General features: G+C 41.8%; 1 long non-coding RNA gene across 1 annotated transcript; it reads right to left on the bottom strand.

The window, feature by feature from the left end:
• Positions 1-15,100: 15,100 nt before the first annotated feature.
• LOC307214465 lies at positions 15,101-69,515 on the bottom strand. The gene is made up of 2 exons (XR_013838122.1): positions 69,468-69,515; positions 15,101-15,315 (listed from the first exon to the last, which is right to left on the bottom strand). It is a non-coding gene; the product is annotated as an uncharacterized lncRNA (long non-coding RNA).
• Between the last annotated feature and the right edge of the window lie 2,574 nt (positions 69,516-72,089).

Here is a 72,089-nt window from a genome sequence, read left to right as displayed (position 1 = left end):
ATTCTCTGGATTGATGCCCATATGCATAGGGCTTCCCATTTACTTCAAGGGTATAAGTCAGAACTCCTGCATCTAAAACGGATAATTGCATCAAGATGAATAACATATCCCATAGGTGCCGGCTCCTAGGGGCTGGGGGACCCCCTCCCAAATGGTTTTTGAGGGGGCAGAGCCCTGTTCAGATGGTGTTTGGCTCCGCCACGTCTCTTCACGAAATCGTGAGTGTGACATCAGGGTGTTGTGTCAGGCCCCCCTATCATCTTGAGTAGATGGAGCCTTTTGGGCCCCATAAGCACAAAAAGGTCCCATATGGGGTTAAAGAAAAATATTCCATCTAGCCCAGGTATGGCTAAAGTCCGGCCCGGAGGGCTAATCTCATTTAATCTGGCCCCTGGGACAAAATTTCAAAAAAGCTCAATAACTTCAATCCTAAATAAAGCTCAACAACATCAATTCTGAAAAAAGCTCAATAACTTTAGTCGGCCTGAAGGAATGGGTTTCCCAAATCTAAAACCTGACTGTGCAGTCAGTCTGAAATGGGCCCCAAAATCCCAATTTTCCCTTCTCCAAGGGTCCATTAGCTAAAAAGCATTAACTTGAGCACTTGAGCCAATGTATAACAGGAACCCAGCTGTATAAACAAAGCCCTCTCCTTTATCAGTCCGTGACGCTTAATGGATGGCCTTGTCAGTTCCGAAGTGGAGATGGGATGGCAGAGCTGGGGCTTATCTTATCTTGTAGGTTGTAAATATCCTGACACACTGATGCACAGACCTTGCAAGACACCCCCGCGCTTGGGGATGATGCCAGGAGTGCTCTTAGAGTTGGTGACCTTCTTACCCCAAGATAAGGAATACAGGAACAGGAACATCCTTTTATGGTCATGGATGTCAACTTACGTGTATAAGCTGACGTGGCTGGAATACTGGGGATGTCAACTTATGTGTATAAGCTGACGTGGCTGGATTCCTGGGGAGGGGGCAAGGGGACCAGAAAGGGTATATAAGCTGTGTGTAACCATTCCTTAAGTGCTCTTGCTGTGAACTGACCACGCAAGTGCCTTTCTGCTGCTTCGGAGAGCAGAAATAAAGAACTCTTTCTCTGAAGCAACCTCAGTGTCTTTTGACTCCTTCCTCCCTCTCCGGGAGCAACGCTCACCCAACCAATCGGTAAAGTCTAATAAGGCTACAGACCCTCATGTATGTTCACTTCATCAAATCTGGCCCTCTTTGAAAAACGTTTGAACACCCTTGATCTAGCCCCTGATTCATAGATTGAACCAACATGTGTGTCTTTTAGTAGTTGGCCAGAATGTTCAGTTTTAAAAACAGCTACTAGCGGAGTGAATTCAGTCTCACAATTCCCTACTGCTGTTGAACAGTTGATCAGTGCTGTCAAAGGTGCCAGAACCTACTCTCTGTGTAATGGGTGTGCTCACAGAGCTTACTGGTGAAGATGGTTGACTTTGAGGGAAAATAGATAACTGTGAGTGTAGTTCAAGGTAGCACTAAGGCGATCATTCCACCAGTGAAAGCATTTCTGATTGCCCAACAGAACAATCTCCCATCTCCTCTCTTTCCATGCAGTGTTTGGGTGGGGTGAAGGTTTCCCCTGACATTCCAGTTGGGATTTGGGAGAGGCATGGGGGCACGCAGTAGAAGAGGAGGGAAGCCCCATTGCACTTATGTTTGCTTCCAATAGCAGAACGGGTTAGTAGAAACCCATCATAAGAGCAAAAAGTATTCCGTGGCGTTGTAGTATTATAAACAATATCAGAAGTTATGTAGTGCTTGGATTCTGGGCAGGAGGTATGGCTGATTTGTAGAAAAATATAGCAATGCTAAGAATCACCCAGAAATAGCAACTCCCGAATGCATAATTTGCGATTGCAAAATGACTCCTCTGTGCTTAGGCTAAAAAGGTCTCACTTCACATTTATAAGTGTTATTGTTTCATTGTCAAGGCAACAAATTGTTCAGTGGAATACCAGAGCCTTCCACCTTTGGAAAAGTCAGCGTGTAAGCACAACAAAGACACATTCTTGAGAAAATTAGCTACGGTAGTTAAAATATATATACTTTGGCATAAAGATATTCAAAAGCTATTGAATTCACACTCAGAAATGGAAAGATCAAGAAGTCTTCTGTTATGGAAATAAAAAGAACTATAGTCCAGAAACTTAGTTCAGTGTGTGCACACATTCACGGATATCTGCTTTGATACTGAAATTAAGGCTGAGTCAAAAGAGGAAGCTCATTTTACAAACTTTTTTCTTTGGTTGTGGATGAAACACACCTTCTGTTTCCGTAATCTTTCACACTATCTTGTGAAAAGGAGTAAAAATATTCTGCCCTTGAGACTGACCCAGAAACTCCAGCGGGTGCAGAATGCCGCGGCGAGACTCCTTACGGGGTCGTCACTGCGAGATCACATTCACCTGGTGCTATACCAGCTGCACTGGCTCCCGGTGGAGTATAGGGTCAGGTTTAAGGTGCTGGTTTTAACCTTCAAAGCCCTATACGGCCTAGGACCCTCGTACCTACGAGACCGCCTCTCCTGGTATGTCCCACAGAGGAACTTACGGTCTTCAAACAAAAACATCTTGAAGGTCCCAGGCCACAGAGAGGTTAGGCTGGCCTCAACTAGAGCCAGGGCTTTTTTGGCTGTAGCTCCGATCTGGTGGAATGCTCTGTCCCAAGAGACCAGGGCCCTGCGGGACTTGACATCTTTCCGCAGGGCCTGCAAGACAGAGCTGTTCCGTCTGGCCTTTGGCCAGGGCACAGCCTGACTCCCTCCTTTGGCAATCCTCACAGAACTTCTAGCCCAATGGTTGCCATTAATTTGAATGGAATTAATTTTATAATGAAATGATTTTAGAATGTTTTATCGTTTTACTGTTGTTAGCCGCTCTGAGCCTGGCTTTGGCTGGGGAGGGCGGGATATAAATAAAATTTATTATTATTATTATTATTATTATTATTATTATTATTGGGTACATTTCACAGTGGCGCAATCTAGATATCCCCATTGCAGAGGCAGTTGGTCAACATAGCTTCATCCTGATCTGGTCACGTTTAGTGGATTAACTGCAGTAGACATACGTACTGTAGGTGGAAGTGGTTGTCTGAATGCACATCCAACTGCATATTCTATAATAGTATCTCTCTGAATAGGATTAAGTGGAGAGAGAAGCTTTTCTTCCACTCCTGGTACTAGAACTTGGGACCATCCAATAAAATTGAGTGTTGGAAAATTCAGGACACAACAAAGCTGAAGTGCTTCTTCACACGGTACATAAACTGTGTATTTTTTCTCCCACCTACTTTGATGGCTTTAAAAGAATAGACAAATCCCCGAAGATTAAGCCTATCAATGGCTACTACTGAGTGTCGGAGGCAGGATGTCTCTAAGTGCCTGTTTTTGGGAAACACAAGTAGGGAGACCACTGTTGCACTTAGTTCTGGCTTGTAGGATTCCCATGGGCATCTGGTCAGCCATGATGTTTTAATATTGCATTCTCCATTTGCATGGACAGGCGGAGTCCCCCAGACCCTGGGTGCCCCCCCCCATGTGGAATAACGACTCAAGACAACGTGCTATGGGATTAAATTGGCCCCAACTTTATTATATTTCAGATGTGGATAGATCTTCGCTCAGGCATTGGGCGTTATCACTCCCCAGTCCCCAGCCGGGGATCTAGGGAACATCAGGGTTATCCAGTGTGTGGGTGGGGGATGGGCCAGCTCTGGAGAACATATGTTCAAGCAGAGATAGCCGCCCCCATTGCGCCGCCATCGCAGGGGAGAGCAATGACGACCTCTCGGTGTATGGTCAAAGCCTCCCCTCAGAAACCCCTTTAACGGGGAACCCTGGTATCGCCGCTGCAAAGAGGAAGGGGGCATGGGTCACCGCTGCACGCCCCCCATTCCAGAAGATAGACTAAAGGATTCCGCCCAAGGCCTGATACCCTCAAAGTTATGATGTTTTGCTACGGGAAAGGCAAAATCTGCCAATGCAGGGGGATTCCTTTCTGGCTCTTCAACAGTGACCTTGACGTAGCAGCACCCACATACCTGTGAAGAAAAGGTTAAACTGCAAAAATAAGACTTAACTAAGGGTGGGTAGGGTGGGAGAAGCTCTGGAGCCAACTGAGGATTCCCAGGTAAGATTCTCCCTCTATTGTGTGGGCAGGTAGTCCCTCCCCTACCTGGCCTGGTCTCCTTGGCAACACTTCCCCCAGGCGGGATTGGACAACTGACTGAGGAAGGCGGAGACCTCCAGGTATCCCACCTGGGGGAAGGCAAAGCCAAGCCTGTGCTGATGGAGCCGCTCCAGGTTCAGGGGATGCGCACGTCCACACCAAGGGCGCCCCCCGTTTAATGCGGGGAGCGGTCATTATTTATAAATTTTGTAAGCCACTTTTCACCACATGTGTGGTCCCAAAGCTGTCTCCAACACAAAAGAAAACACAGGATTTATTGCAAAGTGACAGCTGAAACACAAATTAGCAGCAGCAATACATAGTACAAGCAACCCTATAATTCTAGATCAGACTCGTCTAAGCCCTCCAAAAACCTGGAAGAACAGATGTGTTTTGTAATTAAGTGACTTGTCAATGATGATGCTCATCAGTGATGTAGCCATCTGTGGCATCTAGGGGAGGGAGTTTCACAGCCCAGGAACAATTACTGAGAAGGGCCGATCTCGCATCCCATACAACGATCATTAGCTGGTGGGTCAATGAGGGACTCTGCCCCTGCTAATCTGGGATCTAGGCTGATTGATATGAGAAAAGGTGCTCTATTAAAGTCTCTCAGGGCTTGATAAGTTGATTTATTGACAAAAGTATCTATATGCCACCCTCTCATAAAATATCAGGGCAGCATAGAGCAACATTATTATTATTATTATTATTATTATTTAAAAATTAGAAGCTGTACATATCAAATTAGCATCTTGAATTGGGTCGAGTAATTGAGAAGCAGTCCCTGCACATCTCACAAAATAGGTGTCACATGGACTGGCATACATGGTAGGAACATAACCATAAGAGAATGCAAATGCTTACTTTGCCCATGGACAGTATTATATTTTATAATGCTTTTTGAAACACTTAATATAATAAAAGTCTTTAAGTGGCTAACAATAAAAATACAGAAACAACTATAAAAATGCAACTAGCATTACCCAAAGAACTGGATAATTGCCTAATTGCCTAAAGAACTAGATGAAACAAGATTAAAAACACAATTGCATATCACAAATAAACCTGTATGGATTTATTTTTTTTAAGTTAACGAAGTCCAGGGAAGCTTTGGAACAACAACAACAGTGTATTTTTGTACCCCACCCATCTGACTGGGTTGCTTCAGCCACTTTTAAAAATATAATTTTTAGAGGCGTTTAAAGGCCTTGGCCATTAATATACGAAAGTAGTGCCAATACCTTAGGGACAGAACACTTTGAAATTTATATGCAATTCAGCTTAGGTTTATCTATTAAAAACCCCCTGTTGTGTATTCATTTGTACCCCACTAAATGGGTCCCCCCTATTTTACTATGTGTTTTGTGTTCTCGTTTTGTATTTTTATGTCGTGAACCTCCCTGTAATCTTTGGGTGAACGGTGGTATACAAATAAATAGTAACAATGACCGCATTTGCATTTCCCTGCACCATTTTAATCCTAGGCTGTACAACACTGAATAAACATAAAAAGTATTGTGGATCTGCACAGTTACCTTAGTAGCTGAGAGGGATGCTTAATAGTATTGGGAGCCTTGCATAATTCCATCAGTAGACCTAAGGGTCAAGAATATACTAAAACAAATAAAGAACCTTGGTACATGCTTTCACATCCAAATAGCAGGATTTTAATAAATCCCTTTGAGACACCTAGTAACACCCACTTTGTGAAGTCTGGCTTCCTCTATTCCCATGCATTCCTCCTTAATTTATCTCTTTCTTTTTATAGCCCTGCATGCTCTTCTCCTTAGATGATTTGTTGTAGCTCCTTCCTTCCTTCCTTCCTTCCTTCCTTCCTTCCTTCCTTCCTTCTTTGCAGGGGGTTGCTCTAGATCAGTGTTTCCCAACCTTGGGCCTCCAGCTGTTTTTGGACTACAACTCCCATCATCCCCAGCTAGCAAGACCAATGGTCAGGGATGATGGGAATTGTAGTTCAAAAACAGCTGGAGGCCCAAGGTTGGGAAACACTGCTCTAGATGATCCTCGAGATTCCTATCAACTCTGTGATTCTTTCTTTCCCCTTTCTTCAATGCCTTGGGATGGGAGAGCCAGAAAAGGTTGCTTTGACTTGGTATCAGCTGTTCCCTGTCGTTAACCTACAAAATCAATAAAAGACTTAATAAAAACATAAGGAAAAGAACTCACGTAGCATGTTTGCAATAGTATCTGTGGCAAAATTTAATCTGGCAGGGCCCCAGATGGTACTTCATTTCTTCTTTTCTATTAAACAAAAAAATTGAAAAAAGTAGCAGGTATCAGAAAATGATAGGATGCTCAGGAACACCAAGGCATCCAATTTAAGACTTATCTCTTTGGAAAATGTATCAATTACAGTGGTGCGTCAGGTTAAGAACTTAATTCGTTCTGGGGGTCTGTTCTTAACCTGAAACTGTTCTTAACCTGAAGCACCACTTTAGCTAATGGGGCCTCCTGCTGCCGCTGCACCGCCGGAGCATGATTTCTGTTCTCATCCTGAAGCAAAGTTCTTAACCCGAAGTGATATTTCAGGGTTAGTGGAGTCTGTAACCTGAAGTGTATGTAACCTGAAGCGTATGTAACCCAAGGTACCACTGTATGTCTCTACTAACATGCTGCTCACATGTAGGGCTGTGCTGTATTGATGGAGAAGTGGTGGCTATGCTTTTAGCTCCACACCTGTTGTTACTGCTCATATTTGCAACAAAGCCTCTCCTCCTTACAGAGGGGAGGAGTTGTGAGCAGGAGCCGTTTCCCACGTTGGCATGGGGTTTTCCAGCCCCCTGCCCAGCTGGCCTGGCTGCCGCGCCACACCCCCAGGGTGGAGGCTTGAGGCGGGGTTTTGCCGCTTAAACGTTGCCGCGGCAGCACTTCCCTTTCATTCCGCTGCTGGTGTGATTTATGAGTTTCCTGGATTTTTCAATGGCCATAGCGCTTTGGGAGCCTTGCCAAACCCTTCTCTTCAGAAGGTTGGACCAAAACAACGTGGCCCCAGGGAATAGAGCAGCCAGCTCATCAAAGTCCCTTTTTATGTTCCAAAGCAAGTCCACGCTCTTTCTGAAAGTCAAATCATCCTCCCCCAGCTGGATGATTAGAATGTCAAGAAAACCAAACGAAGCAGTTTTCGCCTTCAGCAATGGCATCTGGTTCAGCGAGTTGCCTGTGTTTCGTGATGACGGTCTTCACCTTTCGGATCTCAGCAATGATATTTGGCTGGCCGACATCATCAGAAGCCTTAGAGATTGGTTGCAGCTGTGAGGGTATTGGCGGCGAGCCTCTTTTGGATCGGGTGGCAGTTAGGCATTGGAATATGCTTGTGTATTGGAGGACAGGGTGTGGCCATCACCTACACCTCCACTTTATGGGTATTCCGGTAAAGGAATCCGGCAGTTGTGGATCCTGTCCGATGCCCTTGCTGGTGGCTAGGGCCATGGCACGACCCCCGGTGACATCAGGGGGAGCTTTCAGGCTCCTCCCACCCTTGTTAGACTCATCCCTCGCTGAGGGGGTGGAGTCACTCTCTGTTGTTTTATCCAATGCCTAAGCCAATACCTCTCACATGCTGTAATCAATAAAGTTGTGGCCTTTTTTAGCCCATTAACCTAATATACTGTGCCCATGTGTCTTTCTTATCCCCAAGGTCCTTGAATCACAACTTCATGTTATGCACGGTTGTCACCAGTGAAATTCTAACATGTGAACTCTTGGTTACGTTTAGGGTTTCCACGTGGTTCTGTGATTGCATAAAACCCCTACGTATAAGCAGGTGTTTGCATGATGGAATCTCACTGCAGAGAACATACTGTACTCCAGCCTCCTCCATAAGACAGAGGGTAGGTAGACTGCTGAAAAATATATGTAAGTTTTTCTCAATTTAAATTAGGGTCTAAACTGGAGAATGCATGACCGCTGCTTGACTTGATGAGTCATATGTGTTACTCACATTTACAATCCAAACCACAGAATTACTCATTTGGAGACGTCATGTTGAAGTACTGTAGAAGCACTGAAAGAGCAGGCAGTATGGGCAATTTCATATGTTCTTCGCATAGCAGACAGCTATCATTATCAGCTGCATCCTGCTCAACCAATTTGTCATCGACCTGCAGCCCTGTCTGACAAGATACCTTTACATTTTGGTTCCTTGGACAAATGGGTTGAGTAGAAAGTGCCACACACAAACACACACACACACACACAGAGAGAGAGAGAGAGAGAGACAGACAGACAGAGGCATACCTCAAAGATATTTTGTGCAGACCACTGCAATAAAGCAAATATTGCAATAAAGAAAATTGCACAAAGTCTCCCAGTGCAGTGGTACCTCAGGTTAAGTACTTAATTCATTCTGGAGGTCCGTTCTTAACCTGAAACTGTTCTTAACCTGAAGTACCACTTTAGCTAATGGGGCCTCCTGCTGCTGCCGTGCCGCCAGAGCCTGATTTCTGTTCTAATCCTGAAGCAAAGTTCTTAACCTGAAGCATTATTTCTGGGTTAGCGGAGTGTGTAACCTGAAGCGTATGTAACCTGAAGTGTATGTAACCTGAGGTACCACTCTATATGTATAAGTTATGTTCACACTATACTATTAAACCAGCCAGCCCCCCTTGGCAGCAGGGGTGGGAAGGGAAAAAACCAGTCTCCAACCCTATCTAGCTCCACTTGTGTGGCCAGAAGAGGGGCAGCAGGGGCTTCCTTCCCTTGGAAGTGGCTGGGCTTCCTGCTGTTGCACCCGTGTCCTTGTAGTGAGCAATATCTGTGAAGCACAATAAAACAAAGTGAAATAAAATGAGGTATGCCTGTATCAACTTTCCAACGTACAGATGAAAGCCCTATTTTAACCTAGCTTCTGACACATTGGAATCTATGCAATGGCCCAGTCTCCTGGTGTTGTTTGCTCCCTCTGTGCTTGTTAAATTAATTTTGCAATGTAGCTGGGGGAAAGTACAATGCAGTAGTTCATGTTCAAGGTGACAGAGTCAAGGATAATCACACTGTGTTCCGTGTCCAAAATAAAATGGCATAATGCTTTTTGCCAACATTCTCTGTCAAAAAACAGGAGAAACAGCAGTCAATCGACAACTAGACTTGTATGTGTAGCTAGACAGAATCAGGACCTCTATTGATGGTGGTGGTAAAACATGTGTTTTAAAAAGAATACATGAACATTTATGTCAGGGGTAGTCAGTGGGGTGTCCACCAGATAGGGATGGAGGAAAAATTCAATTCTGTCTGCATTTAAAGCTAGATCTATTAAATTTGTGCTTTCCAAAACCATTTGAGAACCAAAACAAAGCTGTTCTTGAACTTCATGCTTATCCAGATTTTGCAACACAGTTCTACAACCAATGTTTATAAAAATGCATATATTGGTTAACTGAAAATAGCTTGCAGATACCTAATGGGCTTAGGATTTTATTTATGTTAAGTGATGAATTAATATGTTTAATTCCATAAGGTGAAGATTTAAGGATGTTAATGTTTAAGTTAAATTTCATAAGAATTGGGATTTGGAAAACCATTAAAAGGACATGCAATGAAATTCAACCAAGGGGAAGCGAGGAAGTCACTTAACAAAGTTAATAAGTGTAATTTTCAGTAAGGCTATGATTTATGTTTGTTTGTTTTGTGTGTTTGTTTGTTTGTTTGTTTATAATATTGTGAAAACTAATAAAATTTGGGGGAAAATGCATATATTGAGAGAAAATTGTCTAAAAATAAATATACTAGTAAAGTAGCAAAACAAAAAAACATTATATTGGGAGAAGTTGTTCACAAGGATGTGTGCATTAGTAGGGTTGCCATATTTCATTTTTTTGGAGGGGTAAATTTGTTGTGCTTTTTAAAGTTTTGCCCAAAGTTGTTAAGCTTATTTTGCTATTTTTAAAGAAAATTGGAAAAATTACACTGCCAGACATAGCTTCCCATGCATCTGGATTTTCAAGGAGATTTTGCCAATTTCCGCCCGGACACTGCTTCTAACTGTTGGGATACTGCCAGGGAGACAAAGTCCATCATGGCCCCCAAGCCGCCTCCGGACGTCCATCGATCTCCCGTAGACAACGCAGTGTCATTCAATTAGCAACACGAGCTCCAGAAATAGCTTGCCACATTCCAGAGCTGATGCACGCTTTATCAACAGAGTTCGCATAGCAAAAGACGCACTCAGGAGAGCATATTTACAACTTTATTCAGCATTGGTCAGAACAAAGAAAACATGACTGCCTGTTTCAGTGTCTCAGGCACAGAGAGAGAAATGAAAGCAAAGACACAACAGAAACATCCTGTGAACAGGAAATATGCAGGCTGTGACACAAACATCCTGTTCCCTTTTAAGGTGGAACAGAAATATCCTAACATCCTCCCCCTTTCCGTGTAACCTGTAGTACCTGTGGTTCAACCCAATTGCAACCTCTGTACATAAACCTTAAGTTGTTCTCTGTTGACAACCTTAGACAACAGATCAGCAGGAATTTCATTTCCTGCCATGTAGGACACCTGACTGAGTCCTTTCTGAATACACTCTCTTGCACGATGTAGCTTAATCTGCAAGTACTTGGTTCTTTGCTTGCAACTCTCTGAGTTCAGCAAAGCCAAACAGGATCTATTGTCTTGATACACTTGTATAGGACATTTCACAGACACTCTGATGTCCTTAAACAGTTGCATCAACCATTCACAATCCATGAGTGAAAATGACAGAGCATTGAGTTCTGCTTCACAGGAACTTAGGCTTACTGTCGTCTGCTTTTTGCACAACCAGTCAAACAGACGGTGGTTGTACATGTAGCATACTCCAGAAGTGCTTGTACCATCCATGGTGTCACTTCCAAAACTAGCATCTGCAAAGATTTCAAGACCTCCAGTCTTCTGACTGGTGAACCTCAGCCTGTAGTGCAAAGTCCCTTTCAAATAGTGGGCTATGCGCTTCAGAGCTTTCCAATCCTGAACGGTAGGATTGTTAGCATGTCTGCTAAGCAGGTTAGTGCTTACAGCTATGTCAGGTCTTGAGCATCTAGCAATGAAATTCAGCTTGCCTAGAATGCATCTGTACAGCGTTGTGTCAGAAAATGCTTCAGCAGTACTATCCACCTGGTAACCTGTCACCATCGGTGTGTCTGCTGGGTTTGCATCAACCAAATTCAACCTGGTTAATACATCAGCAATTTTCTGTGTTTGGTGTACCAGAAAATTACTTGCTTGGTCCCTCTCCACCTGCAGAGAAAGATAGTTGGATACCTCACCAAGATCCTTCATGTCAAAGTGCTCCTTCAGCTGAGCTAGGGTGCTTTGGTAGAAAGCCTGATTCTTCCAAAACATCAGAAGATCATCAACAAAACATAAACAATACAGTTTGTTTTGCCCCTCCTCCTTGACAAACACACATGGATCAGCTTTGCCCTGGTGAAAACCTAGAGAAAGCAATGTCTCAGTGAGTTTTGTGTTCCAACACCTGGCACTCTGCTTGAGACCATATAAGGATTTCCGCAGTTTACAGACCATTCCCTTCTGTATCTGCATTCCATCAGGTGGAAGCATAAACAGCTCCTCCCCCAAAACCCCGTACAAAAAAGCTGTATTAATGTCATGATGGGAAACATGCAGTTTCTCCTCTGCAGCAATCTTGAGCATCAGCCGAATGCTCTCATACTTGACGGTGGGAGAGTAGATCTCGTGGTAATCCTGTCCTGGTACCTGTGAAAAACCTCTGGCAACCAATCTGGCTTTGTGTCTGACAACCTTGCCATTCTGGTCTGTCTTGGCCTTGAAGACCCATTTGCTGCCAACCAGTCTCATTCCTGGGACTACCGGTACCAACTCCCAAGTTTGGTTCCTATTCAAGGAATCAACTTCAGCCTTCATGGCAGTAAGCCAAGGCTCAGCATCTTTAAAGGTTAACTCCTGAACCTCTTTGAAGCTTGAAGGTTCCCACACCTCTGAGCTACTAAGAACAGCAGTTGCCGTCTTAGCAAACTCATCAGCAAATCTCTTTGGAGGTCTGCCTTTGGTCGCCCTTTCAGATCTGCATACTAGACGCAAGTCTTCTGGACTCATCTCCTCCTTCTTAGGAGAAAAGTGACCAATGGTGAACAGTGGTTCTTCCAGTTCATTGTCAGATGCATCAGATGGTCTGACTGAGGCCTTTGCGCTCTTGTAGTCTGCTGTGTCATCACTGTCGCTGACACCAGCAGCAGCGCTGCCCACTGAGCTGGAATCCGAACTCTGATCATCATCATCATCATCCTCAGCTTCCTCTTCTACCTGAACATCATCTGCTTTTTTCACACCACCTTCTTCTTCCTCTAGGTAACTCTGGAAAATTCCCACATTTCCCCCCCACTTAGGATTGTACTCAACACTCTTTGTGAACATTCTCCAACCAAGCACAGAATGCCTTGAACCTAGGAAATACTTGCGATTTCTGCTCGAGCATAAACACATGAATGTACCTGGAAAAAGAATCAATTAGAACCAGGAAGTACCTTTCTCCACCCAAAGAGGGCGCAAGTGGACCAACCAGGTCTGCGTGGACTAGCTGGTAGGGTTTGGAAGCCTGCCTGCTAGACTCCTTGCCTTTTGGAGCAACCTTCACCTTGTTCTCTGCACAAAATACACATTTCATGTGAAACTTACAGGGTTTGATGTTCCAACCCTGAACCAATTCAGGCATCTTGGCCAGCGCCTGCCAAGACATGTGACAAAATCTTCGATGTGCTTCATGAATACATCCTGCATGAAGAACTTTGTTAGTTTGTGCAACACAACAAGAATCAACATTAGACACAGCAACAGCACCATTGTCATCATAAGTTATGCAGAACAAACCATCTACAGACTTTGCATGCGAAATGTCCTCTTTGCCTTTCCTGATGACACAGATGCTCCTCTTGAAGGAAATCTCAAAAACAACGCCCAGTCAGCTGAGCAAATTGTCTGCAGCACCTGGAACATAAAGTACATCTTTGATGGTTGTGTGCAGACTTGCCAGTTTCACAGTCCCAACTCCTGCAATTCACAACGTCTTTCCATCTGCCTGGTGGATCTCTCCGTCTTGAGGTGTGAAGGAGATAAACAGATGCTTATCTTTTGCCAGATGGTGGGTGCATCCAGAATCTAAAATAAATCTGGCCTTGGCCTTTGGAGCAGCTTTTACAGCAAGCAAAACCTTGTTTTTCACCGGCGTGGGCTTTTGATGCTTGCCCCCCTGCTCCTGGCCATCATACTTGCCTTTAGCCTTTGGTGAAGCTGTGCCAGCAAACAAAGCCTTGGTTTTCCCTGGCTTGGGCTTTACACCCCCCTTCTGCTTCGGGCCATCTGCAGGCATCTGTCTCTGTTTACTTCTGGCCTTCCAGCCTCTGCAAAGATGACCTTGGCTCTCATGGGAAAGAGAGCTCTCAGCTGCCGACTCCTTGGCTCCCCCTGGAGGCTGGAATGCTGCCTGGGATGACATCACAGTCAGCTCCCCCTGCAGCTTCCAACTGGTGCCCTCAGCATCCCTGCATTCACTCGCATTCTGGGAAACAGCCAGGACCTCTGATGCAGTCAAACTCTGGGCTGGGATGACTGGCAGATGGGCTATCTTCAAAGCATTCCACATCTGACGTGCAGTCATGTTGCCAGCTAGTGTAGTAATTTCCTCCAGAGAGACGGACAAGACTATTACATCTATGGCCCTTGAATCTTGGGCCCTCCATCTATCTGTCAGAGGAACTGGAGGGGCTTCACACACAGTATGCCACACTCCAAACTGTCGTAGTAGACTTTCACACCATTTTGCCCAGGTCTCATAATTGTGCCGATTTAACTTTGGGCACTCAGTGCCATCATCTAAGGCTTGGAAAAACTCCATTCCAGGGTTTTACTTGAGCCGTGAGCCTTTTTCACTTCAGAGGCTCCTTATCTTGGCTACTCATAAATCTTGAGGCCTGCTTGGCTCGACTCCCAGGCCAATTAGCCGGCCGAAGTTCAAAGAGACTTTGCCTCGGCAACGAAAAGCCTTGACTTTTCCACACATATCTCAGCAATCTGTCGCAATCTTACTCTCCTGTAAGTGCCGTGAATCTGTGCCCGAAACCTGTTGTTGGGATACTGCCAGGGAGACAAAGTACATCATGGCCCCCAAGCTGCCTCCGGACGCCCATCGATCTCCCGTAGACAACGCAGTATCATTCAATTAGCGACACAAGCTCCAGAAATAGCTTGCCACATTCCAGAGCTGATGCACGCTCTATCAACAGAGTTCGCATAGCGAAAGACGCACTCAGGAGAGCATATTTACAACTTTATTCAGCGTTGGTCAGAACAAAGAAAACATGACTGCCTGCTTCAATGTCTCAGGCACAGAGAGAGAAACAAAAGCAAAGACACAACAGAAACATCCTGTGAACAGGAAATACGCAGGCTGTGACACAAACATCCTGCTCCCTTTTATGGTGGAACAGAAATATCCTAACACTAACTACAGTATTCCATGCATGTCCAAAAAATTCCAGGCATATGGCAACCCTAACATTAGACAAAACTGCGTATAAAAATGTATCAGGGTAAATTTGCACTAAGCTGCTGAAGAATTTATGTATGAAGAACTGAACTGTACAGATCCTTCCATCTGTCCCATCATCCCTGACCTTGGGCATGCTGGCTGTGACTGATGAGTCTTTAAAGCCCAACAACACCTGAAGCATATCACATTGGTCACCTGTGGTCTATACAAATAGACCCTGATTGTCTCCATAATCCTTAAACTTCCCAGATTATCATTATTTTATTAAATATTTTAAAAGGTGCTCAGTTTTGGCAAAGGCTTCTGAAAATCATCTACGGTTGTGAAGCATGAATCCAGTCTTAGTGATATGAACCCCTACATTGCAAGAATGATAAATACAGTGGTACCTCGGGTTAAGTACTTAATTTGTTCCGGAGGTCTGTTCTTAACCTGAAACTGTTCTTAACCTGAAGCACCACTTTAGCTAATGGGGCCTCCTGCTGCCGCCGCGCCGCCAGAGCCCAATTTCTGTTCTTATCCTGAAGCAAAGTTCTTAACCTGAAGCACTATTTCTGGGTTAGCGGAGTGTGTAACCTGAAGCGTATGTAACCTGAAGCGTATATAACCCAAAGTACTACTGTATATGCTAACAACAACAACAACAACAACAAATTTGTACCCTGCCCATCTGACTGGGCAGCTTCCAGCATATGTAAAAACATAATAAAACATTAAACATTAAAAACTTCCCTAAACAGGGTTGCCTTCAGATATCTTCTATAGTTGTTTATTTCCTTGACATCTGATGGGAGGGCGTTCCACAGGGCAGGTGCCACTACCGAGAAGGCCCTCTGCCTGGTTCCCTGTAACCTCACTTCTCGCAGTGAGGGAAATGCCAGAAGGCCCACGGAGCTGAACGATGTGGGTGGGGACGCTCCTTCAGGTATACTGGGCCGGGGCAGTTTAGGGCATTAAAGGTCAGCACCAACATTTTGAATTGTGCTCGGAAACATACTGGGAGCCAATGTTGGTCTTTCAGGACCTTTCTCAATATGCCACTGTCAATCCCAGCCCAGTCTTGTTCAATTAGACCTGAAGTAGCTGTCCCAGGTCTCATCCTAGGATATTTCCCAGCTCTGATACCTTAAATTTTTTAATGGATGATACTCAGTATTGAACCTGCAACATTAGGGACAAAAAGCATGTGTCTTACCACTGTGCTATGGAGCCTTAGCTTAATCCCATTGTCAAGCAACCATCCCACAGTAAATACTTATCTGGGAAATGAGAAGGATCTTAAGTAAAAATTCAGTCTCTCTGCCACACCAAACTCAATGAGGGTAATGATGATTTAAGTTTTAAATTATTATTTTCTGCATTGTCATATGATTTTCTTTCTTCTTCTTTAAGTGGAAAATGGCCATGAGTATCCCCATGGGGGTGGCTAAAATTTAAATTAAGGCTAAATAACTCAGTAAGTTAAATTTAATATTCCAACCTGCTCATGACCCAGCAGGATCATAAGGCACAAGTTTCTGTCTTGCTTAGGGAAAATGAAAAAAAAAATGCTGACAAAAATAAGATTTTTTTTTTAAAAAAAAAAAAAAAAAAACATCAGCAGGCTTTACACGCACAAAGAATATAGAGCAAAAAACAACAACTGTGCTACAAAGCTGAAACAGGTTTTCACTTGAGGTGGTTTGGGGGCACATAACTTTTCTGCTTCCCTATTTTGTATTAATTTGGAATTTTCTTTAGAAGGTATGTAGATTGCTCCTGAATTAACGATTGAGATCTAGGTGTGTGTTCCTATCATTTGAACTGGAGCAAAAACCATTTGGGCCTTTCCATTAGGATTCAAAGGGCACACATGCTGTTTTAGTGGTTTTTCTAACCACTAGAAAAAGCAGGGTGGAAGCAGCACATACATTTTAAATAAATGTTGATATAGCTATAGGCAGTGCTTTTCCCCTTTAAAAATGTTTAGGGGTACTCTCATTTTGACTCAAGAAAATCACAGTTTTATAGTTCAAATCAGGGAATATAAATACATTAAATGGACAAAAGTACAAAGATTCACAGAATGTTTAGGGGTATGCGTACCCCAATGCGTACCCCCCAGAAAAAAGCACTGGCTATAGGAGAAACAACCTTCCCCACCCCATTCTCATCCTGGATTTGGGAGGGCAGATCCATACCTCTGTTGCGGCACATGAGCTGCCACTGTGTTCATTCACGTGTAAGTTTCCTGTACATTCAAGATGATGTATACAATATGAACAAATACCAGGACCAAAAAAACCCCCAATAATAGAGGAATAAAAAAGCAAGGGGTGGCAACAGAAATAATGCCATATACATAGGCTGAGCCCAAATGTAATCCTAAACCTACCTATGGATTCAGCATGAATGAGTAAGTGTGCTGATGCACAGTTAGACCATGATGCTTCTCCCATGATACCATTGCTGTCATGTTAAGTACAGTCATACCTTGTAAGTCGAACGGAATCCGTTCCAAAGTCCATTCGACTTCCAAAATGTTTGGAAACCAAATCACGGCTTCTGATTGGCCAATCAGAAGCTGTGGAAGTCTCATCAGATGTTCGGGTTCCAAACGAACGTTAGCAAACTGGAAGAGCCACTTGCGACATTTGGGAGCCAAAATGTCCGAGTTCCAGGGCGTTCCGGATCCAAGGTATGACTGTTTAGTAATTTAATTCACTGAAATTGTAAATACTTGTATGTATAAATATGTGTTTAAGTTTGATTGGTTGGTAACTGGATTCTAGAGAGTTCCCTAGTAGTTCTCATGTGACTAGCTAACGTTGGTCTCATGGGAGGTATCTAGTGTAGGAGAGACTCCATTTTATGTGAAGTGAGATGACTGTGTTTGAGAATCCACTGTGAACACTGTGAAGTCAAATAGAATGTTGGAGTGCTGCTTCTCTGCTTGAAAGAGCAAAGCTGGAAAGAGAGGAAAATAAAGTTGTTTGCAAGTTAGAAGAGACTGTAGGCCCATGCTTGGAGAAGCATGTGACTGTAAATATTATGCTTTAGTTCATCTATAAGCAAGGCTTTTGAATGTTAAAGTCTGGACATTGGTTTAATTTCCAAGGAAGAGTGTCAGTCATATATATGATTTGAGCTTCTTAGCTGCATTTTCGCTACCCTTACTTCAACATGCCTTGCCACCAGGAGCCAAGAAGGATGCAAAATAAACACCAGAAGGGGAAAACATCCTATTCTTCACTGTAACTAGATCCTGTTACCTGAAATATTTCATTCTAATTTGAATTTGTGGACTTCGTTTTCTCTACATGTGGACCTAGTTTTACAGAGCTTAATACCTGCTTGTTTATTTGAACAAGCCTCACAAGCGGGCACATATAATATCGGTCAGCTTTGTGTTAAGTTTCAGCTTTTTTTCTTTAAGCAGTTAATCATCTTGCATTCTGTTCTTCCAGATGGTCAGAAAATGAAGTCCTTTGAATAAAGTCAAGGATCTAAGTCCTCTTGATTAATAAGGAGTGCCTGCTTTTCAGTGCCCTAGATCAGTTGTTCCCAAACTCCCCACGCCACCCCAGGCCACTTAAAAATTGCTGAGGGTCTTGCCAGACCATTTTCTCTGTTTGGTGTACCAACCGTAATGTTATGTCCTTGATGCTATATGAGTTGTTGGGGAGCTTTTGCTTCATTTATTTCTTGTATTACAATTTGAATTCCACAGAACTCAAACTGTAATATAGGAAAATGCAACATAAGAAATAACGGAAGCAATAAAAAATAAGATAAATATATATATATATATGCAATAGATATGCCATCGCCTGTCTTCAACCACAAATTAACAGACACACCATCAATCACATAAATGAAGCTTGTGGACTACTGGGAACCTCTGCCCTAGATGAAAGTGCACACCTGATTGAGATTATCCCTATTCATAAATTTGTCTTCTGCATTAAATAAAAATGTGAGAGCCAGGATGAGAGAGTGCTAGCTCCATCACCTGTCACCATCAAATTCCGGGAGGTGGTGGGCAATTGTTTGCCATGGAAAGTGTGACTCATACTGCCTCTCTTCATAATATGTAATTTTTGAAAATCTGGGCTATATATATATATATCCTACGGAGAACTTATGCATGTAAGGCCTACTCCCTTGTGTAAGTAGTTTATAGAAGCCAACTGAGCTTCCACTGAATTGCACAGGTCTATTAAGCTGGCAAACGGCAGATTGCCTTATAGAAGATTTTACAAAAATCTAAACGGAAAGGATTCTATAGTACATTTTCCTGATCCCGTTGAGCTTAGAAAAAATGACACGAAACTATAAAAAGCTAGCTACAAAGTAAGATATTTAATGGACCATCTTCTGTGGGTTAAGTGGAATATTAGCTGTAACAGGAAACTTTTCCCCATACCAAAATTGGAGAACTAAAAGGTATTCCAATACTTCATCATTTTGCTCTGAAGCTAATGTAGCAAGAACTTTCTATACATAATAGAGTGGTGGTGAGTTCAGAGTGATGCTACTGTGGGAATTTGTTCCATTTTGAAAGGTGTCATTCCCTATATAAGACACAGGGAACCTGAGCTTCCTATCTTCTCAGTGTTTAATATTCTTGCTGACCGGCAGGAATTACAAACACAATGCAGACAGAGTGAACCTGGTAGAAAGATGAGTAAAATATTAGACAATATGTCCATCTTCTGTTATTTATTTCATTTACGCTAGTTATTAAGGTGCTGAGCTAGGAGACTAATAACACCACCCTGGACTCTGTCACCCCCCTGGTTCAGTAATCTTGATCCTTTTCAGACCTGGCACCCACCTCTGGGACACACCTTTTGCCTAAAGATGAATAATGGGATCCACTTCTTAATTTTCTTCCATGGATGTGTAGTCTTGCTTCCGTAACTCACCTGAGATCAGAGGGTAATGCACACCCTCAGTTTAAGACTGTAGTTAAGGAAATAAGCTGTAACCTGAGCAATCATATCTTCATTGAGTCTTGAAATCACTGGATAGAAAATCAGAACTTGATCATTCCCTCATTACCTTTCTGGCCATGCCCCTATCACATCATAGCAATCCCTGTGAGTTCAGTAGGCACCAGTTGACACTGGGACCTGAGTATGACAAAACAAACTTCAATAATACTATTGATTACTGGTGATTATTGACTAAATCCCTGGTCACATTACAGCACACCCATTTCAGTATGCTTTCTTTGTTCGTTTACTTTTCAGCTTGGTTCCTCAAGCATCGCCAATTATTTTTGGGCTGAATAAGCAGGTTCTCACATATTCCTGCTATTTGATTTTTTGGGAGAACAGTCATAGTTGGGTACTGGTTGGATTATTTTTTATTGATATGCTTTTAAAGACACTCTTATTAATGCCACTTTTGGGCCCAGAATGTCAACCTAGTTGGGACTCTTGGTCTAGTGAAGTAGGATTCTTATTGTGTTGTGAGCGGCCTTAAGGTGTCTGTTGGAAAGGTGGGATGATGTAGTTTTTTAGTGTACAGACAGGACTTCAGATTTCAGGGACATTTGCATGGGTAGCACAGTTGGTTAGTGTGTGGTGCTGATAATGCTAAGGTTGTAGGTTCAATCCCCATAAGGGGCAGCTGGATATTATTGCACTGCAAGGGGTTGGACTAGATGATAAATATATGGGCCATTTTTAGAAACCTGAAGCTTTTAGATCTCCAAAGTGGTGATTAGCTTCTTACCACATTGCATGATTAAAGCTTATCATTGGATTCAAGGCATAAATTCTATTGTATCAAAGGAAACTCTCAAACTAGCATCCTTGACATTTAGCATAGCTTGGAGAAAATGCAAGCAAAGTGCTCTCCAAATCATTGAAGAGGTAATCTATTCTTCTCTGCAAATAAACAGCCAATTTAAAAAGAAACCCCAAGGTAATCCACACTTCTGTTGAACACATCAAATAAGTAGGAACTAAGAATGCTCTTGAGTACTTAAAGCCAAACTTTATGACTAGTTCGAGAGTGGCTGAATTATTCGCCAAGATTTAAAATGTCAGTATTGAGTACTGTAATACAAGCTGGATGGAGGATACCAAATCACCAAACTAATGTCTAAATTCTACGAAAACAATATGGTGAAGATTTGGAAATAAATTGGAGATGTGATTATAATGTCCTTCACTTTCAGTCTTCAAGTGCAACTAGTAGTTTTAGTGGTGCAGACATACTTTCTGGAAACACATTGAAAGTGAAAATGTTCTCCCTTCAGGAATCCTGCTTTGTACCATTGTTTGTTTGTTTGTTTGTCATTGGTGGCTGCTGTTGCTGAATCTTGAGTGCATTCCCTCTCCCCCCTTGATAAGAGACTCCACCTCAACAGAATACTTATCTGGATGTTAAAGTTCTGGTTTACCAGATCAGAATTCAAAATTTCAGGATGCAGTGGTAGCTTGGTTCTTGAGCGGATTAGTTGTTGAACAAATTGACTCCCAAACATTGCAAACCCGGAAGTAAGTGTTCCAGTTTGTGAACGTTTTTTGGAAGCCAATCATCCGATGCGGCTTCCGCTCAGTGCAGGAAGCTTCTGTAGCCAATCAGAAGCCGCACCTTGGTTTTCGAACTGTTTCGGGAGTCAAACAGACTCCCGGAATGGATTAAGTTCAAGAACTAAGTTACCACTGTACATGGTTCTTCAAGAGGTGCATTTTTAGATTTTTGTGAGTCATTGATTAATTAATACCTCAGGCACAAGGTAGGGACAATTAGTAAAGGTACACAGAAAAGTATTGGCCCTTACTTTGCATGTTGTTTCCCAATAAGAGAAAGACCAAATAACTGATATTAACAACATCACAATGTATCATTGACAGAATGTGGCTTTCTCATATGGCAGTATTTTCATTTCCCTTATCTTAGCTTTAGGCTGTAATCCTATACACATGTAGAAATAGGTAAAGGTACCCCTGACTGTTAGGTGCAGTTGCGGATGACTCTGGGGTTGCGGCGCTCATCTCGCTTTACTGGCCGAGGGAGCCGGCGTTTGTCCGCAGACAGTTTTTCCGGGTCATGTGGCCAGCATGACTAAGCCACTTCTGGCGAACCAGAGCAGCGCACGGAAACACTGTTTACCTTCCCGTCGGAGTGGTACCTATTTATCTACTTGCACTTTGACGTGCTTTCGAACTGCTAGGTGGCAGGAGCTGGGACCGAACAACGGGAGCTCACCCCATTGCGGGGATTTGAACCACTGACCTTCTGATTGGCAAGCCCTAGGCTCCGTGGTTTAGGCCACAGTGCCACCGGCTGTAGAAATGAGTCTCATTAAACTCAATGTGCCTTGCTTCTCTGTAGACATGTGCAGGATTTCCCTGCTTATTACATCAAAAACAGTGGCTTACTATCTCTCTCTACAGATTTCCTTGAAATCTGGTGAATTCGTAGGAATCTCCTGTGCCAGAAGAAGAAGAATTTTCACAAGTTTAGTTTCTCATTACAGTCTCCCATGCTCTTATTTCTACTGGGATCTAGAGCCAAGATCAGCAGTGCTGTAGAGAGGGGAAGCACGATCACTGCTATGCCATTATGAGGGATGACGAGCTGTCAATTTTTTTATTACCTCACAGTTCTTGGGAGTGCAAGTATTAATTTGTTAATTGCACAGTCATGTTCTGCTTTCCTCTCTGCAGGCCTAAAATGCCTAGCAAATCATAAACATTAGGGCAGTCTTGAATATTCTCTAGCTGAACCCTCATATCAAAAAGACCAGCTTCCATACATAGGACAGAAAAAGAAGGAAAAAACCCTCGCCAGTTTTTTCTGCAGCTTGCATCTTTTTATTGGTGTGCTGGCAACTGCCTCCACTGGTAAATGTTATCCCCCGTCTTTGGAAGAGAGAGCTGACCTCAGGTGCAAGGGAGGGTGATATCCCATCATCAGCAGTGAAGTATGATACAACTGCAAATTCTGTACATGGAATGGGAATGTGAGAGCATCTTGTCCTTCACCTCCAGGAGCAAAATGTCTTGGACCAGCCCTCTGTGCTTGCTACTGCTTCTCATCACTTCTTTACTCCTTTTCATTCTCTTGAAAATCCTCACTCCCATTTGATCACACTGCTTAATTTAACACCCTACATAGGAAAAAAATTGATATCTGCACATTCTGATACAAACTTACCTGATCTTCCTTTCTTAGAGTGAAGTACAGATCTGAACTTACTTATCCTCTTCCCAAATAATCTGATGCAGTTATTGGCTAACTTCCTACCCTCAATATTAATGTTTAAAACATATATTTTGAAGGAACAAGTGCTAAGATGACATGCCACCTTAAAAACCTTACATTTTATTGTGGTGTAGGTGCTTATGGCGTTTCCGGCTCGAATGACAATATGTTGGGACGCAGGTGGCGCTGTGGGTTAAACCAGAGCCTAGGACTTGCCGATCAAAAGGTTGGCGGTTCGAATCCCTGCGGCGGGGTGAGCTCCTGTTGCTCGGTCCCAGCTCCTGCCAACCTAGCAGTTTAAAAGCATGCCAAAGTACAAGTAGATAAATAGGTACCACTCCGGCGGGAAGGTAAACGGTGTTTCCATGTGCTGCTCCGATTCGCCAGAAGAGGCTTAGTCATGCTGGCCACATGACCTGGAAGCTGTACGCCAGTTCCCTCGGCCAATAAAATGAGATGAGTGCCGCAACCCCAGAGTCGGCCATGACTGGACCTAATGGTCAGGGGTCCTTTTACCTTTACTATGTGCTTATGGCATAGAGCCCATGAAATTGGGCCTCAACAACATGTTCTTCCAACTGTTAGTGTGCTGGAAGTGATTTGCATGCTTCTATAGCCTGTAACTAGTTTGTATCCTAGTTGAGGAATTTTGAATCAACTGAAGTTTCCAAACAGTTTCCAAAGGCAGCCCCCACACAGAATAAATTTTTGTAGTCTAGTTCATGAATTATTAGGTAATAAATCATGGCCAGGTCCCAATCATAAACCATTCATTGTACAAGAAGTCCCAACAGGGTCATACTTCCTCTCTCACTCTCCTAGAAAAAGTTGTCCAAAAGTGCAAACAAGGCTGTTTCTGTCCCAGATTCAGGCTGGAAGCCGATTTTAAATGGGTTCAAATTATCACTTTCACCTAGGAATGCCTGAAGATGACCAACTATTACCTCTGTGATCATCTTACCTAATAAAGGGATGCTGACAACTGAATAACAGTCATTTAAATTGTCAGAATCACGTATGGGTTTCTTAAATAGTGGCTTTAGGACTACATCTCTCTGGAGGGCCAAGACAAGCATTGCTTGTCTCCAGGATTGAGTCGCCATCTCCCAGCAAGATATAATTAGCCAAGATGAGCAAAAGGTTGAGTAAGCAACCCATAGACAACTATGACAAGCATCCTAACTGTGCCATTATTTTGCAACAACTGAAAGAATAATAATAATAATAATAATAATAATAATAATAATAATAATTTATACCCCGCCCTCCCTGGCCAAAACCCGGCTCAGAGTGGCTAACATTAGCTATATAACATATTAACATAAAATCAAGCAATCAATTAAAATACATCCTAAAATCAAATCAGGATCAAAGTGAAATCCAATCAGATGGCAACCCGCAGATTAGGGCTGGGGCATTAAATGCTCACCAGGCCTAACTGTTTATGCTGATCATATATGAGCCTGTGAGAAAAAATAGGGGGCCACTTTCATGTAAGTACCTATAAGGAGAGAGGGGAAGTCAGACTGGACACCGACCAAAGGCCTGTCGGAACAGCTCTGTCTAGAAGGCCCTGCGGAAAGATGTCAGATCCTGTAGGTCCTGGTCTCTTGTGACAGAGAATTCCACCAGGCCAGGGCCACGGCCGAAAAGAAGCAAATGCCACTTGGCCATAATCTCAGAACATCCAGCTGTTGTACTGCCATGGCTGCTGAAAGTCTGTCAGAGTGCATGGGCTCACTTACTGCTATCATCCCTGATGAGCAATATTCCATTCCCTACAGAAAAAAGCTGCTTTGTGCTGACGGAGTGATGGTGGAGGATTAACTCCAGTTCTCTGCATTATTACCTCCTGGCTTGTTATGTTCACTGTGAGTCTTCTTCCACTTGCACTCTAGCTATCTTCTCACCTGTTCTGTTGCCCCCCCCCCCAGTTTCCCAGGAAACCAGGGAGTTGATCTGGCTCTGCTTCATCAGATACCACAATACATTCCAGCAGCTCATGATAAAATGAGTTTGTTTGTTTTTCAGGGGCTTTTTGCTGTGTTATGACCCCACAGCCCCCTGCAAGCGGCTTACAGAACCACCCATCTAGAATTTATACATATAGAAAGTAGGTGCATATAGCGTTTGGGCTTCATTCGCCCAAGATGCTCATTGCAAACTGCAACTATAAATCGTGACTGCATTCCTAAATCAGTCAGATGAAATGCTTACAAAAGTAGTATGAATTAAATCTTGGGAATTTGTTATATTAGCATTCTACACATCCACAATCTAGCAGTCCATCTCCTCCATTTTCTACTCAGCCTCCCCCTTTAAATCGTGAAATGTGCTGTGACTGGATATTTCTGACCTGTGGAAAGGCTTGCAAGATCATTATTTGACAGAAGCAACTAATTGTTCCCTTTTATAGCCAGTCAGTGGGTGATTTCTATGCTCAGATGGTTCAGTATGTCACAATGTTTTCTAGCTTTGGGGCTTTTTTTATTGGAAGCAAAAAGTAACAAGGATGTGTTTGTATAAATTGTGTCATCATTTGTTACCGTAATAGTTCCTCTGCTTCCAAGTTCACAGTCCAACGTGTTCCTTTCTCCTATATCATCGTAAAGATGCTGGGGTTTCTCTTTTCTTCCTTACATGCTGCATGGTGTATAAAGACTGACTTTGCTTATGGAATAGCCTTAGGTCTATTTTCCACAACTGAGAATGTAAATGGGGGGGGGGAGAGACAGTGAAAATTCATATTTTGATCACTAATTAACAATTACTAATTACTAATTAACAATCACCTTGCCAACAAAGGTCCGTATAGTTAAAGCTATGGTTTTCTCAGTAGTGATGTATGGAAGTGAGAGCTGGACCATAAAGAAGGCTGATCGCCAAAGAATTGATGCTTTTGAATTATGGTGCTGGAGGAGACTCTTGAGAGTCCCATGGACTGCAAGAAGATCAAACCTCTCCATTCTTAAGGAAATCAGCTCACTGGAAGGACAGATCCTGAAGCTGAGACTCTAGTACTTTGGCCACCTCATGAGAAGAGAAGACTCCTTGGAAAAGACCCTGATGTTGGGAAAGATGGAGGGCACAAGGAGAAGGGGACGACAGAGGACGAGATGGTTGGATAGTGTTCTCGAAGCTACCAGCATAAGTTTGACTAAACTACGGGAGGCAGTGGAAGACAGAAGTGCCTTGCGTGCTCTGGTCCATGGGGTCACGAAGAGTTGGACATGACTAAACGACTAAATAACAACAACAAATTAACAATTAGCATGGGATTAATGCCCTCTTCTTAAACATCAGCAACAATGTTTCCCTTCACGGCCTAGGACCCTCGTACCTACGGGACTGCCTCTCCCGGTATGCCCCACGGAGAGCCTCAAGGTCCATAAATAGCAACACCCTAGTGGTCCCGGGCCCTAAGGAAGTTAGATTGGCTTCAACCAGAGCCAGGGCCTTTTCAACTCTGGCTCTGGCCTGGTGGAACGCTCTGCTTCATGAGACCAGGGCCCTGCAGGATCTGATTTCTTTCCACAGGGCCTGTAAGACAGAGTTGCTCCGCCTGGCCTTTGGCTTGGAGCCAATTTGATTCCCTCCCTCCCTCCCTCCCTCCCTCCCTCCCTCTCTCTCTCTCTCTCTTTTTTCCTTCTTTTCCTTCTCCTCCTGCGATGAGGCTACATTTTAATATATTAATGTTCCATTATTTTAATGTTGTATTTTATTTTTGTTTTTAAGTTGTAATCATTCTTCTTGTTTTTATTATTGTTTGTAAGCCGCTCTGAGCCCGGCCTTGGCTGGGGAGGGCGGGGTATAAATAAAAAAATATTATTATTATTATTATTAATGTTGGAGCTGTTTCTCAGTGAGGAAAGTCTCAGGCATTTTGCCCTTACTGACTTATTCACAAGTGGTGATGTCACTTGGGGATTTGAAACATGGTGTCACCAACATGCTGATGATACCAAGACTTACCTCTCTGATCCATCTGAATCAGGAAAGGATGTGCAGGTGCTTTGTCAGTGTGCCATGATGGCAAGGCTGTCTAGGTGGCAATGTCTTGAATATGATGAGAATTTGTCCCCCATCTTAACAGCCTTTGGCTGTCAACTGTAGATGTATCTGTTGGTCCAAGCTTTGGGGATATAAATGGACTGTGGAACCCAGAGTTTGAGTATAATAGTTTGGAGCATAGTTTGGTTTTCAGATATGTAGCTGTTATATTTACTCTACATTTATCCATTCCCTTTCACTCCCTAAAGGACCATCAAATACCAATATACTTGTACTTCAGAGTATTTCACATTTTCTAGTGCTATTTTTCTAGGAAAAAATAGGTGGCAGAACTCAGCATGAACACCTGCCTTGTTCTCTTGTAATGGCATCCACCTGAGCATTGCGGGAACTGTGTTCTGGCAAGCTTTGGCTAAAAAAAAAAGCACAGATTTATTACAATTATATCCTACCTTCTTGCAAGAAACTCAAGATGGTACATATAGTTCTCCTCCCCATTTTATCCTCAAAACAACCCTGTAAGGGAGTTTAGGCTGACTGACGGTCACTCAGTAAGCTTCATGGCTGAGGGAGAATTTGAACCCTAGTCTCCATAGGCCTAGCCCGACACTCTAACTCAGCCACTGAGGACTCTGCTCTTGAGCTTTATACAGCTGTCTACCTTCATGACTTTTATGTTCCTATCAGGTTCACCACTGGAATTCTTCATCCAGGACTCAACTCTTGACACTGTATTTCTTGTTCCATTATTATTTCTTCCGCATGTGAGGGCTCCAACAGTCTTTTATCTCTTTTGCCAGTTGTGGCCGCTCTATCATTTGAGAAGGTACCACCCTCCAGATCCATTTTCTCCTTTCACATTTCTTTGGGCAATGCTTTAGAAGGGACCACCCTCTTATTTCTGTTCCCCTTGAGCTGCCTGTTCCGTAAGCAGGGTGGAATGAGTCATGGTGGATCCACCGCTTCTCTCCAATCTCCTTTTTCTGATTTCCAGGCAAGATTCCACATCCCTCTCAGCATTTCTGCTTCATCCTTGCACACCGAGGAGGAAGTCTTGCTGTCCTGGTTTGTTTCATCACTGTAGAAAAGCAATACAGTCGCATAATAAATAAAAGAATATAATTTTCCAAGCAATGTCAGATTGCACTATAAGGAAGCAGGTACCAACAACAGCTTCACTTTCTACAGGAGAGCCAACTCTTGGGCTTATGTGTCCTCTATTTGCATGATGTACCCATCAAAACTGAAGGGGAAATATGCAAAATAATTTCAACTTATACCCGTATACAAATTTGCCCAACATACACCAACATATGCTCCACCAGAACATCCATTTGTTTTTAGTTAATGGATAATGGATAATCTACAGCTATAATTGTACGTATATAAGCCCCAAATCATGCTTAATGTCTTGCACAGTGTGTGTGTGTGTGTGTGTGTGTGAGAGAGAGAGAGAGAGAGAGAGAGAGAGAGAGAGAGAAATACAAACATGAGACTTTCTCCTATGCTCCTTGGCAAGTAAAAACTTTCATCTCCCTATTTGAAGCATTATAGGGGGAAATCGGCAATATGAGGACGCATTTCATATCATCTTAGAAGCTTCAACGGCATATCTCAATAAATTGTTGGGCAAACAGCCAGAGAGGGAACTATTTTTTTAGGAGTTTCTTTCATGACAGCTAGTCGTCCTGAGAACAAATTATTTAGAAGTCAACCACAGACTTAAGAAGCAGCTGGTAATTCCATTCCATTAGATATCTAAACATGTGTTGCGTTAGTGAGATATTTTTGATTTACAGATTATACAGCCAGCCTGTAAAAATCCACATCACTTATCAACAAAAGTGCACACATAAATAAATAATAAATAAAAATCAACGCTGTGCGAGCATTGAGGTTGGAATATACTTCCTAATACATATTTTAAGGGCCATATAATGTTCCATATAAGTTCTTGAAGAAAACCTGTTATGTGTACCCTTGCAGCTCAAATTTAATAATATAAAAGGACTCGGTGAAGAAATATATTGCTTACAGCATGACAAAAAAAAAAGAAAGAAAGAAAAGCCAATGGATAGAGCTAAAATAATGAATAAAATAATTTGTTTTAACGCAGCATGCTACATTTTCCAGTCGTAACCAGAGCTACAAGGCTGTACATTTTGCCTTTGTACACATTACAGATTAATATTAAGGGTGAAAAAAGAGAAAGAGATGCTTTTGATCACATTTATAACAAGTGCATGGTCACACAGGACTTCACGGTTGTCACTAAGCTGCAAACCATGGATATGCCAAATTCACAGTGACAGCAGGGAAGGAATGTAGATCATTCTATTCAAAGAGCCACCATATCCCTGCAGTCAAGCAGGTCACGTATTCCATCTGACAAAGGTTAGCACTATTTGTATGAAGAAACCCTTTTATTCCTTGTTCAGCCTTCCAGAATCAAAAGGAAACTAAAGTCTTAACCATCAGAACTGAAGCCCATGATAGTCTGCACAGCTCACCATCTGAAGGTCCTTATAACAGAATCTTGGTTCATCTAGCTACTGTATGTAGCATCTGTTCTGTCTTCAAGTTCTCCATTGATCAATGGGACGATGTCATACTATCCCAAAAGAATCCCCTGGGAATGATGCTATGTAATGATGTACTTTGCTTCCATGGGACTTGCTGTGTGCTGGGAATGAACCAGGTCATTTGAATGAAGTTCACTGAACTATCTCTGAACCACACCTGAAAATAGTTCCCATCATTGACAGGTGAACGAAAAGCAAATTACCATATTTTTCGCTCTATAAGACTACAAGACGCACCTAGTTTTTGGAGGAGAAAAACAAGGAAAAAAATATTCTGAATCTCAGAAGCCAGAACAGCAAGAGGGATCGCTGCGCAGTGAAAGCAGCAATCCCTCTTGCTGTTCTGGCTTCTGGGATAGCTGCGCAGCCTGCATTCACTCCATAAGACACACACACATTTCCCCTTACTTTTTAGGAGGGAAAAAGTGAGTCTTATAGAGCAAAAAATACGGTATACTAAATTTTGAACAGAACTGCAAACAATTTTTGATTAATATTCACGTACATGACCCTCTCTAAAAAGCTTTGTGGATGGCACAAATTAAACAGAGAAAGCCGCTTCTTAATACAGCTGTGGGGAAAGCTTCATATGTTGCCATTCTGTCTGTCAGACATCTTATTCCTTGTGTATTGATTTGCTTTTGGGCACTGCATTTCATCTCTGCAGGATTTTACCATTTTGAACAACCAATATGTGGAGAGGGTGTGTTTCAGTCCCCCACCCCCCACCCCCAATTTGCAGAGTGCAAATAAACATGCTTCGCCCTGTTCTGCAACTGTTCTTCCCTCTTCTGGGTCCAAAAGAACCTGAGCATCAGCGATCACACATTATTCGGACCTGCCTAAAATGGTCGCCACCCGTACTAAAATTCTTCTGCTGAGAAGGAATACTATTAGGGGATAGCCTGAACACCACCTGGAGTGATGGCAAAATGACTAACCTTCTGCCATCTCTTTAAAGGTAAAATCTGCCATCACCCAAAAATTCTAAGGCACGCCTCTCCCAGGGAATTCACCCTAATCTTGGTGAAAACTTTATCTTCCAATTGGCCAGTAATAAAGATTGACGTGTCTGGGCAATTTCAGGTGAAGCATAATTAAAACAGCAACAACATAAAATGGCTGCAATAGGAGATGGGTGAACATGAATCTGTTCACTGGTAACTTTGTGGAGATGGGTGCAGCAGGCTACACATACAGGTGAAACAGGTGAATGTGCTTCGATACAGCACTTTGGGAACATCCAACTTCTTCTGCAATTACCTTTTGAGGCTTTCCGTCCTTATGGAGGGTCTCAATGATGGCTTTCTGCACAACTGTCAGGTCAGCAGCCTTCCCCATGATTGTGCTTCCTACTGAACCCATTGCAGGTGTTATGGATTGAATAGCTACTGCACCTTTTCACAATATTCTAATTTTCTGAGATTGTTAATTGGGGGTTTTCATCAGCTGTACCCCATAATCATCACAATTATAACACATAAAGGCATGACATATCTCACTTTGTATGTCATGAGTCTATCTCATATATTAGTTTCACCTTTTAAGTTGAATTACTGAAATAAATGAACTTTTCCACGATATTCTAATTTTCTGAGTTTCACCTGTATTTGTTTCTGGACATGCAGAACTTTAGCTTCCTCACTTACCACTTCTGGAGAACACCCAAAGCAGCCCCTACGTTATGCAGATTCCAAAATGTGACTTCATCCATTTTGCCCATGTATGGGTATACCCCAGCATTAAATCCTGCTGGCACAGATTGTCTCACTCACGCATGCTAAAATGTTATCCAAGAGTGGTTTTAATAGTGACAAGGCTGTGAGGTCACCCAGAATGATCTTTGAACCATGACTTCACCCTTAATATTTTATTGGCATATTAACCACAGACTCCTTCTCAAATTGCTTACTGCAGACATATTTCAACAGAACCAAGGCAAACTACGATTTTTAGTATTGCATTCATGGTACTGGTTTGTAAAGTCTAAAAGGCATTGTTAATTTTTTATTTCAAATTACAATGCTTTTGAAAGAATGGAAGGAATAAACCCTCTTTCTATATCTACATTTCCTCCCTTTGGGCTCTCGGCCTTGCTAGTCAGAGAACTAAGGGGTTTTAAGGTCCCAGGTGTAGCACATTTGTTTTTACATTTAGCTACACTTTACAGACATTAAGATTTAATTTCTTGCTAGGTCTAACAGATGACACTAAGATAGTTCACCAAACAGCTCTCCTACCCTGATTACTTCTGTTAATAAGGCCTGAAGGTTGATTAAGAAAGTTGACAAGATGAATGTCACAATTCAGCATGGACCCGTCTCTCGTAAAACTTCTATGCCACCCCCCACCCTTTTAACATATTAGCAACAGATGGGACATCAGAAGGTCACTATCTTGAACTTCCATAGTACTCAAATATTTCCAGTGTTATTTCTAAAAGTCTAAATTCACACCACTAAATTCACCATATATTACTTTTTTCTCCTTGTCATATAAGATATTGGCAAAAAGGTGAGGTAGACAGATTTCATGTTTTCCTTTTATTTATAAAACAAGCAGATGCTTTTTTTAAAAAAAAAAAAAAAAAACCTCATGATTTAACAAGGATTCTGGTATAAAATAAAACATATATTCAGCTGGAGAGGGAAGAGGGTAGCCCACCCCAAATCCTTCAAATAGAAACTCATAGCTCTGACAAAGCATGTTTGCTTATCGGAGTAATGCTTCATATTTATGTCATACTTTCTTTGAGCTCTCAAAGCTCTTCATGGGCATTATATAGGCAATAGGGTTCCAATGTCCCTGTAATACAGGCCATTCAAATAACCGTAATAGACTGGAGGTCTGTGGCTGAGGTTGAGATGCTGACTTTCACAAACCAACATGAAAACTGCATAGCTGTGGTAAGATGTGAAGAAAAATGGGGGCATTATAAAAAAAGGAGAGAAGGAATCTTCAATCAGTAGGGATGGATTAATCAGACTATTTTCTGTGTTACTATTATACAATTATGAGTCTGTTCCATCCCATTTCTACTTTATTCAATCTGTGACTTTTTAAAAAACAACAACAACACACAAGTCCATTAAAAGATCTGCATTTAAATGTGCATTTTTACATTTTCTCACAAAACATTGATCATAGGATTCACAGGTGTTTTAAAAATGAATTTTGGTATTTTTTTTGAAGCGAGACCTGTATCTCAGAATTTGAAGAACAGTGAAATTTGACATGAAAATTAAAATCCTATTTGTGAATTATTCTGGAAGGTGAAAATTAGGTTCTCCAGCTCCATCAGTAAATGCCAAGGAACTGTTTATGAAACAAGAACAATGTGTTTATACTTCTTCAGGGAGGGACAGCATCCATTAACAATTCAAATTGAGAAGCAACAATGTAAAAAAAAAAAAAAAAGTTTAGATTTATGTGCAAGGAAGACCTGGTAACCTTGAATGATTTGGATACACTTTTGGAATGGCTGCTATTTCAACCTTTCACCTGTCTCTCACATAGCCTCACGTAGTCAAGTAGGAATATAAAACTAAAAGTTCATCTGCCCCATCATGTTCCTACAGTGGTCCCATTCAGATGCACATAGGAAGATCACAACCAGGGCATGAGCCCAATTAGAACTCTCCTAGTTGGGTTAGCAAGTGATATTCAGAAGCAACTGCATCTAAGCTACATCCAGTTTCCCAGAAGTCAAGGCAAAAGGCAAAATTACAAGTGAAATAAAAATGGCAGCAGCAGCCCACTGCCACATCCTTTATTATTTTTATTTTGCTTGTTAACTGAATATTTATAGAAAACCTTTATCCACAAAATGGACAAAATGTGTGGTCTCGCTTCTGTTATTTTATATTTATATTCCTTAAGTGTGAAATTATGACTGCAACTTTATTTACCATTCTTCCCTCTTATTATCTGAGACCATAAATGTTTGCATTGTGTTTCGGGGGGGGGGGAGGAGGAGGACAAAAACAAAACTTGTGTGTGTATGTTTAAGTACTTTGCCTGTTGCAATGAAAAAGTGCTTCAAGCAAAATTAATGGCTGACTTGGGATCCTAGTGAAATAATTGCTTTTTCTGCCTTGGGAACAATTATAGAGAGCTACTTGAAACTGCCCTTATTATTTTCATTCTAAACCAGTGCAACTCACTAATTGGTCTGGAAGCCATGTGGCCCGCTTCCCTCTTGCCTATTCTTTACTTTTTAAAACACAAATGCAACACTGATGGAGTGAAAGGCGGGATATCAAATCCAAACTCTTATTATACTCTCAGGCCTATTAAGCACTCTATACTTCTACAGTAGGTCTTGGGTTGGCAGTTTCATGTTGAACACAACTGCTCGGAACTGATAGAGCAATGACTAGCTTCCATTCAACATTATGCACATGCATCTACTGTATATACTTAAAAGCCTTCATATTATATATCATTTATAAAGAAAACACATTTGCTGGTCTGAGGCCGAATGCCCAAACTTCATGGTGATAACATGAACACAGTGAAAATGTAGTTCTGAGTAAATATGCAAAATATTGTACTGTAAAATGGGATACTTCCAAAGTGGGACACCAAGTCTTGTAAAAGTCAAGGAAAGATGGGGTGTAGACTGCTATTTTTCTAGAAAATGAGGTGCAGCTCCAGCGAGTTCTGGCTGAAAAATTGCCCTGGGTGTAGGAGGGTTGATGGGTGGCAAAGAGTATGGAAATAAATGTTCTCTCTCTTTCAAGTGTCCTTTTCAAATCAACCTCACAACCAAAACAACAACAACAACAACAACAACAAGTAGCTGGTGGGAATTCACATTTAGGTTTCAGGAATTCTTCTTGAACAAACAGTGTTAGAGGAAAGGGATTTATTGTGAAAACCAATGAAACCCTGGGAGAAGTCTCTTTATGGTCTCTTCAAAGACCAAAGCAGCATCTGTTATATAGAAAAAAAATGTCCCCCATTTAAAGCTAACAACTTTTGAAATAAATAGATCTGATATCCATAGCTGTCAACCTTCCCTTTTTTTGCGGGAAATTCCCTTATTCCAGCACCGTTTCCCACTGCTTCCCCCTGCTATCCCGGATTGTTAGATATCCCGTAGACAGTCCCCGGGATAGGTGAGGCTGCTGATCCCTTATTTTCAAATCTGAAAGTTGACAGCTATGCTATGAGTGGGATCTCAGGTGAGCCCATGTAGATTTCTGGATGAGGCCCAGAGTAGATCCAGTTCTGGAGCCAGACAGAAGGAATCTATGGAATGCATGGGAGCAGAAACCAACAGTTTGTAGTTATTTTCATTATAGAGACCGAAGGGGAGGGGAACTGATTAGACCTGATATAATTTGATATATCTATGGCAAATCACATATGTGGGAAACCTACGGATCTTTAGATGTTGTCAGATTCCAACTCCCATCATCCCTAATTATTGGCCATACTGGATGAGGCTGATGAGAGATGGAGTCTAGCAAAATATGGAAGTACAAAGAACCCCTGAACAGCTTAAAAAAGCACCAAGGGAAAAAAAAATCTCTTACATTTGTGGCAGCTGATCCCCTCCAAAGTCAAGGCTGTTGCATTTTCATGGTCAGCTGACATCTCTTTACCTATTTGTGACCTTTCTTATAGCAGCCAAACCTGCAGAAACCTGAAGCAATTAAGGCATTCCTGCTTAAATGAGGTCCTTGAACTCAGTTGAATAAAATATTTTTCTTCTGACCTGTGGAGAACTTCCTTCAGTTTTCTAACATTTATTATCTGGATCAGTTCTCGGATGTATGACATGTTTTAAATAATTACAAGGAACAGTTTGTAGGGCTACGTGCTAAAGTGATTGTGACTTCGTTACAAATGTACTTTTGTTTGAATTACTCTGGCTTTTACCTTTGCACACAGATATAACCTCAAACAAACCTGCTCATGAGCAAGTATCGTTGGTTTTTAATATAACCCACTCATAAACAATTTTTTTTAAAAAAAAAGATTGGACCACTAGAACAAGCTGAGACTGAAGGAAACTATATAGTTTTCTTATGTAGCCTATGAAATTATTAGTGGGGAGAAATACAATGGAAATGACAAGGCAAGACAACAAAGAGTCTATCAATATGAAATTACATCCATTCAACTGAATAAGGGAGAACAGGGGAGATATCTCAAAGCAAATAGAGTATTTACCAAGAAACAAAATATGGAAGTTACTAGGCAGCTGTAGATGAATAGACCAAGGAAGACCAGAGAGAATCTATCACCTTGTTTACCGTAATTGCTCACAAGACATGGTGCACGCACACCCTTTGAATGGCAATTCCCATCATTGGGGAGACAGTCCCCTCAAATATTTCATTGGGAGTGCCAAAGGGACCTCACTCCCTAGGAGCTTGCTCCTATGCATAAGACACAGTAGAACAGTTTGTAATAATTGTTGTTGCATGTCGAGGTCCCCAAGCCACCCTCAAATAAAACACAATTCACACAGAATTTTGTTGAAGGTTTTCTGGCATAATTTTTTGGCCACAACTTTATTGATTACAGAATGTTGCTTAGGCATTGGTTTGTGACTATCTGTTCCCACCTAGAGGTAGGAACAGAACTGACATCCACAAGCCTGCAAAAGTCAATAAGGGAAAACATTTCGGGGAGAGAATAGAGCTGGGTGCCAGGCCCTCACCTCTCCCCAAATGCTCCCAGGGGCTCTTGTGTGGCCCTAGCCCCTGGACAGGGCTTCAGACAAGAGCATGGCGAGCCCCTGGATTCCTTTAACAGAATACCCTTGCAGCAGCAGCATTGGAGGGGCAGGCACAGCCAACCATACCCCCTCCACCAACCAAATTTAACCAATGCCTAACCACAACCTTACAAGTTGTGATGATTTGCTACGCAGTAGGCAACAAACCAAATGGAAAAATTCCTACCAGGCCCCTGCCCCAAAGCAGACGACCCCATGACAGGCATAGCAAGGTCAATGCGAACAGCCCTAAATATAGGGAGGGTGGGCAGATGATCTGATGTGTGTAGTGAAAAGAGGCAGCTCAATGCTTCACGCAGGGAATAAATAGGCCCTTGGCTGTCAATCATTAATTGCAACATCAAATTCTCCCCAACGTCCAAGAGGTGCCCAATAAGATTTGTGACCATCCAAACTAACCCGACCAGCAACAGGAGGATGTCTTGTATGCCCCCACCGCAACACGTGCTCTCCATGAAGAACAGGCTTTGTGCATAGTGGGAGATCTGTGAAATATTAACAAAGGATGATGTTGCAAAATGGGTTAAGTAAAACCAATTAGAATTCCACTGTTACTCAAACCATAGCCTAGCTATGTCATAGAACTAATGCTAAACTCACAAGCTAATAATGCTAAATGACTCTGTGGGGGCAGAGTGCACCAATTAATGTCCCCATCTTGAACAAGTGCTGGGCTGGTTGGGCCATATTTCATGAACAAATGTGCTACAGCGATAGAAATAAAGCCACTTTTACTACTTTCTAAGGTGCTGTTCTCTCCTGAGAAATCTCTATGTGGGACAAGAAGCTACAGTTAGAACTGGATATGGAACAACTGATTGGTTCAAAATTGAGAAAGGAGTACGACAAGGCTGTATATTGTCTCCCTGCTTATTTAACTCATATGCAGAATTCATCATGTGAAAGGCTGGGCTGGATAAATCCCAAGCCGGAATTAAGATCGCCGGAAGAAATATCAACAACCTCAGATATGTAGATGATACAACCTTGATGGCAGAAAGTGAAGAGGAATTAAAGAACCTTTTACTGAGGGTGAAAGAGGAGAGCGCAAAATATGGTCTGAAGCTCAACATCAAAAAAACGAAGATCATGGCCACTGGGCCCATCACCTCCTGGCAAATAGAAGGTGAAGAAATGGAGGCAGTGAGAGATTTTACTTTCTTGGGCTCCATGATCACTGAAGATGGTGACAGCAGTCACAAAATTAAAAGACGCCTGCTCCTTGGGAGAAAGGCGATGGCAAACCTAGACAGCATCTTAAAAAGCAGAGACATCACCTTGCCAACAAAGGTCCGTATAGTTAAAGCCATGGTTTTCCCAGTAGTGATGTATGGAAGTGAGAGCTGGACCATAAAGAAGGCTGATCGCCGAAGAATTGATGCTTTTGAATTATGGTGCTGGAGGAGACTCTTGAGAGTCCCATGGACTGCAAGAAGATCAAACGCATCCATTCTTAAGGAAATCAGCCCTGAGTGGTCACTGGAAGGACAGATCCTGAAGCTGAGGCTCCAATACTTTGGCCACCTCATGAGAAGAGAAGACTCCCTGGAAAAGACCCTGATGTTGGGAAAGATTGAGGGCACAAGGAGAAGGGGACGACAGAGGACAAGATGGTTGGACAGTGTTCTCGAAGCCACAAACATGAGTCTGACCAAACTGCGGGAGGCAGTGGAAGATAGGAGTGCCTAGCGTGCTCTGGTCCATGGGGTCACAAAGAGTCGGACATGACTAAACAACTAAACAACAACAACAACAATGTGCTGTTCATTTGTTACAGCAGCAGTATGGGAACTGCTTTTCTGCATTCACCCCACAGCTTTGCAGCAATATGGAAAGGATTGGTCCTCATGGGTGAGGCCAACCAATGGATCATTTCCAGTTGACAACATCCTCCCATTTTGTGGTAGGGTAGTCCTGTCCACATAATACTTTGCCTTCAAACATGAAGGTACTACTATGAGTTGAAGGAACTGGGGGTGGGGTGGGGTGTCGGAGCTTTTCCCCAAACATGGTTGGAATGTTATAAGATACAAAAACCCCAACGAACTCCAGGAACTTTGGCGCTTTGTGCATTATTTGTCAAAAATGAACATGTTACTGTTCTAGATTATAGAAATCCACAATAATGAAAGACATCCTGTAAACCCAAAATAATTCTTTTCACTGTGAACACTTACTAGCACAACTTCTTTCTTCCAAATCACATTAGCCCTATTCATACATTACTCATGTGGAGAGCATTCATATGTAGAATGAAGAGTGAGACCACATTGCTGCCTTTACCACCTATGTCACATGACTGGGTAACCACACTTCTGATGTCCATCAATTGAGCTCAGCCTGAAGAGGAACCTCTAAGCACGAGCAGCTGCTCATGAAGTCTTCTTCAGATGTCCAAGCTCAATACAAGGATGGTGTCACTAGCAGTTGGGCATTGCTCCTCTTTCTACACATGAATGACTGTCAAGGGAGTAATGCAAGAAGAGGAGAAATTTCACACAGATTTGTGCCTTTCAGAGCTTCTTTGAGGTTGAGATGAAAATCAAGCCAAATGAGTAGCTCCCAGGACAAAAGCCTGAAATAGAGCAAACTATATATTGGCGCTATGGGTTAAACCACAGAGCCTAGGACTTGCCAATCAGAAAGTCGGCGGTTCGAATCCCTGCAATGGGGTGAGCTCCCATTGCTCAGTAGATAAAAGTGCAAGTAGATAAATAGGTACCACTCCAGCGGGAAGGTAAACGGCGTTTCCGTGTGCTACTCTGGTTCGCCAGAAGCGGCTTAGTCATGCTGGCCACATGACCCAGAAGGTGTACACTGGCTCCCTCGGCCAATAAAGCGAGATGAGCGCTGCAACCCCAGAGTCGGCCACGACTTGACCTAATGATCAGGGGTCCCTTTAACTTTATATATTGAGACAATGGGAATCATTTACAGCTCAGGGAATCTATCGCTTTGAATATGTGAGGGCAACTTCGATTGGGGCAAAAAAACAGGGGAGGTCTACTGCCTTTATGGACTGCTTGTAAGCTTCTATTGCTCCTATGGTCTGATCTAGTATGGCCTTTCTGCTCTTAAGTTCTCTCACCTAAATGAAAACTTAGGCCAAATCGCTGTTAGTCCCACCTCAAGCTCAAGTGACTGGTTTAGAGTGTATCCCAGGGTTTCTCAAACTTGGGTCTCCAGCTGTGTTTGGACTACAGATCCCATCATTTCCGACTACTGGTCCTGCTAGCTAGGGATGATGAGAATTGCAGTCCAAAAACAGCTGGACATCTAAGTTTAGGAAACCCTGGTGGAACCCAACATATGGTTGGGTTGTGGTAAAGGCATCCATAATTTTTTTTAAAGAAATGCTTCTGCAGAAGCTGCAATTTATTTGGGTACAGCAGCTTTCCCAAGCTTGATCAAGGCTACAAGATTTCCAATACAAAAATTACATCTACAAGACTTGTTAAAAAGAAAGAGAGTGAATTTAAAAAGGCAGTAAAAATACTCTGAAAATAGAGGCACTTTTTGAACATTTACACCAATCAAAGCAAAACTAAAAGGACTATTTCAGTTCTTCAACCTGCTTACTGTATTTCTTAGGATATTCTCAAGAATGCTATATGGAACCCTGGATTTTTCCTGTTTTCTCTCTCTCTGTGTGTGCCTTTGGCAACTTCTGGTTACATGAATTAATATCGAACAGTGCAATGCTGAAATCTCCTTATATGTGGCATATGCACCTAGTGTTGAAACAGCACTGAAAGCATAAGTTCTCTAAATAATATCTCTTCAGAGTTATTAGCTTTGACATTGGCTTTTTCAAATATGTTTCCAGCTGCAGAAGCCCATTGTTTAACTTTGCTATGTGACCTGAACTGCTCATAAAAAAAAATCTACTACAGCTCTCAGCATTCCTTTAGGATGGCCTGGGTCATTAGTGCCAAAAGTAATGCACAATGTAGCCATAGAGGAGAGCCTCTGACTCACTCATCAGATCTTCCTTCTAGACACTGCACCAAAGGGAACATGAGATCATTCAGCATGAATCTCCATGATGACTTTGAAAAGCTAAACGGAAAGGTTGTTTGCTGTCTCCAATCTTTGTGTTCATGTGTGATGTAAAACACACACACACAGAGAGAGAGAGAGTGGTGTAGCTCCCCTGGCTCTGCAATTTGCTTGTTATTTGCTGCATTATGCAGAATACAGGTTCAGGTATTACTGCCCAGCAGTGTCTCCTTCCCGCCCCTTTGTCCTTTTCTTTCTGACAGGCTACCATGGGGCAGGGACTATTGGATCTAATTTATGGCTAACAAAATGCCTTCAAGAAGGGGAGATGAACAGCCACAGTTTTCCGCCGGTTCAGTCTTTCACTCAGTAAATGCTGGAAGGGTGGATACTGGCAATAACAATTTTTGTTTAGCAAGACCAAACAAATTTGGAGACTCTTGTGTGGGGATTAGTAAGTCGTGAATGAAACACAGAATTTAAAGCATTTGTCCAAACCATTGTGACTTTAAAGCGGCAGAACCGACTGAATTGTGCCCAGACTTCCTGCTGGAAATACTAATTAAGAGTTGGCCACTGAAATTTCATCCAAACTGAAATAAAAAGTAAATGTTGTTGTTCATCTTCTGGCGAGAAGCTTTTTGAAAGAAGCAAAGCAGTCCCATTAAAACCAGTAAAATCACCCAGGGATGTTCTGCATATTTCTAGTTGTCACTAGATTTTACATAAAGTGGATTTTTAAGCAATATATCTGAGATGTTTCCAGTGAAACTAAAGGAGCTTTGATAAGACAGGTGCCTGTTGCTGATAAAGCAAAAAAGCAAAATAACCTAGCCACTCTAAATGAATTAGTCTTCAGTGCCAGACAAATTGTATCTGAGGATACAAGAAGGAATTTGTAATCCCAGAGCCTACGTCTATAATCTAGAACAGGTGAAGTGTCATGAGACTGGGAACAGACAAATGTTTTTTCCATCTTTTTTTGAGAGAGTGGGCACTAGGCAACCACTAAATCCAGCTTGACATGCTTTGCAATGTTTTAGAATATATTATTAAGAAGTCAGTGTAGGAGCATTTGGGAGTGAGAACTATCCTCACAAAGAACCAGAATGGGTTTCTCAGAAAAAAGTCACACCAAACCAACCTTATCTGCTTTTTAAGTTACTGGCCTGATAGATCAAGGGAATGAGCTTCAAGTAATATATCTTGATTTTAGCAAGCCCTTTGACAATGTCTGCCATGGTGATAAGTTTAGCTGCTGGATGTGCTCATCAATGGCTTCTTCACTGGAGAGCCAGTGTGGGGTAGTGGTTAAGAGCAGTGGACTCATAATCTGGTGAACCGGGTTTGATTCCCCACTCCTCCACATGCAGCTGCTGGGTCACCTTGGGCTAGTCACACTTCTCTGAAGTCTCTCAGCCCCACTCACCTCACAGAGTGTTTGTTGTGGGGGAGGAAGGGAAAGGAGAATGTTAGACGCTTTGAGACTCCTTAGGGTAGTGATAAAGCGGGATATCAAATCCAAACTCCTCCTCCTCCTCTTCTTCTTCACAACCTGGATACAAGTGGCAACTGGATACAAGTGGAGTGTCTCAGAGTTTTGCCCTTGGCCCAGTGTTATTTCTCTCTCTCTCTCTCTCTCTCTCTCTCACACACACACACACACACACACGAGAGAGAGAGAGAGAGAGAATGAGATGAAGGGGTAAAAGTGATACTTGCCAAATTAGCAGGTGACACCAAACTCAGTGAATGGCTGACATCTTAGAAGACATCATCATTCAAGATGATGTTGTTACAAAGGAGAACTGGGCCAAAACTAACAAAATGAATTCCAACAGAGATAAATGCATTTTTGTAGGAAGACTCTGTCTGATGCACAAATACAGACTGGGTGACACCTGACTTGAGAGCATTAATGTAAAAAGGTTCTAGAGGTTTTAGTAGCCCACAAGCTAAGCCTGTAATATGGTGGCTAGAAAGATTAATGCAATTGTAATCTCCATTGACAGAAACATAGCATCCAAATTGCAAAACGTAATGGTAACTCTGTTATGCTTTGGAGTACTGTCTGGTGTCACAGCTTCAGAATGATACTGGGAAACTGGAACATGTCCAGAGGAAAGCAACAAAGATGGGCAGGGGTCAGAAGTCCAAGTCCAAGGAAAGACTGAAGGAGTTGGGTAGCTTTGAGAATTGATGATTAAGAGGATACATAGCAACTACCTTGAAGTATTACACAGAAAATAGACCATATTTATTTTCTGTTGCTCAGAGAATAGTACCCGCCCACTCTTCTGATAAATAATCATTTAGACGAAACATTACAAAGAACTTTCTTATGGTGTTAAGCTGCTCAACAGTGAAACATGCTGCTTTCGAAGGTGATGGACTCTCATCCATCAGATATATTTAAGCAGAGGCAGGATGGCCAGCTATTAGTAGTAATGGATTTCCTGCATCTACTGTACAAGGGGTTGTTCCCTTGCAACTCCACGATATCTTAGATTGGATAATATGCTGACTAGACTACTATCAAGGTTCTCTGGGTAGATTTGTGACTTTGCAGACAATAATTTGATAATAAAGCAGCTGCATGAACATTTGTAAAAGATTGAGTGAAAACGAAAGTGCCCATAATGCATTTCTCATAGAAGAGCTATTTGCATAGACTGGCAATCTTCCAGGAGCGCTCCAATTAAGTCTTTTAAAAGCTACTTTACTTATGTTCTTTAATAGCAATTTTGGTGTCATTGTAAAGTACAAAGGCTGTTCCAAAAAAGCACCATCCTTCTTTTCTTGGTCTTATTACTCTGTTGTAGAAAATGGAATATACAACATTTGTAAACAGTCGTGTTAATGATGATGATGTAAGGTATTTATCTTGTCAGCTTAAAACACACAGACTTATCCCACCCCCCAAAAAAATTCATTTGACACTATTTACAAAAGAGTTATCCAAATGAGAGCTCTTTTATAATATAATTAAGGATGAGATTACAAGACCGGCTTATACTTCACTGCACTAAAATGAGATTTAATACCTGCTTATCCCATTGAAATATGAGCAGTATTTTTGTACTTTGTAAAGCTATATATATATATATATATATTGTAGTGGCATGGCTCTGCAGAAAGAAGTCAAAACTTTTAATGCTCTGCTCCTGCTGTATTCATAGAATCTATTATTTAACTTGCATTAAAGAATCATATTTACATGAGAAGAAAGAATTTTAACAACAACAACAACAACAACAATGCTTTCTTCTTTTCAACTTCTTTTAAGAAAGTTGGCTTCCTATGGCATAGTTCTTTATAGCTCTTCCAAGGACAGCACAAATGAACAGTTTGAATTGTAATATTGTAAGTGATATCGGCGTAATTTGCTTCTAACTAGAATTGCTGGTGGAGTAATCCTTCATGCAGGAAGGCTCTCTGAGTAATCTTGATGTTTATAATGTATAAACTGACCTGCTCTGCACTACCTGGACTGAGTATAGACTGGAACTTAGCTATTTACTGCCTTTAACATTTTCTGAAATGTTCCAATGCAGTTCTTGGCTCAGAAAGTATTGACAGTAAGACAGAAAATCTCAAAATCTATTTACAGTAAGACAGAAGATGCATTTACAAATGTGGGTACTGAGTGAATATATGTTTGGAGTGTGTATTTAAATATTATTTAAATGTGAATATTTGTGTAGGGTTTTTAAAAGGGGAGGGGGAAACCCAGCAGCAGCAACAGCCTGTAAATTAATGATGAAATGAGGCAGAGTGGACTCACACCTGAACAAATATACCAAGTGACATGAACAATAAATAAATTCATTAGTAAATCCTTATCATACAGTGCTCCATGTTAGCACCTCAGAGAGGCACTACGATACCTTTTCCTAAAATGAAATTTTGAGACAAAATTGTTAGTTATTGCTTAGGCCAGGACAGGCAACCTCATCCCAAAGTCATGAACCTGGCCCATGGACATGTTTCCTCTTCTCTGTATTCAATTTCAGCTGAGCAGCCTGAAGAAACAGTAAAAAGAAAGAAAATAAAGTCACACTGTATGCACTACATATAAACTTGTTAAATAAGAATGTAGCAAAACTCTTCTCTTATTAAGTTTTCCAATGTGAGAAAAGGACATTTTTCATGTATTCTACATTCTTGGTGATTCTGAACAATGCACCCCCCTTTTGGCAAACTTTTAGTATTCCTTGGATTAATACTCATTTTTATGGCCTCATTCTCAGGTGACATCAGTGGAATAATCACTGGTAAAGGTAAAAGTGTGCTCTGGTAAAGGTGTGCCTGGTGTGCTCTGGTCCATGGGGTCACGAAGAGTTGGACACAACTAAACGACTAAACAACAACAACAAAGGTAAAGGTAAAGGACCCCTGGATGGTTAAGTCCAGCCAAAGGCAACTATGGGGTTGTGGCACTCATCTTGCTTTCAAGCTGATGGAGATGGCATTTGTCCAAAGAGAGCTTTCTGGGTCATGTGGCCAGCATGACTAAACCACTTCTGGTGCAACAGAACACCATGACGGACACCATGGCAGAAACCAGAGCACACGGAAACACCGTTTATAATCACACAGCTGATAATGATTGACCATTTAGGATGAAGATATCATGCAGTCTAGTGGATGATCTCTGGGGTAGGGTTGTGCATGTGAAACTCCAAAAGTTGGGAGGGAGGGGGTAAAAACTGGCTGGGAAAATATTGGGCTGATAGGATTTGGGGTGGAGAAATAAATATTAAATAATGAGAACAGCAAAATTTCTATACCACAACCATTATTAGTTTTAAGCTGAAGATTGAAATTGGGGGATGCTAGAACAAGCCTCTAGTTCTGGTATGCTATTGTAACATAGAACGGAAAGGAAAATGTTAAAACATGGCCTTTACTTCTAACAGTGGATAGTTAATTTTAAGAATCAAATTGTAAGTTGTGTAATAATTCCTTCAGCATTTCAACAAGGCATCCATATGGGGTTTTGGCAATATGCAAAATTATTTGCATTCAAACTTATTAAAAATAATATGCTTGATCAATTAAAATTATGCTATCAGTAGATGCTAGACACAAAGAGAGAGATTTCCTAAGAATAAGGAAGAAAATCAACCAGGAAGTAGAAAGTTAAAAATATACCAAGCAAACAAAAACCAACCTTTCAGTTTAGAAGCATCTATTCACATGCCATCTCAAATTATCTTCAGGAAACAATAAAATAAACACTTGCCATATGGTACGCTGATTAAACAGGAAGCCATTCAACTTGAATGATAATTAATAGAGCTGCATTGTATGGGCTATTTTTATATAGAACCAAAAATAAAATTACTGCTTTGTTCAATATTTCCCTTCCAAATTGATGCTGTTGTACACCGAATTGTCCTTTCGTTAATCCCCTCTGGGAAAGACAGTCATCCTGAAATCTGCACCTGAAAGTGACTGACTTGGATGCAGCTGACATGTAAGCTGCAATGGAGCACAGAGAAGGTCCTCACGGAGTCGGTGGAAGAAGATTGGAAAAAATTTAAAGATTATTTACAGAAATATTGTAAAATTAATGAGCTTTAGAAAAATGGTGGAATGAAGTTATATGGCTTTGGCAGAAATGTTATAAGGAACTAGGTACAGATAGATTGTTAATGTATTAAAGGGGAAAAAAACAAGGTTAGAATATGTTAAGATTAATTACAGGACAGAAAACAGAGGAAGATGGAAAGGAATTGCTGAAACAGTTAATTGAAGTGGAATACAAAAAGGGAGGTGTGAGGAAGTCAATGAAACAAGTGAATGAAAGCTAAGATTGAAAATATTGGAAGTGTTTTTAATTGTTCTTGTTTTGTTTTGTTAATTCAATGTTCTATGTAGTGTTTTTGTTTTTGTATTGTATTATATTGATTTGTTTAATTCTTTTTCTTTCTTTTTGTAACCTTTAAATTCTTAATAAATATTATTTTAAAAACAACAACAGAGTGGGTCCTCACGAATCTCCTCACTTTCAGCTGAATGTGTGGAATGAGCCTACCAATCATCGAATCATCAAATTGTAGAGTTCAAAGGCACCCGAAGGGTCATCTTGTCCAACCCACTGCAGTTCAGGAATCTCAGGTAAAGCATCCATGATACATGGCCACCCAATCTCTGCTTAAAAACCTCCAAGGAAGGAGAGTCCACAACCTCTCGAGGGAGACCGTTCCACTGTCAAATTGCTCTTACCATCAGAAAGTTTTCCCTGATGTTTAGTCAGAATCTCCTTTCTATGCCAGTCATGGGGTTGTCTGCTTTTGGGGCAGGGGCCTGGTAGGAATTTTGTCCATTTGGCTGATTGGCTGGTGCCATTTGGTTTTTGCCTACTGCATAGCAAATCGTCACAACTTGTAAGCTGCAGTTAAAAAGATAAAGGTAAAGGGACCCCTGACCATTAGGTCCAGTTGTGACCGACTCTGGGGTTGCGGCGTTCATCTCGCTTTATTGGCCAAGGGAGCTGGCGTACGGGAGCGGTACCTATTTATCTACTTGCACTTTGACGTGCTTTCGAACTGCTAGGTTGGCAGGAGCAGGGACCGAACAACGGGAGCTCACCCCGTTGCGGGGATTCAAACCGCTGACCTTCTGATTGGCAAGTCCTAAGCTCTGTGGTTTAACCCACAGCGCCACCCACATCCCAAGTTGCAGTTAGGCATTGGTTAAAAATTGGCTGGTGGAAGGGTAAGGATTGGCTGTGCCTGCCCCTCCAATGCTGCTGCTGCAAGGGAATTCCATTAAAGGAATCCAGGGGCTCACCATGCTTTTGTCCGAATCCCTGGCATGCGGAGCTCCCCTGGCAGGGAGGTGAGGGTCTGGTGCCCAGCTCCATTTTCTCCCCAATATCATTTTCCCTTACTGACTTTCGCTGGAATCCAGAAGTCAGTTCTGTCCCTGGGCGGGGACAGATAGTCATAACCAATGCCTAAGCAACCACTCACATTTATGTATTTTAATGAAGTTGTGGGCGGGGACAGATAGGCATAATCAATGCCTAAGCAACCACTCACATTTATGTATTTTAATGAAGTTGTGGCCAAAATTATGCCAAAAACCTTAAACAAAAATTCTGTGTGAATTGTGATTTATTTGAGAGTGGCTTGGGGACCTCGACACGCAACTTGAAACCATAGGCACATCTCTTTGCAACTGACATCTGCAAGCTAGAATGCAGGTGTTAGGAGTATGGCACTTCTGAATATAATCTTGTTTTCCACATTACATGTTCAGTATATTCACTAAGTAACTTGTCACCTATGGCATGGGGTGCATTCAGATATGATAGTTATTGCGTGGACAGGCGGAGTCCCCAGATCCCGAGTGGTCGTCCCCCCCCCATCATGTGGAATAACGACTCTAGACAACGTGCTATGGGATTAAATTGGCCACAACTTTATTAAATTTCAAATGTGGGTAGACCTTGGCTCAGGCATTGGGCGTTCTCCCTCCCCAGTCCCCAGCCGGGGACCTAGGGAGCATCAGGGTTATCCAGTGTGTGTGGGGGGGATGGGCCGGCTCTGGAGAACATATGTTCAAGCAGAGATAGCCGCCCCCGTTACGCCGCCGCAGGGGAGAGCAATGACGACCTTTCGGTGTACGGCCAAAAGAGCAATGACGACCTTTCGGCGTACGGCCAAAGCCTCCCTTCAAAAACCCCTTTAACGGGGAACCCTGGTATCGCCACCGCAAAGAGGAAGATGGACTAAAGGATTCCGCCCAAGGCCTGATACCACCAAAGTTGTGACGTTTTGCTACGGGAAAGGCGAAACCTGCCAATGCAGGGAAATTCCTTTCCGGCCCTTTAACAGTGACCTTATTGTAGCAGCGCCCGCATACCTGTGGAGAAAGGTTAACCTGCAAAACCTATGAAGAAAAGTTAACCTGCAAAAGAAGACATTAACTGAGGGTGGGTAGGGTGGGAGAAGCTCTGGAGCCAAGTGAGGATTACCAGGTAAGATCCACCCTCTATTGTGTGGGCAGGTAATCCCTCCCCCTACCTGGCCTGGTTTCCCTGGCAACGCTTCCCCCAGGTGGGATTGGACAACTCACTGGGGTAGGCGGGGACCTCCAGGTATCCCACCTGAGGGAAGGCAAAGCCTATGCTGATGGGGCCACTCCAGATCCAGGGCCGCACGCGTCCACGCAAAGGGCGCCCCCCGTTTTAAGTGGGGAGCGGTCATTGCTTTAGTTTTCCTGGTTATAATGCTAGTGCTGCTGTCCTGTTTTCTAACAGGTACTTTTAACACTGCAGTACCTGTTGAGTTATGATACTCTGGTGCTTTGATGGGTATACCGACATGTTGCAGTAAATTTCATTCACAACCGTTGGACAAGGTCGCTACCCCACAACCCCTTAAGCACATGTGTGCTTCTCTCCCCCCCCCCAAGAAATCAGCATGAAAGAAATGTATGTCGGTATGGCACCCCAAATGTTGTTATTTTCTGGGTTAATGGAGTTCCAAACATGTTTTCCAGAAGCAATTAACACGGAAATGAGAGCTAAACTTCCTCTATATTTTGTTACATTTCCAGAAGTGGGTTTTATTTTGTGTAAATGCTCAAATATAATGCTGAAATTATAGGTCATCGGGGGAATTATTGGGGAAACAGAATATACGGACAATTGAATGGAACATAGTTGTGTACAGGTTGAGCATGATTGTTTTCTTTTTATACCCAAAGCAGCTGGGGGTGGGGGTGGGCTGTGTCTGTGCAAATGGAGGGCACATTGGGAAAGCCAGCATCCCAGTTTCTCCATCCTGGTAACTCCTTTTCCCTCAAACAATTTCACAGATGAATCCACTTTCCCTCTTACCCTCTTGGTCCCTCCCCTTTCTTTTCACCTGCTCAGGTGCTGATTTGAGCCTAGAAAAGCACAAAGAGATGGAAGAAGAATTGGGGTATGTTGCCCTTTGAAGTACCCTTTTATGTTTTACATACTTTTTAGGGTAGTGGTGACAGAAATATAACAACCCTCACCACTATATGACAAAGGGAGCAGTGAATAGGGGATGGCTCAGAGACTTGTTGAGTACTGGGGGAAAACTTCAGTGGTACCATTGCTCCCTAAGGAACCACACTGGGAACCTCAGCTGTACTCCCCATTCCTCGAAGCATGTTATGCTATTGCTATAGTCATTATGACCACATAATTGTAGAGTTGGAAGGAACCATATGGATCATCAAGACCAACATATTTCACCCAACTTGGGGCTTGAACCCACAACCCTGTGATTATGAGTTTCATGCTCTACCAACTGAGGTATCTCAGTGTGTTTTTGTTACCAAACTGAAATACCCTGGGGTGTCTATTCTTGTTGTTTGATTTCTTATTACAACTCCTTTAAAGGTAAAGGTAAAGGGACCCCTGACCATTAGGTCCAGTCGTGACCGACTCTGGGTTTGCGGCGCTCATCTCGCTTTATTGGCCGAGGAAGCCGGCATACAGCTTCTGGGTCATGTGGCCAACATGACTAAACCGCTTCTGGCAAACCAGAGCAGCGCACAGAAACACCGTTTACTTTCCCATCGGAGTGGTACCTATTTATCTACTTGCACTTTGACATGCTTTCGAACTGCTAGGTTGACAGGAGCAGGGACCGAGCAATGGGAGCTCACCCCGTTGCGGGGATTCGAACTGCCAACCTTCTGATCAGCAAGTCCTAGGCTCTGTGGTTTAACCCACAGCACCACCTGCGTCCCTACTTTACAATTCCTTTACTTCACTTCATTGGCAATGCAGAACTGTGGATTCATTCCCCCCTCCTCCCTGCCGGAGCCATTTCATTCAGATGGTTTCTCCTTTTGAAAGATAACTAGATATATTTCAACACACTCATAACCTTTCAGGCCAATGGGTCATGCATATTGACACTGAATCTCAAATGGCAGGATAATGTGCTACGTTTATGCCAGTGGCATCCAATCATTTTTAAATTAAACTGCTCCCATCTTATCACTTACAGATGTTCTTGCTTATGATAATTTAATATAGGATGACATGCTGTAATTATTCATTATTGAAATACACGATATACCACTAACATCTGACACACATAATTTCCCATGTGTTTTATTTATTTTTAGATACGAGGCAGCTATATCAATTAAGTTCAATGTTTGGTATGGTTTTGTTTTTTTCTTCTAATATAAGCCAGCCTGAATCAAGTTGTTTGGTTCAAGTCAAAATTCTGACAAAATTAGCATTATGGTAATTCTGTCTTTACCTTATGGTTCAAAGAAACATTAGATTCCCTAACATTATAAGGAAAGTTGCTTTCTTAATAAGCAATACCTAAAGAGATGGATCGGGGCGGGGTGGTGGTGATGTTACTACTGAATTTGCCTTAAATAAAATGTTGAGGTAAATTTGCAGGTTGCTGCTCAGGAAAACTGTTTCCAGACAAACAAAAATTGTGAAAAAACGACCAATTCGGGGAGGATGGGATTACGTTCCATAATTCCCATGAAGAAATATAAATCAATTACAGTGGAACCTTGATTTTTGAACGTAATCTGTTCTGGAAGACCGTTTGACTTCTGAAATGTTAAAAAACCGAGGAGCAATGGGCAAAATCCACTGGGAAAAAAGAAAAACACACAGTGGAAGCCGTTCGACTTCTGAGGCATGTTCAAAAACGGAAGCAATTACTTCTGGGTTTTTTCGCGTTCGGCTTCTGAAACGTTTGGCTTCCGAGATGCTCAGAAACTGAGGTTCCACTGTAGATCAACACACACGTTTCACTGTTATGCAGTCACCAAACAGAGATTCATGTCTACATTTCAGTATTCATATTCTAGTCATTATATCTTTCAACGGGGAAGATTTGCTGCCAGAAATGGTGTATGTGTGTGTGTGGCAAATTAGCATTAAATAAATTAACAACAACAACAACAACAACAATTAATAATAATAAATTAATGAATAAAACAAAATAAAAAACAGACCAGGTTTCCCTTACATACAAGATGCGTGCAGACATTTGTTTGAACACATGAACTCCGCATCTATGGACAGCATACAGGGCACAAATAACAAGTCCCTACGTGAATCAGCCTGCGCACCGAATCCCTGATCATTCCCATGATTTAGAAGGGAATGTCTGTGGGGGTTTCTTTTCATGTTAGCTTCAACATGAGTCGGACCCTTCACATGATCCAACATGTGAGTGTACCCTTTGAGCATTCACATTTTTAAGGCAAACACTTGATCATGCCTACTGTCTTTTCAGACTACGTACAGAGCCTTCTTCCTAGCTAAATTAAATCTCCTAAACATTTTGCTGGTGTTATTTAGTATTATGGGACAAAATCCTGCCCTGATACACTTTTCATTGCAGAAGGTATATAAATGAGACCTGTAAAACAAAAACAAAAACAAAAAAACCCTTCTAGGGCATTGTCACAGTACAGTAGCAAAGAGTGTCCCCACATTTCCGCCAAGTTTATTCCTGTAAACGTAAAAGCACCCAGGAGACGAAACATCATAAGAATTTATTTGCCATTGACCCTGGAGCACTTTTCTAAAACCAGCTAATTTGGAGTGTTGGGGTAAAGGTGTTCAAACAAAAATTGATACAGGGATGCAAACTGAAGTATCTATATAAAGTTTTATTTCAATAAACAAACAAACAAGGATCAGCTGCTACATAAAGTATCCCAAGAAATCTATTCATTTTTGCCCATAGGGTGTGCTTGTTGCTTCAGCCAATGTAAAGTATTGTGAGAGTGGGGAAGATTTTGTTGTTGTTCAAACAAAATCTGCTGGCTCAGATTTTTCTGCCATCAAATACATGACTAGGTTTCGGTACATTTTACTACCCCAAAAATACATTTGAATACTTGGGAATACTATGTGTTTTTTTCTTTTCTTTCGTATTTTGTGTGTGTGTATTGGGCAGAGGGAATTAGATAGTGAGTAAACACATGGGACTTCCCTTAAAATCTGCCAGTTGTTTTGCCTGAGGAAAAACTCCCAAATGCCCCACAAATCTCACTTTAGATCTCTCAGAAATATCACCAATCTTTCCTTCAAAATTCCACACAGAATTTGGCTGAGCAGGAAGTTCAAAATTAACGTCTAATTTCACTTGTGGTGACTGTTCTACTTATTTCATTATCAAATATCTTTTCCATTTTTTTAAAAAAAGGAAAAATCATTAACCGTTTCATGTTTTCCCATAGTAAAATAAACTACATTTTTATCATAACCTCCTGTCTGCCTATCCCTTGCTTATCCACCCCTCACTCAGTTCCTTCATTACAGAATGGAAATTTTGTATTTCTGTTTGAACTGTGCCCCCAAGACTTATGTGCCTGGGAAGAAGTATTTCCACATACCATTTGTTTATGTGGAATTTGTACTTTGGTTGAATTCCAGGTCTCAATTTTTTTCACCCTGGTCTGCATCACAAATGCCTGCTCACCACAAAGAAAATTGACACCTAGCATGCAACTCCAAAAAAAAGCGCTTCACAACTCCTTACAGTCTAGATAGTATTGTCTTTCCTGGGGTAAAATTACCAGTGCATGAGCTGTCATGAGAGGGGGGGGGATATAAAGCATAAAGACTTCAATTATCTGTATCATCCATTTTCAGACCCATTTCACCGGGAAGACTCTTCAACACTGCATCCTTCAATCATGCTAAAGACTTAAGCTAGTGCTTCACAAGGCTTTGACAACAGCATTTTAGTTAAGGATTAACTGATTCTGTTGGGGAATGATACAAATCCCAGGAGAATCATACACCTTGAATGCACAAAGGTAACAGGCAGGGTTGTTCACATTAGCCTACCATTTCTCTTGTCTCTGAAGCAGAAGAGATATTGCAGAGAAGTTGGTATACTTAGCATTTACCAGCCCAAAATCCAAAGGGTTAAAACTCAATACAGTGGTACCTCTGGTTACGAACTTAATTTGTTCTGGAGGTCCGTTCTTAATCTGAAACCGTAATTAACCTAAGGTACCACTTTAGCTGTGGGACGCAGGTGGCGCTGTGGATTAAAGCCTCAGCGCCTAGGGCTTGCTGATCGAAAGGTCGGCGGTTTGAATCCCTGCGGCGGGGTGTGCTCCTGCTGCTCGGTCCCAGCGCCTGCCAACCTAGCAGTTCGAAAGCACCTCCGGGTGCAAGTAGATAAATAGGGACCGCTTACCAGCGGGAAGGTAAACGGCGTTTCCGTGTGCGGCTCTGGCTCTGGCCAGAGCAGCGATGTCACGCTGGCCACGTGACCCGGAAGTGTCTCCGGACAGCGCTGGCCCCTGGCCTCTTAAGTGAGATGGGTGCACAACCCCAGAGTCTGTCAAGACTGGCCCGTGCGGGCAGGGGTACCTTTACCTTTACCTTTACCACTTTAGCTAATGGGGCCTCCTGCTGCTGCTGCCGTGCCGCCGCTGCGCGATTTCTGTTCTCATCCTGAAGCAAAGTTCTTAACCCGAGGTACTACTTCCAGGTTAGCAGAGTCTGTAACCCAAAGTGTTTGTAACCTGGGGTGTTTGTAACCCAAGGTACCACTGTATCAAGTGTCAAAATTTCCTGTTGCGATTCAGTACAGTCATACCTCAGGATGAAGTTGTTCAGGTTGAGCATTTTTGGGTTGCACTCTGCGGCGACCCGGAAGTAACGGAACACGTTACTTCCGGGTTTCGCCACTCACGCATGCGCAGATGGTCAAAATGACGTCACGCGCATGCGCAGAAGTGGCAAATCATGACCTGCGCACGCGTAGATGCGGGTTGCATTTGCTTCAGGATGCGAACAGGGCTCGGGAATGGATTCCGTTCGTATACAGAGGTACCACTGTACTTAGTAGTTGCTAGTTGCATGGCTGCCACTGAAAACAACAATGCTAGTTCTCCTCCTGGTTTGTTCTCATTAATGCAAATTATAATGTGTGACATCATTTCCTCCGCCTTGCCAATACTTTAACTTCATTGCCTGCTGTTAGCAGGGGTGCAAATACTCGTGAGCGTGAATGCTATCATGCCATGCATTTCCCTCTGCTAAGCAATTCCAGAGAAGGAAGCAAGAAATACAGGGTTTTCTGCAGGAAACATGCATGTCTGCAGTAACATTTAATTCTGGTGGCGGGCCAGAAATCAGAATGCATAAATGAATGAAAAGAAAACCAGCATATTTTGTAGATCCAACTGACAAACTGGCCTCCACAGGAGCAAAATCTTCTCTAACACAAGTTGAACGACAGCTTACTGTAGAAACATGTGTTTAAAAAGGTAAAGGGACCCCTGACCATTAGGTCCAGTCGTGGCCGACTCTGGGGTTGCAGCGCTCATCTCGCTTTATTGGCAGAGGAAGCAAGCGTACCAGAGGAAGCAAGTGGCCAGCATGACTAAGCCGCTTCTGGCGAACCAGAACGGCACATGGAAATGCCATTTACCTTCCCGCCAGAGCGGTACCTATTTATCTACTTGCACTTTGACGTGCTTTCGAACTGCTAGCTTGGCAGGAGCAGGGACTGAGCAACGGGTGCTCACCCCGTCGCGGGGATTCGAACCGCCGACCTTCTGATCGGCAAGTCCTAGGCTCTGTGGTTTAACCCACAGTGCCACCCGTGTCCCTAACATGTGTTTACCTGCATGCTTTTAAGCTTACGCTGAAATTGCAAAGCCCTGTTCGTGCAGAAGTAGCATATGTGAATTGGAAGTTTGCATGTGTAGCCCATACTCTCTTAGCTTGCATAAATGCTACCTGCATCTCTTCCAGCAAAGAGTGAGACAATTACCCTCCTCTTCTTTTCCTGGAGTCTCAATACAGGTAGTAGCTTTTCAGGGTGAGCTGGTTGCTCTCAGAAGAATCTAGCAGTTCATCCTGGCCCAGGAGCAGACTCTCACCCAGAGGGGTTGGGAAGGGCTACAGATTTAGTTTGCTGACTTTCATGGGCTTACTAGTATGTGCTGGGAGAGGCCTTTGTTTAAGAAATATAACATGAATAGTTCTTTTTCTTCCTCATCATTTGAATTATGTTAGGCCTTAATAGTGAAGATATATGGGAAAGGGGGAAGGCCTGTAAAGTTTGTGGACTTGTATAGCCCTGCTTTTAACCACTTACTAGCATGTGCTGAGATCACAGAAGCCCCCCCCCCCCCCTTTTAAGCAAAAGAGTAACATTTATTTGTTTTAGGAAAACTTGCTATTATTGTTGTTTACTATTTTAGAGATTTAATATTTGTCACTCTGCATTTGGTTTTCTTCCATTCTTATCACTTTCTTTGCACCGTCTCTCTGTGTGTATATATATATGTATACCATCATAAAATAATGCTTGGCTGCATCTCTGGAATTTGGTTGTAGATGGCACAATCACTCATTTAAGTTAAATACTTATGCTGAAGTCATGAGGAGATGAATGCACATGGTGAGCAAGCTAACATGAGACAAGCTCTTCCTGAGCTGCTGGGAGAATTTTAGTCCTCTTCTGGAAAAAATATTTCACAAAATGTTCTTAATTTGTCATTTGCCATTTAGGACATGCTTCCTGTCTCCTCCTCACAGCCTCTCCACAGAAGCAGGAGAGACCCCAAGGTTTGCTGCTGCACATATATGTGAAAACAAACTATAGCTTAGGGTATGTACAATATGGACAATTTGGTTACATCCTTCATTATTTCTTGGTGGAATGCATTATGATTTGTACACTAGCATATCCTGCTTCAGAAAAGAATAATGGACAGGCTTCTTTAGAGTGAATGAACATCAGACAGAGAAAGACCCTCAGCATTGCAGACCCTCCAAGTGTCCCTGTTTTCCAGGGACGTCCCTGATTTAGAGAAACTGCCCCAGTTTCTGATTTGATCCTGGAATGTCCCACTTTTCCTTAGGATTTCCCTATTTTCATTGGAGAAATGTTGGAGGGTATGGAGTTATCCAACAACCCGAGCCATCTGAAGGCAATCCTGTGTCAGGAATTTTTAAAATGTTTAATGTTTTATTATGTTTTTATATATGTTGGAAGCTGCCCAGAGTGGCTGGGGCAACCCAATAAGATGTGTGGGGTATAAACAGTAAAATTAGCATTATGGAATGGGACGTCCCTATTTTCATCGGAGAAATGTTGGAGGGTATGGCATTGTGGTAGGGTGGAAGTCTGTGAAATGATCATGTATTTAAGAAATGGGGCGATAGAAAAGAACCCTTGTGGTATGGTGATTATAGAATTCAGCTAGGAATAGGGTTCGAATCCCCAATCTTCCATGAAGCTTGCTGGTTGACTAATCTACTTCATAGAGTTATTGAAAGGATGCAGTGGCTGGGGGTAGAACATGAGGGTTGGATGAAAATGTAACAGCTTGCTTAAAAATGAGTAAACAGGCGACTCTATTTTGTGGAATGTTGAAGTGTACAGAAATTAATATTCAGAATCAAAGTCTACAAATGATGGTTTATAAAGTTAATTCATATCATTCTGAGCAGCAAAATACATATTTGAATCATGAATTTGAAATGGTTATTCATAGAATTAATGACTGTGGTATTTTGTCACATACTGCAATTTTATTCAGTTATGAGCTAAGCTCTTCAGCTAGAATTTAGTTTTGATATGTTTTTCCAAGGCTGGTTCTTATCAAGTGAATAATCCTGATGGTGCTACATTCAGAAATTGTGCTTAATGTCTTGTGACTGCTTATTGTGCCACAAGCTACTTGGTGAAGTAATGTATGACGTGATCTTTGCAAAGCCTCTTCCGTAGTTTTGTAAAGCTGTGAAAGATGAGAATGCCTCATGTCATAAAAATAATTGAAAAGGGTCATGGTCACATCTCAAGGTATGGAACAATATAATATACTTTTATACAACATTAGTCATACTGAATTTTTGTTGGAGTAGTATTTGAAACCTTCAAGAAGCCATTGCCTGTGAAGTAAAGCCAAAAGTTAGAGGTCATGGATTAAAAGTGAACCAGCCTTTGGTTAAAGAGTTCTTTGTCCTTAAGACTGAAGGTATCCAAGTGTGCCATAAAGTGCTTGTTAGATTGAGCTCCTCTGTACCTGCTGGTTGCACAAATTATCCAACACTAGCCTACTGGAGGACAATGCTTTTGAATTAGAGATGAATCTTTTATTCATGTACAGAATGGTTCTATGCAGTAGGCTTTATTCTTCCTTCTCTGATCTATGCCTGCAGTGTTTGATAGAATAGATTGAGGTCAGTAAAGAATCTAGAAACTCTGAGCAACCATGACAACCATGTCAGAAGCCAGAAGGAAGAAGAACAGCATCAGGAATATTTTATTCAGCAAAGATCTTGAGTGATAAACAAACACAACAAGTTTGCTCATGGGAAAGTAGCCTCCACCTAAATATGTACACTCAGAAGAAATTCTCAGAAAGCTTGTTATTTACTGCAAAGTAAGAAGACAGATAGGGACGCAGGTGGCGCTGTGGGTTAAAGCCTCAGCACCTAGGGCTTGCCGATCGAAAGGTCGGCGGTTCGAATCCCTGCGGCGGGGTGCGCTCCCGCTGCTCGGTCCCAGCGCCTGCCAACCTAGCAGTTCGAAAGACCTCCGGGTGCAAGTAGATAAATAGGGACCGCTTACCAGCGGGAAGGTAAACGGCGTTTCCGTGTGCGGCTCTGGCTCGCCAGAGCAGCGATGTCACGCTGGCCACGTGACCTGGAAGTGTCTCCGGACAGCGCTGGCCCCTGGCCTCTTAAGTGAGATGGGCGCACAACCCCAGAGTCTGTCAAGACTGGCCTGTACGGGCAGGGGTACCTTTACCTTTACCTTTAAGAAGACAGTAGTAGTGCATGCACAGAACTGCTTTATACTGAGTCTGACCATTGGACTATGTAGTCAAGTATTGTATCGTCTTCGGTTAGAAGCTCTTCGTGGCTTAGGCAGAAGTTTCTTCCATCCAAATAGAGATAGCAAGACTAAATGTGTGCAGAACACATACTCTTAATAGTGAGTGATCTGCCCTACCCAGGAGGAAAAAAAGGAAGATTTATATTTTGGAACATAGAAATATAACTTGAATATAGGGCAGAACCTCTAAATCTGAGAACTCTCTCAGAACACTACAACTTGTGGACCATCCAATGAAGCCGGACATTAAGAGCACAAGGAAAAAAAGAAAATATTTCATCAGCTTACAAACTAAGGAATTTGCTCACACAAGGGGCAGTGTTGGATATTGTGAAAATAATGGCCAACCAGTTGCCTTCTTAGGTTCTTGCAGGACCAGATGGACCACTGGCCTCCTCTCAAATTTTACCAAAGAACTGTAAAACAGATCACTTTTTAATGTAGTGTTTTGTGATTGTTTTCAATTGTTGTAGATGTTGCTATGTTATTACAGTGGTACCTCAGGTTACATATGCTTGAGGTTACAGATGCTTGAGGTTACAGACTCCGCTAACCCAGAAATAGTACCTCGGGTTAAGAACTTTGCTTTGGGATGAGAACAGAAATCGTGCAGCGGCGGCACAGCAGCAGCAGCAGGAGGAGGAGGCCCCATTAGCTAAAGTGGTGCTTCAGGTTAAGAACATTCAGGTTAAGAACAGACCTCCGGAACGAATTAAGTACTTAACCTGAGGTACCACTGTATCTTATTATTATTTAGTGAAGTGATTGTTTTTATTATGTTATTGTTTATTCATGTTTGAGATGTGTGTGCATGTGTGGTGGAAAATTTCAAAAATGAAAGTGTAGACTTGGTCTAGGGGATAAAATCTTACCCTCATGGTTACCCAAGGTTGGATAAAGTCTTACCCAACCATGGTTACCCACCAATGGTCCCAACAGCATACTTTTGAGTCCCCTTGTGTTATTTATCTTTCTGAATTTTCATATTATGATGCAGGGTGTACACGTCACACCCATTCTTGCATAAAGCTGTATGCGATCCAAAGGAATATATTATGAAACTGAATGTCCGCTCTGACACAAATCACATTGCCAATGGCAAAGTGGTCATTACATTCTGAAATCATAGCAGGTAAAGTCCAAGGGCAATTTCTAAAGACAAATCTAGCAGTATTTCATAAATGGGGTGGTGGGATGGAATCATTAATGATTATGTCTTTATACTAATCAAACTCCTCTTGAGCTAACATGCTATTCAGATTTCCCTCTTTAGCCTGACAAGATGCATCTGTTTTTGTTATTCTCATTTGACACAACACATTTTACAAACCAAGCAATTAGAAGTGAGTATTTTAGCCTGACATCCTGATGGTGTAATCAAGAGTGAAATGAGATATGATTTTATTATTGCAATCAATAGGTCATTCTAAAATTACGTCCTGAAAAATGGAAACCAAAATAGTACTCAAAACATAATTAGGATGCTTTAAGTGTCAGATTCTCTACTGATTATTTAAGGAAACTTTAAAGTGATTTATGTATTATGGCATGTCTGACCTTGAGAATAGATTGCTTCAATGCAAAGTGAATTAAATTTGTAGTGCAGGGCTTTTAATATGGCCAGGAGAAGCTACTGTATTATGTAGTAGCAGATGTGCCAAGAAGTTATTGTTTTCATCTCTCCTTAGGAAGCCATATATGACCTTTGAATTTAAAAATGGAGCATCCTGGTTTTATTTTTACATTTGTCAGCTTTGTTAGACACTTCCAAAATATCTAAAATTCTGGAAAGTGAAGATTAGAATGAAGCATCTTTTATGCACTAAATATTTAAGTTAAGGTAGATGGAGGTGCTTGCTGTGACTTGTCTTGTGATTTTCCGATTTTCTGGAGAATTGTCAGGGAAAAGTTCAAAACTTTTCAATGTTTTTTACAAGAAAGTTTTTAAAAGTTTTCTCCCTCACCAGCAAATCTCACATATGACACACCCCAAAAACACATCTTAATTTACTTTTGAAGGGGCGGGCATCGCTGTCAGGGAGAGTTGGGTAGTAGTGATAGGATGTGAATATGGGCTTCTGATCAGATTTCTGAACTTGGAAGGGATCAGTTTCCACAAGCTCCTCCTGATTTTATTCATTACAACCACAATGACCATTGTGTAGCTGGAAAATGTTTAGGCAACACTTAACTGGAAAGGGGAAGGAAATGAGCAATTAGTTATTGTTAGGAAAATAGCACAGGAACATACTAAAAATCATAATCATCTCTTGCTCCTCTCTAAAACAGTTTTGCTTTGAAAAATTCTGAAAGAAAGGAAAGAATGGGACTTCTGAATCCTTCCATGAGGGACATGGGGAATCCGCATTGAGAAGGCCATTACCTTGGTAACCACCAACCTAGAGTTTGATGGAAGTGGAAGTAACAATTCATAGCAATACCTCAGATCATTGCCTAAGCCAGTGGTTCCCTACCTTTTTGGTATGAGGATCCACAAGCCCAAATTTATTTGGTATAGTGACCCATCAATTTATTGTCACATGACTTTTTGACTTTAGGTTTTTGGCAGCTATCGGTTTCATGCATTTTAACTGCAAGTTTCACCATTTTATAACCATTACCATGTAGGCCTGTGTTCAATTCATTCAGATGACCAAACATATGGAAACTTTGCTAGCCAACTTGTGCTCACCAAATGGTTTGCAATCTAGGCTTTTTGTTCCATAGAAACATGAGTACATCCTGTCTTAATTCAAAGCGTTTCTGCAGCAAATGTCTCCTTGACACCCAGCAAACCTCTGTGTGAAGTAATAAATGTGCCTGTTCAGAACACATTTCTGAACATAAGATTCCAAAGACATATATGTCGAGTGAACTGACTTTGATAAAGTTTACAGTTTTCACTGCACTGGTAAGTATTTTATGATGTAATTCACCTAACTCTAGTTGAAGACTAGAAAAGCGAAGCTACAGGGAACCAGGCAGAGGGCCTTCTCAGTAGTGGCACCCTCCCTGTGGAACCCTTCAGATGTCAAGGAGATAAAGCATTATACAACTTTTAGAAGACATCTGCAGGCAGCCCTGTATTGAGATGTTTCTAATGCTTGATGTTTTATATTTTTAGATACGCTGCAAGCCGCCTAGTGTGGCTGGGGAAACCCAGCCAGATGGGTGGGGTATAAATAATAAAATTATTATTGGGGAAACCTAGACAGATGGGTGGGGTATAAATAATAAATTGTTGTTGTTGTGTTTGTTTCCCAAATAAGCTCAAAAGTGAAGGCATCAGAGAGAAGCTACATGTATTGACTGGAATGTATTCATTGTAAATTTTGCTTGCATTTAACATTATGAGTAGAGCTGCTTAGGAAGGGATAGCCGAAGACGGGAGCATGTTAAATATGATGCTGTTTGGTAGGGTAGTTTAGATTTATTACTGCCATCTACCATGCTTATTTGCAGCATCTGCTGACATACGTACAATTAATTTTGTCCTCAAAGTGAAGTAGCTAGAGGCAGCCAATCTGCAAACTCATCTAAGTGCTGAAGTGCACTTTATAAATACAAAAGCGTTACTCATACCAAGTGCAGATACGTCCAAGATAATTATGTAAGCAATAAAGATGAATATGAGAAGATAACTTTGACTGCAATTGGAAATATAGCCCATCTCTGGTTTGCCTTAAGCAAACATGGAATCATTGTATAGAACCCAATAAGGTTTTTCTTAACAAAGTCTCAGATTTGGATCTGCAAAACCTGGATTCATATATCACGTTGGGGAAAGAACGATTTCAAAAACTTCCTGTTCCTTTCCCTGAGAGGAGCAGCCCTCCCAGGAATACTCTTTAAAATGCCCCTGAGATTCCTCCAAAATCCTATTGGATTACTATGGTTGTCGCAGTTATGCCTTCTAATATCAGCAAATGTTTCATTAGTGTGTAACTCTCCATTTGCAATTGGAATTTGAGATTTCATAGCACCTTAGTTATAGGTAAGGGGAAATATTTGGACACATCTTTTTTTTTTCCTGGGGTGGGGATTATTCTCAAAATAATTTTGCTCTCCTTCCAAATCCCCACTGATGCCTCACTGGAACTAGTTCCTTTTCTAAAGAGAAAAATGTTTAGGTAACCACAGCAGCTAAGTAGAACTTCCTAGTTGTATAAGTGTTTGAGTATGGTTTATGAATGCAAATTTTAGCAGTTGACTCACACTTAGCTACAGTATTACAGTATATTTAGGGAAACCAAAATGCTTGTTTACAAAGCTATTGTACTACCAACCTTGCTGTATGCTTGTGAAATGTGGACCACATAATCACCATCTCCAGCTCCTTGGAAAATTCCATCAACGGTGTCTCCGAAAATTTTTACACATCACTTGGGAAGACAGGCAAATGAATGCCAGTGTACTGGAAGAAGCAAAGATCACCAGTGTTGAAGCATTGATTCTTCAACATCAACTTTGTTGGACTGGTCATGTTGTGCGGATGCCTGATTATTGTCTTCCAAAGTAACTACTTTATTCCGAACTTAAAAATGGAAAGCGTAATGCTGGTGTTCAACAAAAGAGGTTCAAAGACTCTCTCAAGGCTAATCTAAAAAAATGTAGTATAAACACTGACAACTGGGAAACACTGGCCTGTGTGTGCTCCAATTGGAGAACAGCCTTTTCCAAAGGTGTCATGGGCTTTGAAGACACTCAGACTCAGGACACATGGGAGAAATGTGCTAAGAGGAAGGCATGCTTGCCAAACCCTCACCATGATCAACTCCCACCTGGAAAACTATGTCCCCACTGTGTAAGGATGTGTGGATCCAGAATTGGCCTCCATAGTCACTTTTAGACTCACTTTTAAAACCATGTTTATGGAAGACAATCTTACTCGGCTATGAGTGATCGCCAAAGAAGAGAAGACAAGTATTATGGTCCTCTTGTGATTCTTTGCTCCATGGAAAATACCACCTACCGTAGGAACTGAATTGAACATTTGGATTTGGTTGAAGGTACCTCTTTGTAATTCACTTGCAACTTTCCTGTATGTGAAGAACTTTTATTGCTTGGTCTGTCTTGTCCCAAGCTCCGATAACAATGGTAGACAAATGGGGATAATGTTACAGAACTTTCAGAATGCAATGTTCTCCACAGGAGGTTTGGACAGAAAAGTAATTGCAGTTTAAGGCTGCATTTTGCCAGCTTTTGGTACAAAATGTGTGCTCCAAGGAACTTAAGTCATGCATACACATCACTATCCCAATTGGGGGAAAGATCAATCACAGCTGTGAAAGAATCAATCATGAGAGACCCCAGGAGTGAACGTTTACTTTCTAGCTCCATCAGTAGAAAAGTAGTGTAGCTATAGAGAGAGACCTGGAGAGAAGATAATTACTGGGTCGCAAAATAACTTTCCCCCATACATAAAACAGAGTAGTATAGTAGCCACAGAAAGAGACCCCCAAGAAAGGTGCAATTAAATAGGAGAACATCAAAAGCATTTAAATGAACAGCCTAGCCGAAGTAAAGAGGGAAGAGAATGGAAACTAGCCATTACTAGAATCCAATTTCTTCAACATTTTGTTGGAAGATATTATTAGCATCCAAAGGGATTCTCTTCCTCTTTCTCCCTGAATAATTAAAATAATTCATGTTCTATATCTAGCAAACCGTTCATCTGTGACGTTATCCAGGTGAAAGAACAGAGAAGGATAAACATGACAATTGTAACTTTGTGGCCCTTGGTCAAATGTTGGTTTGTTCTTCTGAAGTTTTTACATGCTGAGATCAAATCTGGAAGTCGTCTGTTATTATGTTATTCTGGCAAAGCGTGTTCTCCTTCATGGAGAGCACGTGTTGCGGTGGGGGCCGCCAGGACACTCCAAAGTTGGGGGCGGGCTAATTGATCATTGGCCACTGATGCGATTGGTGCTTCCCTTGTTGTTGGGAAGAAGTTAATGTTGCCATTTGTTGATTGACCGCCAGAAATGCTAAAACTCCTTGCATGAGGCTAGGGCTTCCTCTTTTCGACCGTGCAGCGGATTGCCCGTCCCCCCCTCCCTAGAATTAGGGTTGTTCGCTTTGACCTTGCTATGCCTGTCATGGGGTCGTCTGCTCTTGGGGCAGGGGCCCGGTAGGAATTTTGTCCATCTGGCTGATTGGCTGGGGCCATTTGGTTTTTGCCTACTGCGTAGCAAATCGTCACAACTTGCAAGGTTGCGGTTAGGCATTGGTTTATGGTTTGGTTGGTTGAGAGGCATGGATTGGCTGTGCCTGCCCCTCTAATGCTGCTGCTGCAAGGAATTCCGTTAAAGGAATTGGGGGCTAACTATTGCTTGTCCACTCTGTCAAGGGGGCTCGGGCCATAGCAATGAGCTCCTGGTTGCATTTGGGGTGAGGGCAGGTTCCCTGCTCCGCCGCTACCCCCAAGTGTATTCCCCTATTCTGACTTTCGCATTGTGCGGAATGTCAGTCTGTCCCCCATGGTGGGGGCAGATAGTCTCAACCAATGCCTAAGCAAACACTCACAAACTTATATTTTAATAAAGTTGTGGCCAAAATTAGGCCAAAAATCTTAAACAAAAAATTCTGTGTGATGTGTGAGTTATTGGGGTGGCCCTGGGGACCTCGACATGCAATAAAAAAATGTTGTCAAATAGATATCTTTCTCTTTAATTTATGTTCCTTGTAATTCTTGACAAAGGGCAGCTTGAGCTTTCAACTGGGCTAAAGAGCTACATGGGAATAGCTAGTTCCTCTCTTAAACCTTCACCAAACACACAGCAATTGAAAGAATGTAGCTTGCCAGGCATGTTGACATGGGGGCCTAAGGCCATGAGGTGTGTCCCTGCACCATTCCACCCTCAATGTATTATTCCTTTGTGTGGAGGGGTGGAATTATGGTTTCTGAGTTGATGGCATGTATGGTAGTTAAATTCCATTTTGCAGGAAGCCCTGTTCCACTTCTCTGAAGGTATTGGGCAGAAGTCTGAGGGTGGAGCTAGCTCTCTTTTTAAGGAGCTCTCATCCACTTCCTCCCTCTCTTCATGGCAACAGTACTGAGTGGAATAGGAGCAACTGAGCCTTTCAGCTGCGGCAATTTTGGAGACATTGGATAGTGGTGGTGCAAAGAGGAGCTGGAGCTGGGAGAATGGAGATTCTCACTCCTTCCTTTTTGCATGGTAGTGGTTCACTATGACTGGTGTAATAAAAACTCCCCTTCGCTCCCCCCCAAAAAACCCCCCAGAGTCCCTTCTGTTGGGGATAACTCAGACTGAAATTCCCAGGTGTCAGAAAAGGTTATTCATGTATGCAACAACTGAGCCCCATGTTTTGTTAGCCCCAAAATGGAAAATGAGTGAAGTCCCAACTAAAGATTGGCAGCTTAAGTTGACAGAATATGCACAACTTGCAGACTTAACATATAGAATAAGAGAACAAGAAGAACATATGTTTAAAGAAGATTGGAAAACATTTAATGAATATATGGAAAATAACTCTGTACTGCTGAAAATGCTGGCAACATTAAGATAAATTCAACAGTGTAAATAATCTTTAACGGATATAATAATGAAAAAATGATGGGTATAGTTTTTATTATATATGCAGGGACATAAGATATGCAAAATGAACCGTGGAAAGAGAAGAAGGGAAGCCATTGATATTTTAAGTGTGTAAAACGTTTATCTGAAATGGTAAAACAGAAAATTTAATAAAAAGTATATTAAAAAAAAGAAAGAAACTGGGAGTGCCAGGAAAATCAGGAATACCATTCACTTGTACAAATAGTAATAATTATAAATGAAGTTGGTTTACAATACGTATGAATGAACATAGATATTTTATTAAGTAATATTTTGTCTTTGCACAGTGTTTTTCAGTGCCAGTTTTCTACCTATGTATGGTGAAGCTATGATGAAGTGAAACAACTTCCTAAAATGAAACCTTGCAAACAAACACAACATAAATTGTTAAGAAATGTAATCATGGTTGAAAATGATGTCTCTCTTCCATTAAGTTCTAGTTTTCAGTGTGCAGTTGCTAAAACTTTACTAATTTGATGGATTTAGCCTTCACTTGTTATTAATTTCTGCAGGCAGGTTTAAGGATTGCACGAATTTTCATCTTCTTGCAACAAAACTTCTGTAAAATAAATAAAAGGCTGTCCGTGCAAAGTATTTCCAGTGGCGTTGAGACTGATGTTTCTAAATCGAATCAGCAGCTTTCACCTGGAACACGAATATAAACAAGGTCTTTGGTTACAGGTTAACTGCTATCTGTTTTTACAACAGGAGTAAATGCCAAAATCATGTCACTCAGGCCTGCCATGCTTCCACAACAGGTGAAGTGGATGGAGCAAGTGCCTCTATTTCCAACAATTCACAGACTAATGCAGTCCCTTGGAAAGCAAGTTACATTATAAATGTTTGCATATGAATGTTGGAATGGAAGTTAGAACTGGAACATTTGCCATCTCACTTTAGGAGCTAGGGGACTTTGGGCTAGGGATTCAAATGATGGAGAGTGATTTGTAAGAAGTTTAAAAGCCTGAGAAAAAAAATGTGTAGAACGTGGTGAATAAATTATTTGGAAGTGACATGAAAGCTGTCTGCTAGTTGGCTAGTTGAATTATTCACTGTAAACAGGATTCATTCATTGCAAATTTAGCCTGCTTTTCCGCTGGTGAATTGTTTGCAAACCAACCGTGAGACTTGTAAATCTATTCAAGATGCATGAGAATTTGTCAATGAGCTGTTTGCAGCTGCTCACCAGTCAAAATTCAATGCAAACCCATTAACAGAAATGTGGTGATCTAGTTTCAGCGTACACAGAGGGAGAGGCACTGAGAGACAAAGTGGGGCAACAAAACCATTTTCTAGTAGTCAGATTGTAGAAGCAATGCCCAGACCTATGTAATATATATAAATCAAAGCTAAGTGCCTGAGATTAGTAACTAGAAGTATCCAAGCCCAAGCCTGCTTGCTGATTTTGACCTTCGAACCCTTTATGGCTTGGGACCTGAAATATTTTCTTCTTTCTCTTGAGTTTACTTACTGTGACTCTAAGGTCATTATCAGAGTGTAACTTCTACTTAGGACATTAGCGTTGATTATCCTCTTCTTTCTTTCCCTTTGTTGTCTTTTTCTCAGGAATAGGAATTTATATTCCTTTTCCTTATACTTGATATTAAAGGTCTGTGAACTCCTGCGAAATAAAGCCAGTAATTTCTGGTATGCGTATGAGAAAATTATTACAGGATGCTGAAGGTTTCTACCAAGCACACGAGGTCCATTATGAATTATAATCAAAGTTGCTTTTAGGTTGGAGACAGAGTTTGTTAAAAGAAATTATAGCTTCCTAGAACATTAGTGAACACCTGGCTAGAGAGGATGAAATTACTGGTTGAGGCACTGATAGAATTCCTAGAAAACTACTGCACCTAGAAGTTGTACTTCTGCACCAAAAAATAATGGTACTACTTCACTCTTAAGACATTTAGAATTTGGTGCATTAATCCCAGTTACCTAAAATTCAGGTGTCTTTTAAAATTTGTATGATTAAGCCAAAATGGTTTGAGTCCTTTTGTTTTGTTTTTTCTTTATAGAGCTAAATATTTTGAAGGGGGGAGGGTACCAAATTCAGGCATTGTTTGAAATTGCCCTTCTCATATTTTTAAACAGTTCTCCTTCAATGGAACATGTACAAAATGCACCTACTAGAGTAAAGTGTGCAAAAAAGCAACACACAGTAATGCATTTTATTATGAGAAACTGCCTTGCAAAAATGTGCATAGTAAACAAAATTGCATGTAAAAATGTGTATATTCAGAGAAATCCACACTAAAATGCTGGTGAATTTTCACAAACACTTCAAAAACAGAAATATTGACCATGTGGGAAATGTGGAGAACTGAACTTAAGATAGGGGAAATGATAAACTAAAAGGCACCAAAATTAAGTGATTCACTCATCCCTAATTACAAGGAACAAATCAGAATTCAACCTGGAGGGTTGTTTGTTTTTGTTTTTTGTAAAAAAGCATTCTAGCCTCTGAAAGAGGTACTTGGAACACAATTTCAGTTATCTGTGGTATACATTGATTCTACCATGTATACCTCCTTTTTGTTTCATTTTGTTTTAATACAGATCTAGTAAACATTTTTATCTTATGCGTGTATACTGTTATGTGGATTTATAACAGTTTTATTTGGGTACCAACTGTGGAACAAGTCAATCAGTTCCTTTCTCTGCTAGAATTTGTAACTGATAGGAAAGATCCTTCTGAGCTTTTGAACTCTGATTCAATAAAATGTAGGGTGAGGATCTTTCTGACCCAATAGTTGGTGGCCTTGTGCATCCCAAGAATGTCACAGTTCTATGGAGATTAGTTCTGTCCCCCACTACTGATACTCCTGATTGCCATTCTCTCCTCCTTTCAACTTCCATGTGTAGCGATTTTACTGAAAGGAGATCCTGGATGTGCTGTGATTCCCACCAATGTGGAGGAGCTGTACATGCAGAGAACCCCTTTTCATACATGCGGCACAAGTGGACCACAAAGAGCATGGCCCCTGTACACGTCAGTGTTGGGACTAGTCCATATGACTGAAGAACTGCCATTTGTTCTTGTAATGAACCAAGCAAACTAAACCGCCTTAGTATGTTAACCAATCAAGAAAATGTGCTAATCATAGCATTCTGAGTTGATGTTCCCTGCAAGCTGATGTATGCAATTTTTCATTTGTAACCTGAGAGTTGACTCAATACCTCCAAATGGAAATATAAGCTAGAGCCAGAAAGACTGGAAACTGCATTTTCTTTCTCTGAAATTTGACACTCATAGCAGATCCCTATCTGTACATTCTCTGTCCGCTTTCCTTTCATAAAGAGAGAATCTTGTGGCCAAGTTGAACAATCTGAAGTATTTTAACTCTGAAAGCCCACAGACTTTCTGTCATCTTCACACAGTTCCCACTACTACTGAATTTAGGTTCCAAAATCCATAGGATGGGAAGCTATCCATTTGTTTAGCTAATAAAAAGTCCAATTAATGCCAATCAAAAAAAGCAACAAGAACAACACAAATGTGAAATCATCAAGTTGAAGCAATCTAATTCAATCTTACTGTGCTACAAGAGCAATACTACAGTGGTATCTCGGGTTAAGTACTTAATTCGTTCTGGAGGTCCGTACTTAAGCTGAAACTGTTCTTAACCTGAAGCACCACTTTAGCTAATGGGGCCTCCTGCTGCTGCCGCGCCCCCGGAGCACAGTTTCTGTTCTTATCCTGAAGCAAAGTTCTTAACCTGAAGCACTATTTCTGGGTTAGCAGCATATGTAACCTGAAGCGTATGTAACCTGAAGTGTATGTAACCCGAGGTACCACTGTATTCTGGTGTCACTAACAGGGACCTTACATTGGTGTCTGTAGAGTAATTAAAGGTAAAGGTACCCCGACTGTTAGGTCCAGTCACGGACGTCTCTGGGGTTGCGTGCTCATCTCGCTCTATAGGCTGAGGGAGCCGGCGTTTGTCCGCACACAGCTTCCAGGTCATGTGGCCAGAATGACTAAGCTGCTTCTGGCGAACCAGAGCAGCACACGGAAATGCTGTTTTCCTTCCCACTGGAGTGGTACCTATTTATCCACTTGACTTTGACATGCTTTTGAACTGCTAGGTGGGCAGGAGCTGGGACCGAGCAATGGGAGCTCACTCCATTGCGGGGATTCGAACTGCCGACCTTCTGATCGGCAAGTGCTAGGCTCTGTGGTTTAGACCACAGCGCCACCTGCGTGGTGTCTGTAGAGTAATTAGGGCCACATGATTCAAATATGTGAGCTAGCCTTGTGCAATGTTAAGGATAACAGAACTCTGCCAAATGATCGGAGCAACTTTTACATTCTTTTTGTTTTCTATTTGGCAGGTGTGCAACGTGGCAATACTGACAGGTCAATTTATGGACAATCACCTTGAAAAGCTCTTGAATTATCCCCCTATTATTGCCGCCACTATGCATGCACGTTTCCCAGCCACCACAAACCTGATACAAAACGTGGTTCTGATCATGAATCACACAAAGAACCACTTAAGATATACAGAAAAAGCCCACGAGTATAGGACAAATGCTGACAGGAAAATTAGCTTGTATGATGAATGTTAGAGCAAGACAAATTTCTGTTGGAGAAGAAACTATTATGCAGGAAAACTGTAGCACTTAAAAGTTTAAAACTGCTGCAAGTGTAGTGGCTGAACTTTTGAGCCCTGGTTTAAATCTCACACCCACTATTAACTTATTAAGTGGCCTTGCGTAAGCCACCATATCTCAACCACAGTCCTACATTTGAAATAAATGGTTAATAACAGTGGCCTCTTATTACTGAGAGCTGGTTTTTCCTAAGCTTCTGTATGAACATGAGACAGCCCGGACAACAAGGAAAGATGCAGAGGAACCTTATAAAAGGCTAGATGAAACCAAAGGCCTCTTTATTCAAGCATCAATATTCCCACAATTTTCCCACAACCAGATGCCTCTTAAAGGTAAAGGGACCCCTGACCATTAGGTCCAGTTGTGGCCGACTCTGGGGTTGTGGTGCTCATCTCGCTTTATTGGTGGAGGGAGCCGGGTCATGTAGCCAGCATGACTAAGCCGCTTCTGGCGAACCAGAGCAGTGCACGGAAACGCTGTTTACCTTCCTGCCAGAGTGGTACCTATTTATCTACTTGCACTTTGATGTGCTTTTGAACTGCTAGGTTGGCAGGAGCAGGGACCGAGCAACGGGAGCTCACCCCGTCGTGGGGATTCGAACCGCCGACCTTCTGATCGGCAAGTCCTAGGCTCTGTGGTTTAACCCACAGCGCCACCCGTGTCCCTTAGATGCCTCTTAGGAGCCCACAAAACAGGAATCATGAAGGCAAGACACTTCTTTTGCTGCTTTCCCCCAAGTGACTGACATCTAATCCCAAAAGAACATAGGAGTGCTATAGAGCCTACATTAGGAAGGTTTGTGCCAGCCTTCCAGACATTGAGTTAAACTTTGATATGGGAGGAGGTGCAATTTTGGGCTCGTCCCCTATGATCTCAAGGTTTTTACATTAACTGAGTAGCATGGGCGTCACTGTGGCAGCTTCCAGGACACTGGGATGTTAATAAGAACTAAGCTTTAATAATTTATATGAAATACTTTGAACATTCAATAAGCACTTACTGTGTTTATTTGGTATTATTGAAAGGCAATTAAAGCTCTACTTAAGTGAACAGGTAGTAGTAAAAATAGGAGGCACAAGAGGAAATGTGATATGGATTGAAGCAAGACCTAAAGTAGACTTACAAAGTCAATATTTTGACTACAGCCTTCATTACCTCTTCAGAGATTTAAGGATTTCCTAGACTTAGTATACTCCTGAAGTTTTAACAGTTTGAAGGCAATAGAATCCATCTTTCTTTTAGCCTGAGAGCAAGAAGTGAGAATGCTCTCTAGAACATGGGTGGAATATCTCATGTTTGCAGTATCAACTTTTTAAACTACAACCTGGGGTGGAAGTCATCAACTGGATTCATGTGCAAAATTGTAACTCAAGGACAGAAGGAGACTGACATAAAATGATGTTAAATGTTAAGTGCCAGCTTCATCTAATGTTTGTACAACAGTCTGTTCAGATGTAATTTATACATTAAGCTTGAAATATATATAGTCCAATTCTATCAAACTTTCTGTTGTCACAAAGTAGCTGTTAATAAATGAAATTCTCTCTCGTGTGTGTTTGTGTGTAAATCTTTCAGTACCATATCCTGGTCATTAATTACTAACTCTCAACCTGTCAAAATTCTATAGAGTGTTGCCTGAGTTTTTCTTATACTCATACACAAGACTAAAACATCTCTTAGTTTATTTTATAGTTTAGCTCGAGCTCCAATGGTTATTGCCACTGCTGTCCTTTCTGGTTATTGCAAAATCTTCATTAAAC

Source organism: Podarcis cretensis (genome assembly GCF_951804945.1).
Source record: "Podarcis cretensis genome assembly, chromosome: 4".
Lineage (NCBI taxonomy): Eukaryota > Metazoa > Chordata > Lepidosauria > Squamata > Lacertidae > Podarcis > Podarcis cretensis.
The sequence above is the reverse complement of the archived record's forward strand: the minus strand, read 5'-3'. Positions and strand labels throughout refer to the sequence as shown.